Source organism: Nelumbo nucifera, chromosome 1, assembly GCF_055504915.1.
Source record: "Nelumbo nucifera cultivar China Antique chromosome 1, China Antique-T2T, whole genome shotgun sequence".
NCBI classification, from domain to species: Eukaryota; Viridiplantae; Streptophyta; class Magnoliopsida; order Proteales; family Nelumbonaceae; genus Nelumbo; species Nelumbo nucifera.
In genome coordinates, this window is record NC_142649.1 from 201,188,037 (window position 1) to 201,250,342 (window position 62,306).

The 62,306-nt window shown below is 38.7% G+C and overlaps 3 protein-coding genes across 3 annotated transcripts; all 3 read right to left on the minus strand.

The window, feature by feature from the left end:
* Nucleotides 1-1,535: 1,535 nt before the first annotated feature.
* LOC104610481 (deSI-like protein At4g17486) lies at nucleotides 1,536-12,187 on the minus strand. The gene is made up of 5 exons (XM_010277110.3): nucleotides 12,005-12,187; nucleotides 11,448-11,681; nucleotides 3,139-3,426; nucleotides 2,961-3,041; nucleotides 1,536-1,971 (listed from the first exon to the last, which is right to left on the minus strand). Exons 2-5 carry the CDS (start codon nucleotides 11,599-11,601, stop codon nucleotides 1,832-1,834), a joined length of 663 nt encoding a protein of 220 aa, XP_010275412.1. The 5' UTR covers nucleotides 11,602-11,681; nucleotides 12,005-12,187; the 3' UTR covers nucleotides 1,536-1,831.
* A 10,458-nt stretch (nucleotides 12,188-22,645) lies between these two features.
* LOC104610482 (nudix hydrolase 8-like) lies at nucleotides 22,646-39,300 on the minus strand. The gene is made up of 9 exons (XM_010277111.3): nucleotides 38,648-39,300; nucleotides 37,604-37,875; nucleotides 36,211-36,276; nucleotides 35,809-35,946; nucleotides 25,593-25,670; nucleotides 25,439-25,489; nucleotides 25,240-25,274; nucleotides 23,857-23,965; nucleotides 22,646-23,116 (listed from the first exon to the last, which is right to left on the minus strand). Exons 1-9 carry the CDS (start codon nucleotides 38,778-38,780, stop codon nucleotides 22,910-22,912), a joined length of 1,089 nt encoding a protein of 362 aa, XP_010275413.1. The 5' UTR covers nucleotides 38,781-39,300; the 3' UTR covers nucleotides 22,646-22,909.
* Nucleotides 39,301-46,943: 7,643 nt separating this feature from the next.
* On the minus strand, nucleotides 46,944-49,076 carry LOC104610483 (calcium ion-binding protein). The gene is made up of 4 exons (XM_010277112.3): nucleotides 48,897-49,076; nucleotides 48,245-48,365; nucleotides 47,436-47,496; nucleotides 46,944-47,338 (listed from the first exon to the last, which is right to left on the minus strand). The coding sequence occupies exons 1-4, from the start codon at nucleotides 48,925-48,927 to the stop codon at nucleotides 46,961-46,963; spliced, it is 591 nt and encodes a 196-aa protein (XP_010275414.1). The 5' UTR covers nucleotides 48,928-49,076; the 3' UTR covers nucleotides 46,944-46,960.
* Nucleotides 49,077-62,306: the final 13,230 nt, after the last annotated feature.

Sequence of the window (62,306 nt, forward strand, 5' to 3'; positions counted from 1 at the left end):
TCGCCTCAACCCTAATAGAACTATAGAAGAAGTGAAAACTGATACTAACAGTGATAACCCCTAATAGTGATAACTCACCAAAGTAGGACATCATAAATAACCAAGGTATTTCGTCCTTGTGACTGAAACTCGTGAGGAAGAAATCCCATGCGATTGAAACTCGTGGGGGAGATGTCCCTTGCTACTATAAATCGGAGCTTGGTCACAAAGGAGAAATCCCTTGATTGCAAGGGAGAAATAAGGTGAGAAAATGTATAAAACATGAAAAGAGGGATAAAATTGTCTGAATAGTTATTGCAAGGGCAATATGGAAGGCTAACAGAAAGGGGTCTTTGTCTCACGATCATAGTACATGGGGGTCTTTGTCACAAACCCCATAGTACGGGGGGGTCTTTGTAATTTACCCTATATTTTTTAAATTTGAAAAAAAAAGTCTCTTCATAGGTGACTGCACAAGGCAAACTAAGAAGTAGATATCATAGTTGTCAAGGCGTTGCCTAAGCAACTAGGCGCCCCTGGCTGGGCGCCTCGTCTAAACGCCTTGACTTTTAGCAACTAGGTGCCCTTTTAGGTGACTAAGCACCTGCCTAGGCGACAAAAATGACAAGACGGATGCCTTTTATAATATCGTTTATATTGTTGTATCTTATTAATGTATGTGTTAATACATTTTATCATATGTATATATATATATACAATTATACTTTGTTTTAATGTTTTACTATTGAAATTTAAAAGATCAAAGGGTTTTGAGAAGAAAAAAACAAAGAAATAAAAGAAAGAGAAAAGAAAGAATAGAATAATAAAGTTCTTTTTTTCTATTCTCTTTCTAATTAAATAAAACAGAAACTCCACCTTTGTTTTTTTTTTATTTTACTTTCCATCTTGAATATTTATCATATAAAGTTAATAACCATCTTTAGCTACTAATTAATATGAATTTGCTCTATTAAATACTTATTATAGTAGTATTATTTTTAAAATAATGAAATTAATATATGTAAAAGATTTATATCTTTTAGATGTGATGATTTTCCACATTTTTAGAGTAAACTTAATGTTCTTAATAAAGAGAATTGCTATTTTTTCAATTAGTATAGATGCTGAATGGCATATAAAACTAGTAAACTAGCAAAAGTCAGTTTTTTATATTATAAAATTTTTATCACCTAGGCAACTAAGTGCCCCATTATCCCCCAGAATCGCCTAGATGCTTTGAAAACTATGGCAGATATACTAGGCCGGTAAAAATATAGGAACAATAGGAGGGTAAAACAGGGCATTGCCATGTACCGCTCCTATGTTTTGACTCGATAAAAAAGCAATCAACGAAAGATGTAGCAAAAAGACAAATAAAGAAGGATATTATTGGAACTTAGAAAGTTTGAAAATGGACCGAAAGAGAGAAAATGAAACTCTTTCATTATAGCTTATAGAAACAAAACCAGGGATTGGAGGATTTTATGCATTTGTAAGATTCCCAACATGATCAATCACTAAACCAAGCCATCTCTCTTCAACCCAAAAGCACTATATTTAGTACGGTAAAAGAAGAGCTGTACACATTAATTTCATTAAATCTACGTTCCATATGGCACAAATTACAACTTGCGCAGTAGAATTTGGGAAACAAAAGTATGAATGTACAGAGAAACAAATTTAGGGTAGGGCAAAATATTAGGACCTCGATCCATCACATCAGCGTCCAGCAACAGAGATCTGAGCCTCAGGCCACCCAATCAGAACCAAGAAAATTAAGTGCCAATTGATACAATTCAGATAAATAGTTACTGGTACAAACAACAGATACAAGATTGAAGTACTAAAAGAATCACAGGACCTCCTGTGCAAGCCTAACTGGTTTTTCCCTTAGAAATGCCACATCACCATTTGGCATTGTTAGTAAATGATGGTCTGCTTCCTCTTCACTCCCTGCTGATGGTGATGATGCAACAGATTCTGACTCAATATCTGCATAATCGTATTTTATAAGTGACCAGTCAAAATTGGAGGGCCAAAAGGGGTGTGTGTGAGAGAGAGAGAGAAAGAGAGACAGCAGAGAGAGAGATATTTTGCATGCGCATAAACTTGATTTTCTTGCATGAGACAAGATTGAGAAATGACGAAGAAAACTCCACATGGTCATGGAATAGCAAGGGTAATAAATCAGTTGGCCCCTAGAGGTCAAAGAGCCATTGAGTTTGTATGCACCTCCATCATGAACCAAGAACAATGTGTTGAAACCGGTTATGTGGTATACTTGTAGTTCATGATGAAGGCATTTAATAGGCTTATAGGCTCCATGACGCCAGATTCATCATGTGAATGAATAAAAGAAAAAAAGTATAGAACAAAACAAAATAAAATCAAAAGAGGTAGTCCTAGAACCAGCGGCTGGCAAGATGGGATTGGGCTAAGTACCTCAAAGCCTGGCCGAGCCCAACTTGGTCCATCCTGTCCTGGTGCTATCATCATACATATTTAATATATTTTATACACAAGTATGTTGTAGTCTATCGGCATATGCTCTTGCCTTTCATTGGATATATAAACCATGGTTTTCAAAACCGGACCGGACTGAACAGTCGGACCGGAAAAACTTACCCCAGAACAATTATTTCACCAAAAACGGTTGATTTGGTCAGCAAACCACTGACCTGGGCGGCCGAACCATTCAAACCATCCAACACTTTTGGCCGTTTTTAGTTTTTTTTTATTTTTTATTTATTTTTTGTCAGAATGGGCCATCCATTTCGGTTCAAACAGTCGGACCATTCAACCCAGGAACCGCACTGCTGACCGGTTCGTTGTCCGGTTCGGTTTTAAAAACCTTGATATAAACTACAGGATGCACCAAGTTCCATAAGCCAGATGACTGGAGTAAGAATTTTTTTTTTTTTCGTATATCCAATTGACATGAATAAAATCTTTTCGTACATGCTTGAGTAGGAAAAACTCACCAGAACATACGTGATGATCAGGTAGGTGCCTAACTGCTGTTACCTGAATACTTTCTGGTAGCAGACAGTTGCAAAATGAACCTGAAATGACAACACTCTCCAGATTAACAGATAAATGTCAAGAAGCTACTTTGAACACTTGAAAGAAAGCATGGTTGCGAAGTAACTTCTCTCTTACCTAATCTGGCAAGACGATTCACCCAACCAGGAATGCGTTTTCCAGTGAGACGCATGCAAACATCATCGGTAAAATGGTTGCAGTTCTTAGCAATCAAATGATAAGTATCCCCATGATAGTTTCCAGACAGGTGCTCCATGAACAGACGGAAGTCTGAACGGGACATTTCAGTTGTGCCCAATAGCACTGACCGTCTATAAATAAAACCAGGGCAGCTTCTTGGTTCCACTTCAAATATTCCACTTGTTGGGTACTCGTGAGCTCCAAATCCATACTCCAACCCATGTACTGTTTTGTCAATTTGGGAAAAAGAATCTTGTTAATATGCATAATGATGATTCAGCAGTAACAGAAACCATTTTATCAGTCAACTCCACTAAAATACATGACCCATGTTGGTGTCATAAGCCATGTTCAAAAAAAACTCTAAATCAGAAAGAAGAAAATTAGGCATCCCACAATCCCTTTGTATATGCACAAATATCCTTCTTTCTGTCAGCAGTCTTTGATGATGTAAACGTCTGTGACAACCATCTATCACACTAGCACTACATGCATGACTTGTTTTTGCACACCAGAACAGAAATTATTGAAAGGACATATTGGTCAACCTATCTGCAGTACAAACGTGTAAAAAAATAAAGCTAATCACCTGATTGATTGACTTGATTTATCCTTGCAGAAAGATAAACAGCCAAGAATTAACCAAGAATTAAACTTTTAAAAAGAGTAGTAGAGAAATGATTATCCTTGAATTCTCTTCTATTTCTTTTCTCCCATAAACTTGACATGATGACATGAATAACTATTGTCAAAGTCTGATTATACTGGGTTCAACTATTTGGGCCAGGAACTTGCAGCCAAAAATGTCCGGTTCTTAGCAATGTTGATTTGGACAAAGTTTAAGATTGTTTTGGTGTAAAATAGATTTAGATAATGTGGAACCATTTACTATTTTTTCACATTGTTTTTATTTCAGATGGTGATGAGACAAATTAAAGATATAAGATTCCTTGTTGCCACTCCTTATCAAGGAAAAAACATCATAATATTTCAGTCCATTGACAAACTCTGAATTAACTTCCACTCTCACTAAACACTGCATATGCTTCTTGTGGGGGCAGAAAAAAGCTAGTGGCAAAAAATGATGGTATATCAATAGGTGCCTGCCAATGGCTCCAAAAAGTGGTAAGGATGGGTCCATATTTCTGAAGGATACGTGCAAGACAATAAAGAAGTTGTAGGTTTCCCTGTTCGTTGCTTGGCACAGGAAGCACATGTACATGTATGGAGATGGTGACCAAGTTTTCCTTCTAGATTGGAGAATCTCACATGTGTGACTTTGGTGCACAACCTTGTAATAAAGTCCAATTTTAGGGTGAGTTGGACCAAGCCAGATTGCTTTAACTGTGGTGAGAAATTGAGGATTGATACTCCTAGGAAAAGAGGAGCAAGAAAAGATACCATGACTATCTAGAAACAAAATCTACCACGTTCATTGATTGGGCCAAGAAAGACACCATCAGAAAAGTCCAACAGTCCAACTAAATAAATGGCCTCCTTACTCTCAAAGTCAAACAAATGCCTTCTAGAACAAAAAGAAAAAAAAAAAAAAAAAACTTAAAATAATCAAAAGGGGGGCCGTTAAATCACAAGGTGAAATGAGCTCATTTTTAAGGCAAGATAAGGGAATTATTTTATTGAACTTCTTTTTGGGGATTGGTAATAAAAGTAAAGGAATCCATTAAAACAGTAAGCAAAAATAAGTATATAAGAATTGTTACACAAAGAACAAGAAAATAAACAACCCATCCAATTCACCCCTGTACTACCCTAAAATGGTTGAATCCCAAATGCATCTCACTCCCTACTCTTCGTCACTTAGCTAGAGAATCAACTATCTCATCAGTAGATCTGAGATCTAGAGGAACAAGGAGTTTCCATAATCGCATTAGAAGCCAAGAAATTAGCTTCTCTAATAACACAACACAAGTGCCAAGGACCTATACAGTATCATCTAGGTGTCGACTGGGCACTGAACTAGGTGTTTTGGAAAGCTATCACATAAGCAATCAAAAAGACAGGAGGTATAGAATATAGGCACAAACATCTTAATGGAGCAGATAACTAATTATGCACTCTGTATGTATTAACCCATTTCAGTCAATAGGAGTATATTTACAGTAATATAATTACTAGGTTATATATTATTACTATGTGCGTTAATACATCCAATTATATGTTATATATATTATTTATGCTTTGTTTAAGGATTTATCATTAAAACATAAATGATCCATGTTGCCCCATTTTCACCTAGAATCACCAAGATGCCTTAACAGCTATGATAAAATTCTATAATTATGGTTAAACATATATAGTCCGTCTTTGGGAGAGTTAAGAGAGTTTATCTCTCACTTTATTAATCTAATAAATCAGTTTCTGTAAGGTGCCAACCAGCTGGTTGGTAAGGTCTCATACTGGTCATAGCGGAGACTTAGGATCAAATCCTGCCTGCACCTGGTTGGGGGATGGGCTACCCCGTGTAGCCCTTCAAAAAAAAAATCAGTTTCTGTTATTCATAGAAAAAATGGTCATATATGGGCAAATGACACCTCCTCTTTGTTTTTTGACAAATACTTAAACCTATCCTGTACTTTGACCACGGAATAACTCTCCCTTCACATTTCAAATAAATATGCACATTCTTCCATTAACTATCCTGCAATAGCAACATTGAAATTACGACTATTACAAATGTGCATGGTTAACACCACTGTTCCCTTTTCAGATTGCCTGAGTATGGTGTTTCTGCTAATGAGAGAGGTCTAAGTCCAACCCTAATTTGGCCTTTGTTGTTCACTTGATGAAGTGAACAATGAAACCCACTTAAATAAAGTGAATCACCTTTTAGTGGTAATTTGGTAAATCTTTAATACAATAAAATTTCTCATGGGAAAAAATGGGATTTTAAAAAATTTTAAAAATTTAAAGCCTTACATTAAAATTACGACTATTACAAATGTGCATGGTTAACACCACTGTTCCCTTTTCAGATTGCCTGAGTATGGCGTTTCTGCTAATGGGAGAGGTCTAAGTCCAACCCTAATTTGGCCTTTGTTGTTCACTTGATGAAGTGAACAATGAAACCCACTTAAATAAAGTGAATCACATTTTAGTGGTAATTTGGTAAATCTTTAATACAATAAAATTTCTCATGGGAAAAAATGGGATTTTAAAAAATTTTAAAAATTTAAAGCCTTACATTAATGTTTTCTGTTATGACAATTAACAGAAGGAGTGTGTTTGCATATTTACTTGAAAACATGAAGGGAGGCTTTTGCAGAGGTCAAAGTATAGAGGAGGCTTAAGTAATTTACCCAACATATACATATACCATATCCAGTCTATTCCTCCCAATACCCCCGAGTTTCAACTTGCGTAATGACCTTTATTAAGAGCATTGCAATTTTTTCAATTTATACGCATGCTGATTGGTATGTAAAATTAGGGAACTAACCTAGGAATTAGCTTTCTCTTTGCAACAGTTTATTGCCTAGACAGGTACCTATACGATTAGCTGATTAGGTGCTCCATTGTCACCTAGAATCATCTAGATGCCTTAACAGCTATAATGAAATTCCATAGTACTTACATATGGCTAATAACATACACACACACACACACACATATTTGTTTATTCATTTTTGTTACCATGCAATCACCAAATGAGAATTATGTTCCATTTTAACCTAAGGCTGTGTTTGGTTTGAAGGAAAAGGTAGGGAGAAGGGAAAGGAAAACAAACCTGTACAAACTTTGTATAGGTTTCCCTATCTTTCCCTTCCTTTTCCTTCAAACCAAACACAGCCTAGGTTAAAGTGGAACAGAATTCCTATTTGGTGATTGCATGGTAACAAAAATTAATAAACAAATGTGTATATATATACATATATGTTATTAGCCATATGTAACCTACCTTTTTCCTTCAAACCAAACACAGCCTAAGAGAAACCAAGAGAATACACCAAAGATAGATCCTAAGAAAGGATAACAGCTCTGCACAAATAAAATCAACAATGATAACCAGATTTAATTTACCTACAGTTTCTCCCTTCATGGTTCCAAAAGATAACAGGATTTCCTAACAAGCAACTATTATTAAGTTGAATCACTCCTTTTGTTTGGGTTCAGTTGGGGGTGTGGAGGAGCCAATCTAAGGGGTCACTGATCTATAAGATGAGGAATCTACAAAAGACCACTCCCTCACTATGTCATCTTTAGATAAGTCTTCAAACTCTCCCCTGGACCCTGATCTGAGTCCAATTGGCCACCCCAATGGTAATGTTGTCTTTTCAGGCATATTAGGTTTATTCCATGCCTAAGAACATTCTCCAATTACACTCTTCCCAAACAGGTCAAAGGACTGTAGATCTCAAGAGCCTCCATATGATCTTACCTCTAATAGTACAAGTGGGGGGATGATCACTCAAAAACTAACTAATCTGTTTTTTTTGTTATGAACAATAGTAAATTTATCGATTCAGAAGCTGATTTAGAGTTGTGAATTCATACAACATCCCAAGGAGAGGCGTGAGCTGCAGCCCCTCCTTGAATCTTACAAGTAAACTAGGAAAGAAATACAGGAATCACAACTGAGCCCAAAACAATTCTTCCCTATTTACCCCTTGCTTGGCTAACACATCGGACAAAGTATTTGTTGATCTTCTCACCCACTGTACAAAGACCAACATATTCCTTGTCAACCAACTGAATTTCTTCATTTCATTCTTGTAGCGCCATATAGCATCTTTAGGATTTTTCAACCAGCACACCACCACTTTGGAATCCCCTTCAATTATTAGGTGTTGTACCCCCAACTGGTTTGCAAATTGCACCCCTTGTACAGCAGCTAATAGCTCTACCCTAATAGAGTCCTCAACTCCTAAAGGACACGAGTAGAGCAACAAAATCTCTCCCTTCTCATTTCTCAAAACACCCTCCATTCTGAACAATCCTGGATTACCCATGCTACTCCATCAAAGTTCAGCTTCAATGAGCCTTCAGATGGAGGAAACCAGCTTGTAATTGATTTGTCCTTTAGGGGTGAACACCTCGCTACTGCTGACCAATTTCTCCAAAGGTTATTAAAAGATAATTGATGAAAGATTTCCAAAGTCTTCAGCCAAAGTATTGCTCTATGCAGCACACAGTCTTTCAATTCCTGACTACTCCTTTCCTTTTCTTGAAAGATTCCAACATTCCTTTCTTCCCAAAGAGTCCAAATCAGGGCAACACGAGCACATCTCCACATAAGTCTCGATCTTTTCGTAGGCCAAAAGAAAGTAGAATGCTTGAAGAGCATGCGAACTTCTGCTGGTAGACTCCAACTACTCCCAAACAACGAAAGTAGCCAAGAACAAAGGTCTGCAGAAAAGGGGCAAGATATTAGTAGATCATAACAATCCTCACCGTGAGCTCGACAGAGGATACACCAATTGAGAGAAATATAGAGGAAAGGTTTTCTTTTTTGTAGGTTATCTAGAGGGTTTACTTTCCCATGGAATACTTCCCAAAAAAATGCCATAATCTTTGGGGCCTTGGGGGAACTGGCCTGCAAATCAGAGAGAGATTCAATTTCATCATCCCTTAGTCCTCTACGAAACCCAAAATCCCAATTAGGAGCCAAGAGTGTTCCCAATGGTGAGACAAATTTTGAGACCACCTCCTTTTTATACAAAGAAATAGAAAATAGCAAAGGGAAAAGGTCCTTTAAAGGGGTGTCTCCTACCCAGATATCCTCCCAAAAACGAACAGCATTGCCAAAACAAACTTCATACCTGATAAATTTGAGGAATTGAGGAAGGGTGTTGTGAATGGCCTTCCAAGGTGCTGCCAGGTTAGCTTGCTTTGATACACCAGCATCCCATCCATTCTCTAAACTCCCATGAATGCTTCCCACCACCTCATGCCGCAGTCTCTCACTTTCCAATGGCCATCGCCACAACCATTTCCCTAACAGAGCTTGATTTTTTTCAGTCACCCTCCCAAGTCCCAAGTCCCAAAACTAACTAGCATATTGTATAATGGCTCTTTAACCCACATATCATCATCGTCGTCCAAGACTGAAAAACTCAACAAGGTTTCTAAATAGATCTTAAATAATCTACATAAATCAAATGCCAATAATGGTTTTAAAAAAATCCCCTTGAAAAATTAAAAGAATCAAAGGAATGATAAAGTAGAAAACTAGGTCTTAAGTGAATTGATTTGAATTGCACAAATTGTATAAATCATAAGAGTCACAAATAAAACCATAGGATTCTAACAATAATAGTAAGAATTTTATAAAAGAGGATCCGGACATTATGTTTGAATCAAAACCCCCTTAAAGATTCAAATCATCAATCATATTGTAAACCATAAGATTTTGACAACTATGTAGGGATAGGAATGCAACTTGGGTTGTATTAGTCCAAATCCAACCTGGAAAAAAAAGGTTGAGCTAAGTTATATGTTGAGTTAGGGTTAGCGTTGAAGAATACAAACCTGGTAGAACTTTGGGTTGGGTTAGGGTTGAAGCCTTGGGCAACCCAACCATCCCAAACCTGACATGTCTTCATATTTGCATATACAAATATCATATAAACATGTGTATATGTACATATGCATGTATTCAAGCATCCATGTATATATCCATGTATTATGTATCAATAACTTTAAGTTTAAAGGCAAAGACTTTTAATGCAGCATAAGTATGGTACTAAAGCACCATAACTTTGTCTCCATATATTGTTTAAACTTAATTGGCCGATACTAAGTTCAATAAGTGAGAACTTTTTTTCTTTAATGCAAAAGAAGTGCAATAAATTGGGCAAACCCAAACCAAATACAAGCTCAATCATCAAATTAGATATCAGCCCATATCGGCCAATACATATCATATTGGGAGCTTCCCGATATGCCCCTACAGAGGGTGTATCGAAGTTTTGACCGGTTCAGGGGGTGGACCAACCCCTCTGAACCGGATTTGAAAAAAAAAAACTAAAAAAACTACCGATACTGCCCGATACACCTCTACCAGCGTATCGATATTTTGAACCTTGGAAAGAATAAAATTGAACATCGATGGTTGCTGCCACAGAAATCAAAGAGCATATAGAATAGGTGTCATACTCAAGCACCATGCTGAAAACATCATACTTAGCTATCGAGCCCAGCAGTAATGACATAACCTTATTTGACACTGTTCAAGGCCTTGGACTAGTTTACTCTGGGCTGATATGGTATGATTTTAGAAAAGAACAGTCAAGTAGTGATTATTGATTAACTGGTTCTCCTCTACAAAGGCTGTCCTTGGTCTTTGAGAAAAACAAAATACTTATTTTCATCTCTGAACTATTCATTCAGATGGGTTCCAGGATCCATGGATGAGAGCGCTGATGCTCTAACTTGGAAAAGGGTCAACAAAGCGGAGCTGAAGATTGATTTGGGGGCACTGGACCTCGGGACTAGAAGTGCAGTAGTAACTTTCTACTGAATGCAATTCTATATCAACCTTAGGCTATTTGTGCAGTATCCCATTTTCCTAATTCTTTGGAAGGTGGGCCTTTTCCTTTTTCATCTCACCAATAAAATCATCTTTCACTGTTACCAATAGCAATAAGAAAATTACCGAGAAGAGAAATAGAATACAACCTTGGAAAGGTCTCCCTAAAATCTCACACTTAATGACAAACTAACAGGATTACCTCTGATAAAATAGAGGATGGGAGAATGAGAAATGGATTTCTAAGGGAAGAGCAGAGCAGCTCTTCTTTCTAAACCCACGTCCTATACATTTCCATTCAAACTATGAATCCTCGTTATCATAGAACATAGATAGCTACTGTTTATCAGAATCTGCAGGGAACTTCTATTGAAACTTACCTAGTGATGAGGTGTTCTATCCTTTTAATCTACCTAGCAATGAAGGATCTCATTCAACTACAGCAATTAAAAACTTCATTCACAATTAAACTCTCATTCTGTTATCCAAAAAGAGAACTTCCGCATTGATGGGTTTGTTCTCACCCTTAGTTATCCGCCCTCCTTGCAGGAAGGAGCGAATTTTTTTCCCTTTTATCAGGATAATTTTTACAGAAAACAAAAAGAAACGAAGAACAAAAGAAAACTCATACTGCATTATGAAAACATCCTCCACGACAGGATAACTAATGCTTAAAGAAGCAACCATAAATGTCTAGCCTCAACCAAACAAGAAATCAAGTTAATAACTAAAGAGTCGAAAAAAAAAAGGACTCTCATACGTTCTATTCCTGAGTGGAAGATTCCAAGCCCGAACCAGTAGAGGTAATTGTTTACAGGAGTGAGGTCATAGACATTAAGGTACAGTTCAGCACGGTCGTTGCCTCCATTACTCTGATCCGACGACGACCCCGAGTTCAACCAAAACGAGCGCATGGTACAAATGCACAGCCTCAATTGTCACAAAAATTTCTAAATTTCCACCATTAGCATCTTCCGGTAAGGAACCTAAATCCCTGTACAAACAATTCAACAAATCAACGACGTCTTCAACTTCCGAGTTCAAAAGTTCGAATCCTAAAACCAAATCAGAAGTACAAAAATTAAAAAATTAATAATAAAACAAGAAAATAAAGAAAGAAAGAAAGAAAATATAAAACACAATTTCCACAAAAACAACTTCTGGAACCAAAGCTGAAAAAAAAAAACATCCATTCAAAACCAAAACATTTAAACCCCAAATTAGAAACCGAAGATGGATTGGAGTAAGATAACCCTAGAAAATCAAAATGCGTGATCGAATTGAAGCCATGACAGGGAATTTTAATAGAAGGCGAACCTTGCGAAATGCAAGTTCAAATTTGCTCTCGCACTGCTTCTGGAACGAAAGAAGAGTGGTGACGTCGCCCTCAAGAACTCCGATCGGCGAAAAAGGAGCGAGTTCAAGCGCTCTTTCTATTCCCTGGTAAGAGCGCGAGAGGACGACGATTTTAACTGCTTATTCGATTTTTTTTTTTTTTTTAGAGAAATGAGCTGCTTATAAGTTATAAGAATAATTTTTTTAGATTAATAATTAATGAAATATGAATATAAACAAGTATGCCCTGGAATATGCAACTATTCACGAAAGTACCACTACACCATTTTTTTCTTTTATATCAGTTTCTTAGGCTCTTATAGCAAGCTGGACCGATTCATTTTTAAAGATTGATTAAAATTTGTAATTAAACAAAAGATTTTGGGGAAATTAGATTCCTAATACAGGGTATAATCATCCTTTTACTATTGTTGGGAAGACTCGTTTAGAAACGTTGACGTATTAAATGTATGTCGGAATTGGACCATTGTTATTGAAGGGTCCCACCACATGACTGCGATGTTCGAACCGTTCATTCGCTGGGGCCGTCCACCTTTTCACGGACTTGAATGGCTTTGTCTCTCCTTTTGTTGTCGAACAGTTTGACTACGAGGAGTTTCTCGTCGTTTGAGTTGTGTTTAGACCTGTTCATGGGCCGGGTACTCCGACGGGCTGGCCCGGCCGATCCGTTATAAGTCGGGCTTGTTTATAATTTTATGCCCGCGGGTTCGGGCTTAAAATACTAGGTTGATTTTTTTGGGCCGGGCTTGGGTTTTTTCAAAAAGTTTAGGCCGAGTCTGAGTTTGACTTGATACTATACATTAAATAATAAAAATATATTTTATTTAATAAAAATATATATATAATATTTTTTATTTGTTCTTCTCTTTTTTCAAGTAATAGTAAGATTTTTATTATTTTTGAGTTTTGAAGGTTTTTAATATAAAGAAAACACTTTTTTATTGAATAAAAAGAGAAAAAAAAATCTGTTTCCAAATTTCTAGTGAGGCTCGGGCTTGGGCTCAATAACTAGGCCCGATGGCCGGGCCAGGCTCAGACTTGGGCTCAAGACCTAGGCCTGATGGTCAGGTCGGGTTCGGGCTTAGGCCTGAGTGTACTCTGTTGATACATATACAAGTTCGGCTCGAATCCGACATAGTCTAGCCCATGAACAGGTCTAATTGTGTTCATTTGTGACTAAGGATATTCTAAACCGCTAAACCGGACAAAACCAAACTAAAATTAGCAATTAGTACCTTGTACTTTGGGCCTAGTGCCACTTTGGTCCCCAAACTTTAAAATGCAACAATTCAGTATCCGAACTTTCAAAACATGACAATCTAGTACCTACCATTAACTAGTTGCTAACCAGCCATTAAGTGGCATTTGAAAAACACATAAATGCCCATTTGAGTGTCATCTAATTTTCTTTATCAACCATCCAAACATTGACAAAAAATTAATCGTCCCAAATCCTTACTTCTTCTATTCAAACATGACCCCAACTTTCTTGAATGGAAAAGCAAGGATTTGGGACTGTTATTTTTTATCGGTGTTTAGATGGTTAATAAAGAAAATTAAATAACACTTAAAGGGCATTTGTGTCTTTTTCAAATGTCACTTAACCACAAATTAACAACTAATTAATGACAGGTACTAGATTGTCACGTTTTGAAAGTTCAGGTAATGAATTGTCGCATGTTAAAGTTTGGGGACCAAAGTGGCATTAGGCCCAAAGTGGTACTAATTGAAAAACTTCCCAATATTTTATAATGACAATTGTGTGACATCTTAAAAAAGTAATCAACTTTTTCAAACTTCAAGTTATTTTATAATGACAATTGTGTGACATCTTAAAGTTTCAAGAAATCCCTCCTTTCCTGAATTCCAAAGCTAATCATTACAAAAACGTTTATTTTTTATTTTTTGAGAAACAAGATTGCAAAATGCGATTTTCTTTCAATTCCATTTATTTGCCGATGTGGCTTGCATGATAGATCAATAGAAAGGGAACGCTTGTGAAACACATTGGTGCCCAAACACCCACTTTGAAATTTTGATTTACAATTCTGCTTTGTTTTTTCTGAATTTCAAAAACCAAATCCGAACATTAACTAAATAAATTATTATTTGGGCTTTCTAATTGGGTCAATCCCAATAGAATGGCAATCTGGTTTCAATTCTAAAATAGTTTGATCTGGTTTAAATTTTCTCAGACCATAATTTTTTAGTTTGGTCTTAGATTTTTTCCAAATCAATTAGATTTGACCATGAACACTTACTCATGATTGGCTATATAGCCCGTTATACATAGCATAGAGCTCATATTAGACCTATTTGGATGCATTCAGTAAATTTATGGATATAGTGGAAAAAATAAGTATACGTTAATATAATATGAAAACAAATAAAATTTAAAAAATACATAAGTTGATGTAGGTGTACTTGGTAGGCCCCAGATCGTGCCATGTAACATCGGCTAGATGGAATCCTAGCCACACATCTCTAACTGCCTCCAACCACTCCATGGCAAGGTTAGCTATAAAAGGGAGTACTCATCTCAAGGTAAAGACATCTTGCTCTCACTTGCTCTCTTGCATTCAAAATCTCGAGATATCACTCCTTAGCTATTAAGGACTAAGTTATGAGTCCTTGTCTCAAGCCTGGTCCGACCCCTTTTTGGCACTTGACTAACTTGACCATCGAAGTCTCCACCCTTGGAATAACACCCAAGGCCTCTAACGTGTACTCTTCTCCTGCTCACAAGTCAAACCCGTCGGCCTCAAACACTAGCAAAATTCCTTTGTTGCCCTCGGCCCCATCTTTGGCATCAACAATTGGCGTCGTTTGTGGGAAGTATTTTCAAGACTTCCCTTTAAGCAAAAACTAAACTCAATTAGTTAAATATCCAACATGGCCGATAACCCAAACCACACTTAGAACGCTCAAAACTTGGTTACTATGGACCAATTCAAGTTGGTCCTCAATAGGCTAGACAACCTAGCCCAACGGTTGGACGAGGTGGAGAATCCGACACGACAGGATGGGCGCTCTGGCCACTACAGTCCTCCTCCAAGGACTGAAGGCTGACACTATGCCTCTCCCCTACTAGTGTCAAATCTTCGTGACCTCCTCAACGATCGTCGAGCTCTTAAGGCTCAGGATGTGCCGACATCCGAGCACTCAAGAAACAAGGCCAACCCATTCTGTGTGAGAGAGAACGTGAACGAGGCCTAGACCCCCATCGATCGACGCCTTGGTGATCTTTAGGCGCAGATAGGCGCCATCCAAACCCAGATCTGGCAAGTGAAGGAGGGCCAAGGTGATGCCTCCACCAGTCAGAACCCCTCGTCCACCTGAATGGATGCCTTCACTGACTCCATTGCCTCGGAGCCACTCCTGCCTCACTTCATAGCTCCCACTCTAGAGACTTACAGCGGGAGCACAGATCCAGACGCCCACTTGGAGAGCTTTAGGGTACTCATGCTACTCTATAGATACTCCAATGCCCTAATGTGTCGAGCCTTCCAAGCCACCTTCAAGGGAGTAGAACATAGATGGTTCTCTACACTCCTCCCTCGATCCATCAACTCCTATGACTAGTTTGCCGACCTATTCCTCTCCCACTTCATTAGCAGTCAACAATGTCAAAAGACTGTTGCATCTCTAATGTCAATCAGGTAGAAGCGCGGAGAAAGTCTTCGGGCATACATTGATTGGTTCAAGCGAGAAGATCTCGAAGTAAGGGATCTAGACCCCTTGGTCTCTATGCAAGTGGCCATCAACGGCCTTCGGCCCGGACCCCTCAAATGGTCCATTTCCAAGACTCCACCCAAGAACAAGGCCGAGTTCTTGAAGAAAGCACAAAAGTACATAGCTGTCGAGGAGGTTGAGGCCGGTGAGCGCCTCCAAGAAACAGAGGCCGAACTCGACCAAGGGGCCACAAACAAAAAAAGGAAGGACAGGGAAGGTCGTGGCTACAACCACACCAACAAAGATAGTGAAAAGAGACCGATGGCCCCTTCCTTCAACAAATATACGCCTCTAAACACCTCCCGAACACATATACTAATGCAAGTAGGGAAGGAGGAGTACATGAAGTGGCCGGCCAAGATGAAGAGAAATCCCAAAAAAGGCAACCCCAAGAAGTGTTGCAAGTACCACTACAACATCAGCCACGATACTGAGGAATGCTATGGACTCCAATATGAGATCGAGTCCCTCATCCACTGTGGGCACCTGAAAGAGTATGTTGAGGACGATGCCAACGCCTATTCCTTGTAGCGACAATAATATGTTGAGCCCTAGGCCTATCACCTCCTAGCTGGAGTTATTGACGTCATCATTGGGGGCTCAGCCTCGTCCCAAAAGGCATACGCCCTACAATACAACATCTAAAGCCCAACAGCTAAAAGACCGAGGCCAGAAGACAACATCTCCTTCACTGACAACAACTTGTAAGGGATCTCACTACCCCATGCTGATGCATTGGTGGTGTCCGTCACCATCGCCAACTACGTAGTGAAGAAAGTCCTTGTAGACAGTAGTTCCTCAGCCAATATCTTGTTCTATAATGCGTACGAGAAGATGCAGTTGGTGCCAGATCGTATACAACCTGCAAACATGCCACTAGTAGGCTTCTCCAGGGAAGTTGTTAAATCCGAGGGGAAGATAACCCTACCAATCACAATAAAGACCAGGCCTTAACAAGTCACAAGAATAACCGAGCTCTTAGTCATGAAGGTAGGCTCCCTATATAATGCCATAATAGGGATGTCAACCCTTCTTGCACTCAAGGTGGCCATATCGTCTTATCACCTCGCCATGAAGTTCCCCACTGAGCATGGCGTGGGAGTGGTCAGGGAGGACCAACAAGTTGCCAGACAGTGCTATGCTACAACGCTAAAAGGCGAGAATTGAGGAGTCTTACTGTTGGGAGGGGCTTGGCCTCAAGGATGAACCAACAAGCCGAGGCCAAGCCCGAGGAGACAGTACGAATCGGGTCAATGCCACCATGAAAGCACCAACGTCAACAGACTATTTGATTGAATGCACCTTCAACCAAGCCTTTAGCCAAGCCCCCAAAGAAGATGAGAAGCCTTGTCCCACCTGCACTCTACTCTCGAGTGGAAGACTAGTACCTCACACCTAGAACGCTGAGGACATTTGAGTGTATTGTTAATAATGTAAATATGACTAGTGGAAACTTTGTAAATAAAGTATGCAAGTTCCTCTCACCTCGACTTGAGTCACTTTAGTGTAAACGTTCTTGTCTCTTCCAATCACCATGACCCCTAGGATGAATGACTAGTCGTAGCACACAACCTTAGCCAAGGTTATACGTTCAAACTAGATGTCAGCCCAAGGCATACAACTCTTAGAGGGTCACATGCCTAGTCGCCTTCTTTAGCTAAGGCAAAAACTTGCAGGACCTCAGTCGAAGTTAACGAGCAGCCTTTGACATTGGCCCACCACTTAACACAAAACACGACAAACAAACACACTAAATGAATAATGCTACCTCACTTAGGCAAAGGCACTCCGCATCCTCGGCCAAGCACCATTCGCAGGGCCTCGACCATGCGCAAGTTTGGCCTTGAAACCCTTAAGGAAGAATATGCCAGGCAAGCTAAGACAACCGCCTCCCTTCCTTCTTGCTAAGGAAGTGGGTCTCGGTACCTTGACAACGAGAGTCAGCCTCGGCTTAACAACCTTAAGGAGGAACACCTTCGCGAGTAGCTAAGTCAGGGAGTTATGAGTTTTTTTGCAAATTATGCCTCTTCGGGGGAGGCATCGGCCCCTTGCGTAAAAAGAAAGAGAAAAGACAAAAGAAAAAGGCACAAATTTGACAAAAAACTCAAAGTATGTTCATTACATTCATTGTTCACTCATTTCTTTACAAAAAGAGGCCTTTGATGGGGGAGGTCGAGCCCCTTACAAAAAAGAATGGCAAAAAAAGATGAAGAAAAAGGATAAAAAAGGATGTTCGATGGAAGCCTCGACCCCGTGTGAGCACCTTCATTAAGCCTCGATGTCAACGCGCTCGTCGTTGGCTGCCTCTTGCTGAGTAGACTGCTCAACACCGCCCTGGCCCTCGGTTGGCCCCTCCACTTTGGCCGCTTGTTGGTTTGGAGGTTGAAACCCCAATTGGCTGACATCAAAATCTGGGAGAAGCACCAACACCTAAGCCTTGGTGTCTTCATTGCCCTCCAAGTATGAAGCGACACCAAACGAAGCCATCTCATCCTTGTAGGCCTCGGAGGCCTTGTATTCCTCCATAGCTTGAATCGAGGCCTCTTGTAACTTCTGCTCCGCCTCCTGAAGCTTCTACCTTGCCTCATCCAAGGAGATCCTTGCAGCCCTCAGTTGTTCCCTCTTCGCCATCACCTCGGCCTCGAGCTTCTTTCGACAGTCATGCTCCCCACAGGCCACCTTGGCAGCGGCCTCTCGGCTGGCCCACTCCTCGGCCAATTGACGCTTCAGCTACTCGTTCTCCTCTTGCGAAAACCGGATATGTTGTAGAAAGACCTCCACTTTGTCATAAAGGCCGATGGCGCAAGAAGACGTCTGCAAAGACATAAAAAATCTTCATCAATTGGAAAAACAAAGTAGAAAAGAGTAAAGCACCAAGTATAGGAAGATCAAATCTTACCTCGGCTAGTTTGTCCAGCAGGGTATCCCGAACCCCCTAGACAAACACCTGGGTCCAAGAGTGTTGATCCCCCGTCGGGAGCATCCCCGTCACCAAGGCTCGCTCGATGTCGGGGTTGCTGTGGGGTCACCCTCCTTAATGTTCCAATTGGGGTGGAAGAGCCTGCGTGCGGCCAATGGTATGTCGTTGCGGGGTCAGACAAGTGAGGCCCCAACTGCCGAGAATCTCTAGAAGCACTCTCTGTTGGGCAGTCCCTCACTGCCAACCTTTTTGCCCTCTGACCTTGAGGGGCTTTTGCTGGCCATTTGGGCGTGGCTGCCCTCCTCCTCTCAGCCTCGATTGGCACCTTCGCCCGAGGCAACTCCTTCTCGACAGGCCTCTTCGAGGGCCCCTTGGCCTGGCCCTTCTTAGTGCTCGCCCTGGCCAACTGCATGAGCCTGTCCTTCATGCCACCATCCATTTTTGCAACAAATAAAGATCATGTTAGAAGAAGGACAAAGAAGACGAAGAAGATGACACAACTAATCGACAATGGGAGTGTCCATACCGAGGGGGGCAAGGTTGAGACCAGCCCACACCAAGACTTCCTCCGTTATTAAGGGCTTAGCGCAAATCGCCCCCGTCATCCATATCCGAGTCATCATGGTCAACTCCTCCTCATTATTCTATGGCCTCATCCTCTCGGCTAGCAAGTCCGGTATCCCCCAATCAGACCAAAAGGGCCATCCCTCTAGATTGGAGACAAAGAAATACTTCTTCTTCCAATTGTGGACGGACAGTGGGTTGTCCACTACCCTACTCTGTCGGCCCTGGAAGTACCACAAATTGTCCCCAGCAGGATGCTTCCTTAAGGCGAACAAATCCCGTAAGACTTTCAAGGTCACGGACACACCTCAGGGTGAGCCATCACCAACATAACCGCTATGGTCCTAATTACGTTCAAAGCAAATTAACTGAGGGAGATATTGTAGTAGTTGAGGATTTCAAGGACGAGAGGAGGCAAAGGGAAACGAAGGTCAAAGTGGAGGTAGTGCTCATGCACACATACCTCCCCCTAAACTGGCTGCCATGGCTGGTCATCGACATAAGGGAATCTAACCTTATATCCCCCAAGTATATGGTGCATCTCAGAAAGAGCCCTCACTTGCTTCTTGTCAAGATCAGAGCGGGAGAAACGCATCAGCGTCACACCATGGCTTTCGGCCTCAGCACGCTCCTCTAGAGTAGGCTCTTCAGCTTTCTCTAGCTCCACCACATCAAGAAGCACTAGGGCATTCCCCGTGGCATCGGCCCTTGGCCTCGTAGAGCCAGTACTTTCATTAGGAGAATCCCCTCCCCATCGGTCACGCTTGGCTCCTCAGAGGGTGGCCCTTTCCCTCAGTACCTGGCACTAGGTACTTGAGGGAGCTCTCGGATTCACTATTGTCACTCTCGCTACTAGACGAGGTGGAAGAGGGACTATTGGTGTCACTCAAGTTAGGGATTTCATAACACTCAGGTCCAAAGTCCAAGTACGACATGGTTCAAAGACAGGAGCCTTTTACCTAGTGTTTGAGTAAGAAAAGATTAAGGAATCAGCTGGTTGGTAGCAGAGGTCTCTAGGATCACAAGCGGGAACTCAATGATCGAATAAATGGTGAGGACTCACTCAACCAACGTTCCTATTTACAAGAAAATGTACGGCTCATATCGCTTTGATCCAACGGCCAAGGAACCGTCGAATTGACAGCCCGAACCAACGTGTTACACGTGGCGTCAACCTTGGGGAGACGAAACGATGCCAAAGGAACAAGCCAGTCTATCCATCAACTCTGGGTCAGGAACAACCCAAACCGGGTGACCCTCCGCACCATTTTATACACAACCGCTATCAGTTGACACCGACACCTGTCCCGCACACGGACCCGCATTGGATAACAGCAGCACCCGTATGGGGCACAACTGACGAACGTGGACGCCTCGTACCCGTGTCGGCCATGGTCCTGCGTTCTCGACCCATTGTGGCCCTCCAATGAGGCGAGAAGCAAATAAGGAAGTAGTCACCGCATAACCGCCAAGAAGGGTCCTTAGCAGTCGAGGCCGACACCTCCACACAACTGCATGATACACTCTTCGACTGAAGCCTAGGCCTTTGTCCAATGCGCCTTCTGATGCCTCCACATAGCTACGTGGTATTCTCTTCGGCAAAGGCCAAGGTCTCCCCTCGGTGCATCACCCGACCTCGGCCACTACGGCATCAAGAGTGGGGGGCAAGTGATGTATGTGTCATTGGCAAGCCTCGAATCGCGCCACGTGACATCGGCCAGATGGAATCCTGGCCACACATCTCTAACTACCTCCAACCACTCCATGGAAAGGTCAGCTATAAAAAGGGGTGCTCATCTCAATATAAAGAGATCTTGCTCTCACTTGCTCTCTTGCATTTAGAATCTCAAGAAATCTCTGCTTCGCTATTAAGGACTAAGCTCTGAGCCCCGTCTCAAACCTGGTCTGACCCCTCTTTGACACTTGACTAACTTGACCGTCGGAGTTTCCGCCCCTGAGATAACACCCGGGGCCTCTGACGTGTACTCTTCTCCTGCTCACAGGTCAGACCCACCAACCTCGAACACTAGCAAAATTCCTTTATTGACCTCAGCCCCATCTTTGGCAGCAACATAAGTAATCCTTGAGTATGGCTTTGTCAGATTAACCCTCCCATGAATTTTGATACATACCAACTGATTGGTTACTATTTTTCCGATATTATGTCTTTTTGGTATCATAATCAAACCCTATTACAAAAAATAAAAAGAAAAAGAAAAAGAAAAAGAAAAAATGTGAATAAATGGATATATGACAATTTGGTATAGTCAATGTATTGATTTGTAAAAAGTTAAGTATCAGTTTGTGATAGTGTCCAATATATGAACCAAGTGGGCCAAAACAGGTCATTCCATCCTTGTGGAATGCTAATAAACCCAAATATTTATCTGACTGTATTGGTTGATACATGTAGGGGGTGTTCCTAGTGTTTGTAGATGCTTTAAACCCAGGTAACATTTTCAATATTGTTCATAATTAATGAGGCGAGATAATGAGAGAGAGAAGAAGAAGAAGAAGATGACGATGATGATGACGACACTAGTAGATAACTTAAAAATAAACTTTATATTCTATTTTGATCAAACCTTTCTATTTCAATTACAATGACTATTTATAGACTCAATATAAACTAAGAGCTTGGATCTCCTTTTTTTTTACAAATTCTAAATTCAACTAAGGAATTAACGTAAAATAACTTTTAACTGTTTCAGAAATTAAGGAAAAACCATAAATTAATACTTAAATAAGGAACTAGACTTGTAAATTAACTCTAACAACAACTGTTATAGTTAAAAACTAATCATATTTAAAACAACTCCAAGATTGACACAAATGAATGAACAGATCCAAATCCCATTGTAGACTGGCACCCTATTAGTAAAATGATCCTAACTCCCTCAATAAGACAAAGGATTTACAATATCTTTGTCTCATTGGATGGATAGATGACTTATCTACTGAAAAAAAAATCATGCAAAGGGACATGTTTTTACCCCTAAAAATTAGGCTGAAAGAAAAAAAAAAAAAAGTGATTTCATCTTTATGTTTATAAAATTCTAAAAGCTCTCTAAAAGGAATACAAACTAAATTGACCCTTATAAAATGACTAACCTTATTCCTAAAACACACACAAAAAAAAAAACTAGAAATAAATTTTTAAATTCCTGAAAATACTAAAATCCAAATCAGCAGAAATTACAAGTTTGTCACTAGATAAGGAATCTGGAGAAAAGTGATTTATTTTTCCATTGATTCCTTTCTATGTCTGCATCAGGTGGGATAGTACTTCAGCAGGGATTACAAAATTCATAGGTATATAAACCATGTGTATTTGTGGAAAAAGTTGAAATTTAGATTCAGGTAACAAAGAGAAGTGCTAATTTGATGCTCATCAAACAAAATACAATAAAATATGTATATTATATACTATATACATTGAAAAGTATTCTCAGAAATATGTTACAACAAATGGTATTCACTCATGGTGTCATGTGCTATATACTTGTAGTGAGGACCCAATGTTCCAACATCAAGGTCCTAAGTTCAATCCTAGATTATGAATTAAGAAAAGAAAATAAAACTAAAGAGGCACATTGCAGAAACCACAGGAAAGATGAATTACATGGGCCTTGGAGTGGAGTTGAGTGTCTTCAATTGCCTAGACAGTTGGAATCTTTTGTATCAACAACATTATAGTACAGGGATGATGACCTTCCATCAAACATTGATACAACTTGATGAACAGATAATCCACAGTAACTCTTCCCAAGTCGTGCAATACAGATGTCAATGATTTTCTTGAACATGTTGTCTCCTTGGATGAGTGGCTGCTCCACAAATTCAACAAGAGGCATCCACTGGGAGATGACATGTAAATCTTATTAGAAGCAAATATCATTTCCCTAGAAAAGATATAGATGAAGCCTGATTTATAGCTTTAAAGAGAACTTTTAACAACTTTTGGTTCAGACAGGAACCACACTAACTTAAAAATACAACTTCATTAAACCACCCACAGCAGTATCCGCAGTATTGAAACCAACAAGCAGCTTTAATAAGGTATACTCCATGCTTTGGAAAATGTGACAAGCAATTCAATTCAATTCAATGCTGAATGCCCTAAATTTGTAGATGGTATACCAAAGCATGATTGAGTCCTAACTTGAGCCTTGAGGCATTATAGGGTTGTTTGATCTCCCCAGCAGTGAATACATGGGCCCATAGCAACTAGCAACATTGTTAGAGTTACAACGATGAGTCCATTGATGTTCTTCATCAGCCAAATTTTTGCATAATCAAGTGATGATAACAGGTTGAAACTAACACCATGACGTTGTAGGGAACTGCCAGATTATAGGCAACAATTTCTGGACCTATGCCCTGCCCATCTGCCAAATGCCTTTAGTCCTAATTTTAGGTCAAATACACTGTTACAATCTGTAATGAAGTTCTAATGGCATGCTGGAAATCATGTGCTGCTGTAATAGACTTGAATGAACTCGTTGTTTAGTGAGTGGAGGCAGTAGGTGAAAGATGTATTAACAGAGATATGAGAAGTTTAAAGCAAGCTTTACTCTGATCTGAGGTAGAGGTTTACCTTGGCAGCTTGAATCTCCATATCATCTACTATGATCTGAGTTGATAGAGGTCTCAGCATGCATATGAAGAATAAATCTGACTTTCCAAAAGCCACATGATGAACATGTCTGAAAATGAATTTGTAGAGAGTAAATTAGTAATTAAGGTTCAGTTTGGAAAGGGTAAAAATACAAATATCTACAACACAAATACATATGAAATAATACAAAATACAAGGTTTTGCACTCTACATAGAACTAAGATAGCTGGGGACAGCATTTGGTAATGACCGTTTTTAGACACTAAACTTCAAAATGTGATTATAAAATATTGAGTGGAGAGAACCATCATACATTGGTCTAGTCAAGCTAATATTATGGGTGGATTGAAGGATCATCTTTTTTATAACTGGGAACAGATCATCTTTGATGTCATCTTACCAGCTTAATACTTTCTGGATTGGTATATTTGTTGTGTATACTGTTGATCCTCCTGATGTATAAATGGGTTGAGGGATCCACTCCCTCTTTTTGAATATAATACAATATCATCACTTTTTGGGAAAAAAAAAACATTGAGTCATCCAGATAAGAGATTAGCCTAGGTTTGATATAAATCAGATGACTTATTCTATGAATTGCCTGAGTGAAGATGAAAAGGAGAACCATGGGAATCAGGTTAACTCATGGTTCAAAGTATTGATACTCTTGATCTATAGTTTTGTCTTTATCAAAACTCCAATTTTTTTATCTGTTTGGTGTCAGATTTTGTAAGCGGCATTACAATATTGTATTTTAACATATAAAATCATTAGAACATGCTAACTCCCCTTAATTGGTGTATTGGGGGCTCAAAGATACAATACGATATGCCCGATATGGGGCATATTGTATCTATACTTTGAACCTTGGGTTAACTGTCATCAAGTTAGACCAGTATAGCCTATTAGCATAAGAGATTGACCCAAGTCTGATAAATCAGATAACTTGTTGTATGAATTACCTGAATGAAGGGTGAAAAGGAGAACCATGGGAATCAAGTGAACTGTTATCCACTTAGACCAGTATAGTCCATCACCTAAAGGATATAAGTCCAAACATATCAATAAAAAAAAGGATTTTCCAGCCACTGCATTTCCATGTATCTAAATCTTCCTAGGGGTCCATAATGGTTAAGGAGCCAGCTATCTGAGATCTTATTTGGTCAGAAGAATTGCTGTATTGGCAGATGTCTTTTTAATTCTCAAAATTCTGGTCATAAAACTCCACATAAACCTTATTTTCCAAGAATGTCCTGTCAATTTGAAACACCCTTTTCTGTTCATATTTTCCCTTTCTCAATTCAATGTTTACTGCAAGGAAGCTAATACTTGACATCAAATATAAGATCTCAATATTATTACCTAAAAGCAATCACCTCCACAAATTCTGTATCAATCTGCAAAATCAACATGGCATTCCATTTATATAAATGAATACGAATGATTGAGTTTCCAAATATTTGATGCAAAACAATGGATCTCAATATAAAAAGAAAGAAATAAAAAAAAAAGAACTATATAGATTCCTAATGAAAAACGATATGAAGTACAGGCTTCTTACACCGGTTTCCTCTTTGACTTCTCTTACAGCACCGGTAAAGATCTCCTCTGACTGATAAATAGGAAAAAATATTAATATATCATAAATGATTTTTACTTTTATCTTATTTATGTGGTCTGAAGTTTAACATCAAGGAGTAGTATTTATGTTATACCTCAAGAATGAAACCAGTTGGTAGTTTCCAAAGTCCAGCAAATGCTGGAGTACAGTGCTTCTCTTGCACAACAAGAACCTGCAGGAAGGTCATCAGAAAAAGAGGCTTTTTATTACATTAAGTGAAAAGGAATGAGGATACAACAGTGTATATAAAAGCAAAGCCAAGCAGGGTAAGTTAAGAGGAATGAGGGATACAACAGTGTTATGTTATGATACTACAAATACGTATTATGAAGTCTACCATATACATGTTCATGTATTCATCTATTAGGTTGTCCATCACAAGGTATAACCTAATGAGTTTTTTAAACCATCTGCCATCTTATTACTTACACCCTTATGAACCAAAACAATGAAAAATTTAAGCACTACATTTAAGGAAAAGAAACATTCACTATATGCATTAGGTTATTCAATTGGGAGTATAAGATTTTCCTGTACAAGGGTGTGATTTTATTACGCCACTTTAAAACGTAGATCCTGGATTGTTGTAGTAATAGGAAATAGTAATATACCTATTACAAAACCCTAAATTACATATTACAACCAAGTAATTGATGTTAGGTGATATTGAACTTAATTAATTGCACAAATTTTTAAAGATTCAGGTCATGCAAAACTTGTTGGTTAGTTACTGAAAATTATACTTGGACTATAATGTCAGCAATGTTGTATAGAGAATAGTAAAGACTGTAACAAAGATGCAGACATTGCGATGGATAAGTGGCACAACTAGAAGAAGTGGTTAGTTGCGAGTTGAACGGGCTAGAAGGGCTAGGAGTAGACCAAAAAGGACACTAGCTGAAGCAGTGATTTAAAAGGCATGCCTAGGCGCATAGGTGAGGCATATTTTGGGGTATGCACCTCGCCCAGGTCCTAGGCGTGCGCCTGATGTGCCTTGCACCTTAGCCTAGGCATGCGCCTTTTTAAAATTTTGCACTTTTTGCTTTTTTTAGTCTAACGGCCGGACCGGGGGCTCCGCCCCCGGACCCCCAACCACACCCCTTGAGGCAAGCCAGAACAAGTCCATTTGTGTGCTCACTGGAGCTCTGAGAACCCCCTATTTGCTAATGTTGTCCATTCATTCATTGCAATAAAATATCTTCTTAAAAGGCAATTAAAGTTATAAAATCATTATTTTCATGTGAGAAATAAGAATTTTAGACCCTAACACAGACTTGTTCGGGCTTGCCTCGAGGGGCGTGGTACAAAGGCAACTCATAGAATCAAGAATGCAATATGTTTTAACATCACATTAGCTACTTGAAGCAATGCAATTAAGTAAAAAAAAAGAGATTGTGGGTTGCTTGAAAATGCTTTATGTGTTTGCTTTTATTTTTAAATTTTCATTTGAATACGCTTTACATGTTATGTTTATGTATTTTAATTTTAGATAATAGGTTTTTTAAAACATTTATTTTAAAATTTAAGTTTATATTTTTCTATTAACGTTATGTTTAATATTTTTGGATTTTTTTATTTTTTTGGCATTGTTTGAATTTTCTGACTTTTTTTTAGCTTTTTTTTTGTAATTTTGTGCCTTGCCTAAAAAGGCGTGCACCTTGCCCTGCACCTTAGGCACAAATTGGCCCTTGCGCTTTTAAAACACTAGGTCGAAGCAGTAATAAATGATTTAAGTGCTCATAATTTAACATGAGCGAAGAGAAGATGGAGGGAAGAGACGATGGGATGCTAACAACTGGTATCGAAGAGTGGAGAAAGAAGCAAGGACAAGGGCCAACTTTTCCTACAGCAAAGCGGCGGCGGCAGGAGCTTGGCCTGGTTTCGGGTCGACGGAGGTGAAGAAGTTTGGTGACAAATGGGTTGTAGTCACTGAATCTCAGGCGGTGGAAGCAAGAAGAGAGTTTTTGCGGAACTGTTTGGTGGGGAGGTTTTGGTGGGGGGAGGGGATCAGTGAAGTGGAGACTTGGGTAAACAAGCAATGGTGAGAGGTGGGGGGAGTAAAAGTGAAGAAAACGGCAGATGGTCTCTTCTTATTCATCTGCCCTTTGAGCGCTGATGCGGAATGGGTCTTGTTAAATGGGCCTTGGCATCTGGGAAGAAATCCACTCCTGCTGGATTGGTGGGGTGTGAATGCGGGATGCTCCTACCCAGATCCTTTTTCTGAGGGTGAGGACTTGGAGTCGGTTTGGATCAGGGTGTTCGGTCTCCCCCTTCTTCTCCGATGTCCAAGTGTAATAAAAGATATCGGTGATGCTTGTGGGGGATTCATCGAGACAGATGATTTTCCACCGGAGATTGCTACTTGTGAGTGGGTCAGAATTAAGGTTTGTAGGGGGGATCCCATCTCGAACAAGGTTGAAGTTGCTGCAGGGGAAGTCCTGTTTTCTATCCAAATCTGGCCGAAGATTTTGCCGATTGTTTGTAGATGGAGAGGGGGAGAAGGGGTGTTTGGGAGTGTTTAGAGAGAGGGGAGAGTGGGTTCGGACTTTACCAAAACGTTGCTCTTGGAAGAAACTAGTGAGAGTTTCCAACCCCGAACGACTACAGGTGAGTTGCATCAGAATTTTCTTGCTTGGTCGAGCTCCCCGGCAGCCGTTGGTAGAGAAGAAGGTGACAGGCTCAGTTTTATCTCGAGCCATCCGATCTCAAAGGGAGTGGAGGGCCTAGATTTGGTGGTAGAGGAGTCTAGTGGGAATGGGATTCGAATTTCAAATCCTGGGGCTAGAGGGCAGTTTTTGGGAGTAAAGGACATTAAATGTCTGATTAAGGAGAGTCTTGCTGAGATGCACGTGGCACCTAGGGAGGGTTGCTTGCCAAAAAACCAGGGTATTGACCGCCAACTGCCTTATTCTGAGAATTATCTGGCCTAAGAAAACTTAGTAGATGGTAATGGGCATGTTTCGCCCCTTCCTACCCAGTCAAGGTCCCCCCCCTATTTTAAGTGTTGGTACTGGGCCCAAAGCAATTAGTGAGCCCAGGCTTCCTTTTGGTCGAAGGACGCCCAGTAGTCTGACTTTCAGGAACCTTGGATGGTCCAGCCAGCCTCTAAAGGATTTAGGGGTAAACCGAGGTTCCCAAAACCAACGGTCAAGTTCTCTGTGGGTGGAGTCGAAGGATGGTGGAGGAGTTTTGGATTTTCATTCTCTTTCTTTGAAGCCTCTGCCTCCACCAGTTGCTTCACTTATGGTTGAGACCCACTTGGATGCTCATCACTTAGCTTTGTCGAGAGTGGAAGATGCCCTGATTGAGGTGGATCCAATTGCGATGGTGGTTTCAGATTTACAGTCCGGAGAAAGGGGAGAGGATCAAGACCTTGTTAGATCTCAGGCGGAAGCAAGAAGGAGTAGTGCAACTACTGAGGGTGCTGGAATAGCAGAACAGCCACAGGAGAACAGTAGAACGATGCTGAACTAGCCGATTCAGGGAGGTAAACAACCAGTGACCTTTAGTGCTTCCTCCTGGGTTTCATCAAAATTGTTGGGGTTGGGTAATTATCTGGGGATTTCTTTGGAGGGGTTGGAGGAGGAGACAATCAAATACCTGGAGGGAGTTGAACAAAGAATTCTTATGGCAAGGGGGAAAGTAGCAGCAAAGAAGGGGGGAAATAAATCCAAGAGAAGCAAAGAAATGATGCGGCTGAATGTTAGACAGTGTATGCCCTTAGCTCCAATCAGATTGATGTACATTAGACATTTATTGTAAATGAATAAAAGTACATAATTGATTCATGTTATATTTGGTGTGTTTTTGTGTAATTACCCTTAAATTGGACACTTATGAGACTCGTGTTAGTTTAGAATGCTCACAGTCGTTGGATAGACCTGTGGAGGTTTATCCTGCCAAGGCTGACACTAATGTGCTGCCAAGTCGGTTGGGGTAGCTTGTCTCAGCTGCCAGGGTTAGACCCAAAGCACATGTAGTGTGTGTTTACTTGAAACACTGAACCCGGACCATTTTCCAGTTATGCCCTAGACCTTGGAGACTGGTAGGCAAAACTGGAAAGTTACACCTAACCCCTAGATTGATTATGGTACTGCACTGGGTGTTGGATTGGGCTATTTTTGATATGCCAATCAGTGAGATCCTTAGCGGGGGTCAAAACCTAGGCATGTTGGGGCAGTTTGAGAATTCACTCGAGTGGGTGATCATAGTGACAGGATCAGCCCCTTTGTTAGACAAAGTGAATGATTGGGGACTGCACTCTCTCTGATGGAAACCAAAAACTGCCAGTAGTCGATTTCAACCGTGTTTGAGATTTGTTTTGCAAAATATATTTATATGAAAGTATACATGTATTATGTTTTATGAAAAGGTTTGCAAAAAGGTTTTAATTCCTGGGATCCATTTGAGTAGAGAGTGCGACACTATACCTTGTAGCCGAGGGAGAGGTCCTCTCTTGTCAGGCAATGTTTGATCATTAAGGGCTGAGAGGTTAAGTGTAAGACCATTTAAGGCTTTTATACCTGATGGGCTAATCTCACTTAAGACCATTGTCCTTGGGGCTTCATAAGATGGCTGGACTCAAGGACCATTTAGTATAAATGTTGGGCTCACTAAGAGCCCATAATGATGGACTCAGGGGTTCACTGTGTTTAGCAGTGAATTCAGCCAGCCTTTGTCACAGAAGCTAAGCTGAACCCATATGGCTTTTGTGAAGATCAATGTTAGGGTCCCACACCATACAAAGAGAACCAAGTTAATTAGTATGGGAAAATTTGGATAGGGATATGGGTTTGGATCAACAGATAAGGATAAGAAGATAAGTCTTATCCACTTAAAGAGTCCAAATCCAAATAAAGATTTGGATCAGGAAGCTCCTAATTGGATTAGGAGTGCACTTCTTTAAGCTATGTAAATAGAAGAGAGCGAACTACTCTAGGTTTACACACTGCTCTCAGTTCTCCCTCTCTCCTTCTGCTCTTGCCACCCTAACCCTAATTCGATCCCCATTCTTGAACTGATAGAGATCAGTTCTGATTCTGATTTTTGCAAGAAAAATCAGATCTGGTTTAGTGCTCGCCTCCCTTGCTTGATCCAAGCCGTTGGATTGTAGTTCTTGCTAAAGGACTGCATTGCTGAACCCTGCTTCATCTCAAGCTGCGCCATCTTCAATGAAAGCGGGTTTTGGTACCCTCTTAGGGCGTGAACACCTACTTTGGGAGCTACATGTGTGGGTTCCGTATCAGGTATTGCTCTCACTTCCTTGTGGTTTCAGATCCGGTCCAGTTTGGTTTAAGAACGATCCTTAAAAAATGTAGTTTTTCTAAAACTGGGAATACGATTCTCGGAAGGGACAAAAGAAATTTTTGAAATTTCGCCCAGCCACTCTGCATGGTTCGGCCATCCATATGATGGATTTCCCTTTCCCTTCACTGACGTGAGGTTTAAACGACAAGGCTAGTAGCAGTGAGGGGAGTGTGAGGGGGGGAGAAAGTTTTGAGGATTAAGGTTGCTTTTTTGCTTTAGGTTTTTGTAATGGAGATAAAGTTGCTATCTTGGAATGTAAGGGGTTTGGGGTCGGGTAGAAGAAGGTTTGTAGTGTGTGAGTCTTTGAAGAAGTCGGGGTAAAAAATTATTTTGTTGCAAGAAACCAAACTGGAGAGTGTAGAGGCTGCAGTAGTTAGAAGCATCTGGGGGGAGGGAGAAGTTAGATGGAGAGCATAGTTGGCAGTTGGAAGTGCAGGGGGGCTGCTGAGTATGTGGGATCCGTTGGTTTGTAGCTTGATATCCTCTCATATTGGAAACTTCTCCATTTCCCTAGTTCTGAAATTTGCAGATGGGAATTTTTGTCAGGTCACAAATGTTTATGGTCCTAATGATCGAAGTATGCGGGAGGAGTTTGGGGAGGAACTGGCTATGGCAAGGGGAAGTATGCCTTACCCTTGGGTTATTGGTGGTGATTTTAATGTCACTTTGTCTGATGAAGAGAGAAATTCTAGAGGGAGAAGATCCAAGGATATGGTGCAGTTTGCTGACTTCATCAACAGATTTGAATTGATTGACTTACCTCTACATGGTAATCGGTTTACTTGGACCAACAATCAAGATATCCCTACTCTTGTGAGACTGGATAGGTTTTTGGTTACCTCTAATTGGGATGAGCTCTTTCCAAATTTCAAGCAGATTGCTCTTCCTAGCCTAGTTTCATATCACATTCCAATTCAGCTAGTTTGTGGTGCCAGAGGTAGAGTAAAAGCCCCTTTCAAAATGGAGAATGCTTGGTTTGAAGTTGCCACTCTTGTTCCTTTGTTGAAGATAGTGGGATGATCTGCAAGTAATGGGAACCAGCTCTTACATTCTAGCAAAAAAATTGGGTGCCATCAAAGCAAGATTAAAGATTTGGAAATTGGAGAAAAGCAGGAATTTAGATACAGAAAATAAAGCTCTTTTGAGTACCATAAAGGAAATTGATTCAGCAGAAGAGTTGGGTCTTTTATCAGAGGAGTATAGATTAAAAAGATCTCACGTGAAGTTGAAGTATGATAAATTGTTTGTAAAAGATGAAATTAAATGGAGACAAAGAGCTAAAGTGGTTTGGCTAAAAGAGGGGGACAGAAACACACACTTCTTTCATAAAATGGAAAATGCAAGAGCTAGAACTTATGTAATTACCAGGTTGGAAGGGGAGGGCAGGGTGGGTGTCTCTAAGGCAGATATGAAGACAGTGGCAACCAGCTTTTATAAAAATTTGTATAAAGAGTCCTGGTTCTTCAGACCTTTTCCTAGGTCCCTTCCTTTTAAACAATTGAATGATGTGCAGTCTTCTTTCATTGAAAGACCTTTCATGGAGGAGGAGATAAAAACAGAAATTAAGATGTTGGCTAATGAGAAATCCCCGGGGCTTGATGGTCTCACAAATATTTTCTACACTAAATGTTGGGACTTTGTGAAACAGGATATTCTAAATGTCTTCCAAGGATTTTATGAGAGAGGTTCTTTGCAGAGGAGTTTAAACACTACCTTTATCACCCTTATTCCTAAGGTTGAAGGTGCAGTGAACATTAAAGATTTCAGGCAGATTAGTCTTCTGCATAGTTTCTATAAAATCTCAGCCAAAGTTCTTGCTGAGAGAATGAAAGGGGTTCTAGGTAGTGTTATCTCTAACAATCAAAGTGCCTTTGTTTTGGGTAGACAGATACTGGACTCAGTCCTTATTGCAAATGAGCTTATCCATTCAAGAAGAAAAAAAGGTTCCCTAGGGCTGATCTGCAAACTTGATATTGAAAAGGCTTATGATCATGTTAACTGGAGATGTGTTGATCATGTGTTGCAGCAGATGAATTTTGGGCAGAAATGGAGGAATTGGATAAAAGTATGTATTACCTCTCCAAAATTTTCAGTCTTGATTAATGGACATTCCGCAGGCTTCTTTGATAGTTCCAGGGGTCTTAGACAGGGTGATCCCTTGTCTCCCTTACTATTTATATGTGTAATGGAGATCCTCACTCTGTTCTGTAAAACTGGTGAGTGGGAAGGTTTTGCAATTACTCCGCGGGGGGAGAAGGTGAACATCCTCCAATTTGCAGATGATACTTTATGTTTTGTGGATGCTTCTCCCTCCCTGATGGATTTAATTCTTGGGATCTTATCTTGGTTTGAGGTGGTCTCTGGCCTAAAGTCAATTGGAATAAAAGTCAAATAATCATTCCAATGGGCCAAGTTTCCAATTTAGCAGATTGTATAGAAATTTTGGCTTGTCAGATTGAGTCCCTCCCAGTCAAATATTTGGGTCTTCCTCTGGGGGCGAGTTGTGGGTTATCTTCAATTTGGGACCCGGTAATTGAAAGAATGGGAGAAAATTGGCTTCTTGGAAGGCAAAATACCTTTATTTTGGGGGTCGGTGACCTTGATTAAGAGCACACTTTCCAATTTACCTACTTATTTCCTATCCCTTTTCCCTATTCCTAACAAAGTTGCAAGAAAGCTTGAAAAACTTCAAAGGAATTTTCTTTGGAGGGGTTGGGAAGAGGAGAAAAAAGTTCATTTGGTTAGTTGGGATCAAGTCTGCCTCCCCAAAGATGAAGGGTGGTTAGGCATATGGAAGTTGAAATCCTTTAACTTTGCCCTTCTCTGTAAGTGGATTTGGAGATTTGCGGCTAAGAATGATGCCTGGTGGAGATCTCTCATTGCTGGTAAGTATGGAGTGGAGTGGGGCAATTGGAGAACTAGGGACCCTCCTCCCAGTTGGGGAAACTCTCTGTGGAAAGGGATAATGAAGAATTTCTCAGCTCTTGCTGATGGGATCTCAATTAAAGTTGGCAATGGTAATAGGACCAAGTTTTGGAAGGATTCTTGGTGCTTGTAGGGCCCCCTTGCTGAATCTTTTCCTCTCCTCTTCTAGTGTGCTTCTAACCAAGAGGCTTCCGTTGCTGAGTACTGCAGTTTATCTGGTGATTCAGTTCTTTGGTCCCCTTCCTTTAGAAGGAACCTTTTTGACTGGGAGGTGGAAGAGATAACGAACCTGTTGACTTTTCTTCAAAATCAAGAGGTAGATTTAAGCTCAGAAGATAAGTGGCAGTGGAAGTGGAATCCAGATGGTGTTTTCTCTGTCAAGTCTCTGGCTTCTAATCTCCGTAGAAGGGGTGTTACTGATTTCCCTTGCCATCAGGTGTGGAATTCCATTAGCCCAACTAAATCTAATTTTCTAGTTTGGACTATGGCTCTAGACAAATGTCTGGCTAGAGCTAACCTTGTGAGAAGGGGCATTCAGCTTTTGGACCTTTCAAGCAGCTTGTGTGGGAGCAATTCCGAAACTACTGATCATTTCTGCATTCACTGCCCGTTTTCTTCTCAGCTGTGGAATCGTTTCTTCAGCTCTATGAACTTAAGATGAGTTATGCCAAGTTCGGTAAAGGAGCTTTTGTGTTGCTGGAAGCTTAAGGGGTTGAACAAGAAAAGGAAGATTGTGTGGAAGACTATTCCTAGTGCTGTTTTATGGTCAATCTGGTCTGAGAGGAATAGAAGGATCTTCTGTAACAAGGCTTTAAGTCCGGAAGAGCTAATCCAGAAAGCTGTGGGCAAATTAATCTCTTGGGTGTCAATTTCTGAGGAATTCAGAAATTGTAATTTGTCTGTAGTTTTTCTTTCTAGTTCTTGGTGGAATATGTAACTGCTGATTTGGTCAGTCGGCCTTTCTGGGACTGATCTCAGCTTACTTGTGTATCTCTTGATTCAATAATTATTACTTTACCTTTTTCAAAAAAAAAAAAAAGATATAGCACTAAACAGAATGGAGTGGCAAAACAAAATTCATGTAGCCGACTCCATATAGTTGGAATAAGACCTGGGTGATGATGATTAATAGCAATGTTAAGTTAATGATACCTGGATACCTGTACAAGGGTGCCGCATAGTGTCATATACTCCAATTTTTAGTGTAAATTCTGGATCCAACACCTTGCCCAGCTGCGTCCTAGCCATATCTAGGTAACATATGCTAGGTGGTAAAATGAGGGAAAGTAGAATAAGATGGTTTAGGCATGTAAAATGAAGTAACTTCACTGGAATGGAGAAGTGACCTAATGAAAACTGAAAGGTCTATAAGAGTTAAGGGCATGGAAAAAAGAACATAGACTGAGGTGGTAAAAAACAACTTAAGGGATCACTTTGTGAAATACTGTTTTCACTCCATAAAATACATTTTCTTTCTGAATGCAAAAATGCAACTGTCTGTACTAGCAAGATAATATAAGGAATGAATGTAACTATATGTATATTGAGGAGATATAATATACACATGAGAAGAATTAAACAATGAGATCTACTAAAATTATGATTCACAGGGTACACAAGCAGGACCCCAAAAGCCAAAATTTTGATCCAATTGAATACACAACTTTTTTTCTACTTTTTTATATAACAGGTATCAAAGATTTTCTCACATATGATCGTGGTGCATCCTGGCATTTTTCACCATATATAATTTAGTCATTTGACCACTTTATTTACATTTTCAGGAAAGCAAGTTCAATCTCCTGCCTCAAAGTTCAACCCATAACCCATACAATTCCTAGTAGCAACATCCATCTGGACTTGTTTTGCTTTTTGTTTGTTATCATTTTCCTATTTTGCCAAATCCATATGGTTGGGACAAGGCTTATATGATGAGATTTTTCCTATTTTCTTATTTTCTTGGTTAGTAATTTGAGATGAAACCTCTGACCTCATAATTGTTACTTGTTAGACAGGATGGTTATTTCCAGATGATTCTCAACTGAACTTCCTTTTCAACATTGTCTAGAGAAGCATACCTCATTTTTCTCATTGATTACAAACCCCCCGACCCCAACTTGATGTGAAGCATTAGCAGGGAGCATGCAAGGTCCTTCAGGAATCCAGTATGTCAACATTACATATCCTGGCTCTGCATGGTGATATCTGAATCCTTCCTGTAATCAAATTAATAATCTTCAGGGACACCATTAATTGCAAAGGTAAAACAATCATCTCCTAAAAAACCAATCAATAGCACAAGTACACATGAGAGTCAAATGAAGCAGTTCAATATATTTGTGCTCTATCATGTTGGGTTGAAAGGAAAAAAAAAAGTAGTTGAACAATTAAAAATGTTGTGTCTAATAAAGTCTAACATTGTATAGAAAAAAAGAAAGAAAAAGAAAAGAAAAGAAAGGAAAGAAATTAAAGGAGTCTACCTTCACAGCAACAGGAACAAGCTCAGACAGCTCTATAGGTAACTTGAGCCAAACGCCCTTCTTTCCCTGCAAGTGAAGCAGATTCTAGATTAGGAAACAAAGATGAATCAAAAGAAAAAGATTTGACAACCAAGAAGGCTAAATACTTGTGCAAAAAGGATTTTCATTTTCTGAATTTTGGCAGTGTATATCTATATGATGGATGCATGCTGATGGTTCTAGATAAATAATCTGTTAGATGTCACTTGCTTTTGACTATTAATCTGATAAATAATCTTGTTACCAAAAAAAAATCTGATAAATAATCTGTTAGATGTCAAGTGTGAAGTATGCTGATAAAATCTGCAACAATTAAGTAGAAACCTAACAAGAAATAGGACATTCAGAAGATGGAAGAAGAATAGGAGAAGAAAGAATGACAAAGGTTGGAGAGAAGGGGAAATCATGGGGTGTGTGTTCACTGTTCAGCCTTTATCTATGATGCTGAATATGAGCAGAAATTATAATTGTACTCCTGGTGACAATAATAAAATTAGAAATGATATAAAACACACCCGAACTGACTTCTCAGCATAGATAGACTTATTCCTAGTCCATTGTTTTGTATTTTACATTGTGTGAACTGCATTATTTTGAAGACACACCACATAGAATTAATTAAATGGTTTGGAAAATTCTGTTTGGGTTTCCTAACTCACCATATCAGACACAGAACAAGTATCAATATCTTTATTACTTGGCATATTGGAAATTGGTTATCTCCATGCTTCTCAATGCACATAATCAAATTACAAATGCTTTGAAGAACATTCCCAGATGCATTAGGATGGGATTATTAGTGGTCTAATGCCCTGTACATTCATTCATTAACAGTACCTAATTTAGTCAACTGCAGGGTGGTAATTTCCCAAAGTCAGGTCTATCCCCACCAATTGCTCAAACTTTAGTGGCTACAAAGTTGTACTTGAACTTATAGCTTGACCAGATGATTCTTTATGGCAGAAGCATGAGGCCACAAGTTTAATCACGTGTCACCATCTCCCTTGAAACCCAGAAACATTAAATTATAGTATAGAACAGGATACCATGTACTGAAATTTGAATCCACAGTCCAAAAACAACATCGTATTCAAGAAAACTAGGTTACTGATACATTGGTTAATTGTATCGACAGTGTGACAGTGAAAAAGGTTCTTCTCATTAAACCCTATGACAATTTCATTACTTTATATGGACCAGAACTAGCAAGAGATGTATAACCATATTTTATATACCATTTAGGACTTCCAACACAAAATTATTCTATAATTTTAAACAATTAGTTCACTGTAATCCACTTACATGGTAGGTACTATAATGTTAGAAGAAATCAAGGAAAGAGAAGAAAAGTTACCTTCCTTTTCCAATGAGAAAGAGATGACCGTAGAATAGAAGCAAAGGTATTCGGATTAGGTGGTAATTTTTCTGGTTTAATGACAACCCCCTCATATTCATCCTCAAAGGCATCCATTACAATTCTTTCTCTAGTGAATGGACTTGAGCTTGCACCATTTGCTTTGATAATCTGAGATGAACCATTTACCACGGCAAATTCATCTTGGTTGACTGAATTCATAGTTTTTTGTGAAGTTCTTGAAGTTAAATAAGAAGCCTTCAGCAAAACTCCTGAATAAGAAAATAAGAAATCTCTAATACAAATTGAAATTAAATTAAAAAAGAAAAGAATAAAACATAAGCTTACTCTTGCATACAAATGGGAAGCATCCCATTTGTATGCAAGAGTGCAAAGACAAATATGCATGGTTTATATACATAGGCTCCGTTTGTATTTGCACTCTTCCCGAACCGAGCCTTAGCTTCAGAAATCAAAAGTAGCCAAAATCTTACTCCAATTGCTATCTGTTCAGTCTTATGGACTAATCAAAAAATCCCAAGTTGAAAGCAATCAAAACTTATTTGAAGCACCAAGCTAATACTGGAAGGACAATAGTAGACAAGAATCTAAAATTTCTTGAGAGAAAAAAAAAAAAAAAAAAAAAGAGAAAGGAGACAATATAGGCCTTTAGTGTGTATAAATTTGCACTCATTCATTTTATCTGTAGTGAATTTTCTGCTTCTGAGTTCATGGCACTCTCTGCTTATCAATCTAAAAAGCCACAAAACTCACTGAAACCAAAATGTGCGTGAACTTTTTTAGATGTAAACACCGGAAAATTCATTTTACTCAATCATCGCTGCTGTTAGTAGTACTTATTTCTGATTTTGAGTTTGCCGCATTTTCTAGTTATCGATCAAAACAACTAGAAACTCATCAAGACCCAAATAGAGAAAGATCCGTTGTACCTACTCATCGATGAGTTAAAAGCCACAACAACTCCAACAAATATTTCCAAAATCTAAACCTGAAAAGAAGAAAGGCAGACAAAATAAGCACTACCTCTGTACGAAAGGAACTGCCGCAAGATTTTGACACCATCCTGGTACTTTGAAATTGGATTCGGGCAAGTCCTCCCCAAACACACCATTTCAGACGCAGAAACAGACCTTGAATCAAACAACTTCTGCTCCATATCTAACACTTAAAGCCTTATCCACCAACACTAAAAAGTAAAAATTTCAGAGTCCGATGCATGCGGATTCAGATTCTACGAATATCACAAAACAAAGTGAGGAGAAAAAGGGGGGGACACCTGTCCCTTTACACCCTCCTAAGAAAAATCTGGACTGCCTAAACACAAAAGCATGACTATGGGATTGAATGATTGATCGTCTCTCAGGATGAACTAGAGTCCACAGTATGAGATATTATACTTACAGACCCACGTAAAGACAACCACCATAAATGGCTGATTTAAGCTCATATATGAAGTGGGCGCTTGTCTGTTTGGTTATAATTTGTGGTGCTAAATGTGCTTTCTGTGAGAAAGAAATCCATGGCCGAGCCAATTAAAAAACTAATCTGCCTTCACATGTAGATACAGAATGAACAAAACGAGGGGAAACGAAAATAAAATTAATAAATAATTTAAAATTTTTGAGATAGAGACCAGTACAGTGTGGCCGATGCTGCTGGAAGGAGGGACCGGGGGGCGGGGGGAAAGAGGGATAATTGTTCTGAAATTAAAAAGACGTTATTATTTAACGGAAAATTGCGTGAACAGCAGAAAAGCATGTGACGCTCGGAATTTGGAGTGGGGGCCATGATAAGATAAGTCTGAGCTCATATTATTGCTTTGATTGTTAGATTAGAATCTCTTAAATCTCTGTTCTCAGGCTTCTACAATGCTTAATCACTGAAAGATTCCAATCCAAGTGTGCAACTACATGCGACTGCATATTTATGGACTTGATCACAATCTTCAAATGTTTTGATGATCTGTGATTGCTTAACGGGCGGTAGATTGGTAGAAGTAGAACCAAGTGATTGGCATTAGAGGTTTTGTGGTAGTATAAATATCGTAGTAAAAAAGTACAGTATCGTCACCTCGAGATTATTATTTTATTTTTCTTTTCCTTTATAGGAAATTCTATTAAAATATTGTGGTTGTTGAGGCTTCGTATAGCAGAAAATTACACGTGTCAACTGTGATAGCGACGTTCAAACGAGGAAAATGTGAATTTTATTTGGAGAAGTCCTTGGGAGATTTTATTAAATGGCTCGAGGACTTTTCCACAAGTTTTCGATTTCGGTAATTTTCACGGCAACCAAGCAAAGTAGATTTTTCATTTTAAATTTATTTTCAGAAGTTTTTTTTTTTAAATCCCACAAAAGGCAAATTTAATTCCATCAACGTTAATCTCACCAGTGGATGCAAACGGGAGGGATCGGATTTGAATCGGATTATATCTGAATCCAATTCGATAGAAAATCCATATGATTAGAATTTAAGTTCATCGGATTTTTAACTTTATTCGATTTCAATTCGGCTTTTGTAACCTGTCCAACATGAGAGAACAAATGAATTAGGAGTCGCCTTCAAAACTTTTTACTATGATACAAGGGAACATATTATCTCCAAAGTTGACAGATGTTACATTTTTAACTGAAATTTTAGTCAAGGCTATGTTTTTGTAGTAGTAAAATTTTCACCTGGTTCAGTTTTGCATATGTCTTTTTTTTTTTTATTTGCACTCTAATTTGATATAAAACTAGAACTTTCGTCGTATTTGCACTTTTTGGCAGTGCAAATTTGCATTTCAAAAACTGTTGAGATATTTGCACCACCTTCTTCTATCAATCCTCTCATATAAACTGAATACCATATCATCTTGCTTCTTACCTCATTCCAAACACATATCTCTCCTACCTCCGTTTTCTTTCATAATTCATATAAAGTAAGGATCATATTTGAACAAAAAAGGTGAAGACAATATCACTTTACTTCCTATTTTATTTTTCTCAAGTCAAGTATAAAGAAAAATAAATTAGAATTTACACTCTCATGCATTTACAATAATGCAAATTTACTAAACAAGTGAAACTTAGACCCTGTTCGTTTTTTGGTAAGTTATTTACCCAGGTAAATGTAGTTATCTGAGTAAGTTTTCATAGGAAACACTTACCTGAGTAAGTGCATTTATTCATGTTCTTTTATTTTTCATGTCAATAAGACAATGATCATTTTAGTCATAAAAATCCATTATTAAAAGAGGCATTTTTGTCCCATTCAAGTAGTGGCAACTTTCCTCCTAGGTGGGAAAGTTATTTATCTACCTAAGAAATGGATAAGTGATACTCAAGAACATAAACTTTCCCTAATTTCTACATAAATCTAAAAAAAGAACATGAAATTTTTTGTCAATGGGAACCAAAATTCCATTGACCGACTTTCTCCCCTCTCAAAATATGAAAAAAGAATGCCCCCTTGAAGGGAAAAACTTCAATATAGTGAAGGGAAAAAATCTTATAAAGTTCATGATAGTTCTCTCTTTCCCTCAATTTTGTTTCTTTGTTTTTTTTTTCAAAGCAAGCATGGCCTAAGCATTTCTAGATGGATACTTAAATCATGGTTTTGAAAACTGGACTAGACAGTCGGACCCGTCAGACAATCGATTCTGTTTCACCCTAAAACTACACCTAGGCCAAAAATTGTTGATTCGGTGTTCGAACTGTTTACCTGGACAATGATTTTTTTGACACTTTTTATTTTAATTATTTATTTTTTTAAATCAGAAGGAATCATTCATTTGACCTAGAAACCGATCCCCAAAACAGTTCCGTATCCGATCCTGTTTTTAAAACCTTCATTTAAATTGTGCAATTAAGGTCAAGCTCGGGTGATGTCTTTGAACTATGCCTTTTTACCTTTTTTTTTCAGCTAACTTTCCATTGTCATTGCAGCTCAAGCCCAACGGTGTTTGTATGTTTGAGAGAGAGAGAGACGACGGAGAGAGGTGGGCCTTTCTAGAGCTGGAATTTGTTGGCGATTTTGCAATCATTTTGGACAGTAGATAAGGACTTGTTTGCCTATAAATATATATTGTTTGTAAGGCTGAAAACGGATATGGGATTCAAATCAGATATGCCTACATCAATATGGTCCACTAATATTCAGATTTAGACCAATCTTTTTCCGTCAAATTCATATCAAATTTGGATCTGATTCAAATTTCAGATATTAGACATACTTAATAAGTTAAAGTAAAAATTATCAAAATATTACATGTAGGGTAAATTATATTTATTCTACATTTGGAGTTTCGTTCAATACTAGTTTTATATTTGTATTATCCCATTGGGTTTCAGTTAATACTATATTACTATTATTGTTGTTATTGTTGCTTATATTGTTGTTGTTGTTGCTGCTTTTATTATTTTATGAATTTATTTTTTATTTTTTATATGTATTTTAATATTCTAATTCAGAAAAAACAAAAAAAAAATACTTCAAGTATAAATGGGCTTATTTTATCCATACAATACACAAGGTGATAAAAGGGGTTAAAAATGGTCCATCCAAGTATAGACGAAGGTACTACTGGAAAAGTATAGACAGGCCCAATGCAGATTTCTGATTTCTGCTACATAGTTATAAATATTCAAAATGTCAACAACCCACACTCTATGCATTAATGCCCACCTGTGAATTGGCATCAATTCCGAACTGGCACCTATCCTAACAATACTTTAGGCCTATAAATTCTGACCCTGACTGAACCGTCATTCTCCCTTCACCTGATCTTTGTCCTCCTTTTTCTATCTTCTATTATGTTTAAATACAGTGGCTTGTAATAATTTTTTTTTTATGAATGAATTACTTTAATAGCTTTAAAAAAAGAAAAAAAAAGTAAAGTGACGAAATGATGGAATAAGTAACTCACCCTTGAACTACATATGATAAGTTAATGGGTAACCAAAGGGAAGGTCTTAGAAATTATGTTGTTGTTATGCATATAATACACCATTGTATTTGCCTTGGTTTTGGTGCAAGTCATAAAAATTAAATTTAAGTATATAATATCAATTTATATTTTACTTTTTAATTGTACATGTTCATAGCACTTGCCCTCACAGTAGTAAAGTATAAAATAACTTGTATGAGACTTGAACCAATGATCCTTTATTAAAAAAATACAACATTTAAACCAACTTTACTCGTGAATGCATATTAATTTGATGCAACAGATATATACTTAAATATTATCAAATTCAGTTCAAATTGTATTGGATTTGGATGGATCCATGTTTGACCCAATTATAAATGGATCACTTTAGGATCACATTAAATCAAATTGAATCTAAATTCGGAACTGCAGTAAGCATGTGTTGTTTTCAGAATTGCAGCCCTACTTGCTTGCCCATTTCTTTAGGCTTCATTTGGAATTGATGTAAAACTTCATTACACTGAACTATAAAAAAGTGACCGTTAATTTCGAAAAGTGTGAATTCAAAAAGTATGGAGTTTTACGCTACATTTGAATGCTATGTAAATCAAGAACCGATATAAATTTTACATTGGTTCGGTTTTGTATGCATTTGGAAAGAGGGTGTAATTATTATTGACATAAAACTACACTCCAGTTCAATTTTGTGTGTTTGGATGGAGTGTAGTTTTACATCCATAATTAATGTAAATCCTCATCAACTCTGAAGTTTTACATTAATAAAATTACATCGATTTTATCGATGTAAAACTTTACACTCTTCCACCCATTACTATTTTCAAAAAAGTAACAATCACTTTTTGGTTCAGTGTAAAACATCATCAGTGTATTTTTACAATGATTCCAAACGCAACCTTACATCGAATTTATCGATGCAAATACTGCATCAATAATCGATGTAAAACTTTACATGTGATGAAGTTTTACATCGATTTACGACATAAAACTCCTCTCCATCCAAATGCCAACAACTCTAAACCGGAGTAGAGTTTTACGTTGATCTTGATTTACACTCTTCCAAATACCGATAAAACCAAGCTGACATAAATATTCACATTGATCTTGATTTAGATCGCTTCCAAATGCAGCCTTATTTTCTTAATTTCGCACATAGGTTAGAAAGCCAATCAGCCAATCGCTATAGCAGAGAGCCACCACATCCATCTGTCTAAACAAGCTTCTCCGGCTGGGATCTCCTTCAGCTTTCTATTCATCTCTTATTTTCTATCAGACCAAACACTTTCTCTTTAGTATCCATCAAATCATCCATTTTGATGGATCTCCTCCAAATAAATTACTATATCAGTAATAAAGTAATTTATTCTTTTCAAGTCTTTTTTGTCTTTTAGACTATATTTTGCTTATCCATTAATTGGAGGGAGAATTTGAAAGACTGAAACATTTCAACTATTATATTCTACAAATAAAAACTTTTTTTTTTTTGTTTTTTTAGCCCCTTTTATCTTGTAATCATGTAAACGACAAAGTAAACAAAAGCTTCCATCATAAAAAATAGATAAAAGAAATAGCTTAAGCATTCCAGCATGAAAAAGTTTCCATTAATTTTGAAATCTGAAAAGTTAAAAAGATATTATAAGTGTCTGAAATCTGAAAAGAGGCATTAATGTTTTTCTACTTTTTAGAGATTCTTTATAGACAAAGTTATTTGTTTTGGATCAACCTTTCAACATCTGAAAATCCATAAATTACTATTTTACCCCTAAAACAGACTATGTGATAATTTTGAGTTCAATTTTCACTATTTCATATAAATAATTTATTAAATTCAAAATAATATTAAGAATACGAGTAAATTATAAAAATAAAAAATAATTTATTAAAATACAAATAAAATTGAAAAATACATATAAATTTATATTAAAAACAAATTATTAAGAGTTAAAATAATAATGAAAATAGTAATAAAGTCCATGAAACAATGAAAAAATATTTAATAATTATCAAATTATTAAATGAAAACTATTAAAATATTTAAATTTTTATAAAAAAAATAAAATAATTAATAATTAATACAAAATAAAAATTATAAACAATAAAAACATTAATATTTAATAAATTTATAAATTAAAAATAAATTTATAATTTGATAATTATTATAAATAAATTTATAAGTTATAATTCAACTTCTCTCTACCACAATCGAAACCTTCCCTACTGCTTCCTTCTCCCTCTCATGAACTCCACAAACACAACCATCAAGCTAGACTCAGAACCCGAGCCGTTCAAATCTCCATCAATTCCCTGGTTTTATTTATTTGACTCCCCGTCAGAGAAGATAATAGGAGTTGTCATTGTTGGAGCTGGGTTTCAGATCTTCATTATTGTCTGGATCGAGGGTTTCCTTCAAACAGATGTTGTCGATGGATTTATCCTAGATCGAGGATTTTGGATCTTCATTACTGCCTACCTCGAACAACACCACCGTCGGCCGACTCAGAACAACAATAGTGGTGGCCGGTAGGAAGACATGGGAAAGAGAGAGAGAGAGAGAGAGAGAGAGGGAAATCGAATAGGACTGCCAACTGAGAACGCCACTGCTGAAAAATCGAACAGGACCGTCACCAACCGACTGAGAACAGAGACAGTGGCGGTTGGCGGGAAGACAGGGGAGAGAGAACGTGAGAAAGAGGGAGGGAGGGAGAGGAAAATCAAACATGACCGCTGATTGAGAATGCCACTACTGAGAAATCGAATAGGACCGCCGCCGGTCGACTAAGAAGAATGGCAGTGGCGGACGACGAATATAGTGTTTCTTCGAGTTCTCACCGTCTCCCTTCGAGTCTTGTCCCTACGTCACTGATGGTTAGGAGTCAAATGAAAAAAAAAATAGGTTTAAAAAGGGATATCCAATTATCCATTTCAATATTATGAGAGGCATTTAAGACTTTCAAATACATCTTAAACGCGTCTAAGCACGTTCAGTGATGGCCCATTATCTAAACATTCTAAGTACCACCTTTTTTATTAATATATCAATCCATTATCCTCTAAGTTTGCCATAATTTTGCATCACATCGAATGTAACACATACCTTGCGCGATTTGTGTGCAAAATCATGGCTGTTGGTTCCTTGTTAAAAAGCACACTTTATGAGAATTCTGTACCCATTATTCTATATGCATCGAAATTCTTCATGTTTTACTCGGTAAGAGGATTAAAGACTATTGAATTCCATTGGGTTGAATACACTCTTGTATATGATGGACTCTTTCATGATTCAACCACCTTAATTGAAAATAATCTCCAAACGGGTATCTAGATTTTAGCAAGGTTCAAAATATCGTCACGTATTGGCTGATACGTATCGTATTGAAGTCTTCTTGATTAGAGGTGATCATGGATCGGGCCTAGGTCGGGCTTTGCACTTATGATAAGGGCTATAGCTTAGTCTCGGGGTTTCAGGCCTGTAACATAAACCCTAGCCTAGGTCTACATGGGCCCGGGCCTGATTTCGGGCCAATGTCTTTCATATATGAAACATTACATATCTATAATATTTTATATTAAAAGTTTATTTTATATATTATATAATATATAAAACATGCATATAAACTTTGATTTAATATATTATATAATATAAAATATTACATATAATATAAATTATAAATGTCATATTATAATATTTGTATATAAAATATATAATATAATGTAAGATAAAATGTATACATTATACATAAAATACGTAAGTTTAAATATATGCGGACCGGGCCGGGCTTGAAGTATTAAGACCAAGCCCGGCCCTAAAATTTACAGGCCTGATGTGAGTACAGGCCCGGGCCAGGCCTGAATACAAAACCTAGGCCCAACCCGGAATTTCCAGGCCAGGATGAAATGATCACCCCTATTCCTGATGCACCCTTACAGAAATAGGGAATAAGGTTGGGTTGGCAAGTGGTTCAGGAATAGACCAGCCCCTCTGAACCGGATTTAAAAAAAAATAAAAAAACAGTACCGATACAGGCTGATACACCCTACTGGCATATTGCCCTGTATCGATACATAATTGTTTAGAATTATTTAGGCTGGAATGAGAATATAGAGATATGGATTCTTGTGGGGGAGAGAAACATAAAACCTGGAAGGAAATATTACAGGATCCCTGTACCACATAATGTTTATGGGCCCTACAATCCCATAACTTTATGTACCACATACTGTTTATGGGCCCTACAAGCCCATGACTCTATCATTTATGGGCTCCACTTAGTACCCCGACAATTTGCCAACCCCAACTCTTTCTGTGTCGGTCCAGGTTTTGATCTCTCAACCAATCTTCTTTTATTAACTACTAATAAAACCGAGGCCCAGTTCAAATTATTGCAAGCAAGTGTTTGAATTGAATTTATTACTTTGCTGCCTCTGCAACCGCAGGGCCCACCATTGGATCTACATACTCTGTACATACAACTCTGACGTTTTCATCTTTTTTATCAGACTGGGAGCTTTTCTTCACGGGCGACATTCTCCTGGTGAGCCTAACGGAGACCAGCGCCAGCAGTGTCGCAGAGGGCACAAATATGGAATCAGGGATGACCTTGATCTTCTTAACCTGTGGGACGTTCTCTCCGACTCTCTTCAGAACCATGGCCGCCGGTGGAGTCACCAATCCGACGATGACGGTGGTGTCATCCAGCTTGCTAAGCTTGGCGTTCTTCTTCACGAAATCGATAAACACCTTCTTCTTCTCTGAATCTGGGGCTGCTTCCCAATTTCTAAAACATGCCTGCATTTTGTTTTTTAAGTAAAAACCACATTGGGGTGTAACGTTCAGCAGTAAGAGAACGGATCGTAAAGCAATATGAAATCCTTCATTTCCTTACCTCCACATCTTCCTGTGGCGGTACATCGTAATGCCTACCGGGCAACGATGAGTTGAACGAGCTGCATTCACAAGGCGAAGTGTAAGATTGAGGAGCTGCATTCAATGGACCGGTTTTGGATTGACATCAATTTGCACCGATTGGATGGATTAACAAGACATATTGGATTAGACCAATCCAGTACAAAATATTTATTAGATTGGATTGGACCTGATCCATTTTAACAAATTTATCTCCATTGGTTTGGATTAAACTAATATTTGGTTCATTGATATAAGATAAGAATATATGTATCAATAGACTCGGTTTGGATTGAAACCAATCTAAATTAAAATGCATTTAAACAGATTGAACGGTCTAAACATTGAATTGGACTAGTCCGAATTGATCCAAAACATTTATTGGATTTAATTGAACCTGGTCCATTTATAATGGACTCACATTAGACTGGATGGGATTGGATCAGATTCAGTCCAATTGGCACCCCTAGGGATGACACCCTCCTCTAATTGGTATTGAAATGGGACACGAGGAAGTGAAGTTTAGTTGTTTTGCTCTGGGGAAGTTTGTAACATCGCCAATATATGCATCAATAGAATAGGGTTGTCAATGGGTCGGGTTTACCCGATGGATCCTAATGGACCAAATCAATTATAACAATTTTGGTTCTATAATTTTGTTCTAATTAATAATTAGGTCAATTATGGTTCTTGATTGTTCCGAACTGATTATTTTATTTTTACATATAATATTTTCTTAATTGAGGCTAGTTGCCAAAATACCCTTGATAAATCTGAATTCTGAGTTACCTGAAAATATCAAGAATGGCAAGATGGAAATCCTCAAAGTCGAGAATGGGTTTCTTAATGAACCGCTTGTAGAGTTCATCTGTTACCGAATCCAATATCCATAGATTCTTTAATGAAGGCCCTAAGGAAATAAAAGAAAAAAAAACAAAGATAAGTAAATTCTATCAAATATTTCTTTGTATCTTTAATAGAAAATTTTCCCAATATGCATGCTTTTGTTTTTCTTTTTTTTGAAATAAAGCATACATATTCCAAAAAAGGTATACATATTCGTGAATAACCCAAAGTTGTCCATCCGAATTTTTTTTTTTTTAATTTGAAAAATACCCATTATAAGTTGGACACATAGAAGATTCATGGTTGCTAGAAAAATAAAATTATGAACTTAAGCACAAATATAACTACATGAAATGGGTCCATTGAATCCATTCCAAACCCAATTCCTAATAAAACAATGGAATGAAGTCATCACCTAAATTCATTCTAATTTTTTCATAATTGGAAACAACAAACTAATTTCAAAAATTGGTATACAAAAGTAAATTAAGTGGTTCTATATAGATTGATAAAATAAAATAAACGTGAATCCAAGAAGAGGAAGAAGTAAAGATACGATTGCATGAAGATGAAATGGAGAAAGAAATTTACAGACCGTTTCCCATGAAACTCATGAACATCCCCATCTTGAACGATGACAAAAGGAACCCAGATTACAGCAACTTAAAGAAGCAGGATGGGTTCATCTATATGTATGACAATACAGAACAACGGGCAGAAATAAAAAAATGAAAGCCGATAAAGGGAGAAAGAAGAATGGGATAAGATTGCTTGTGTAAGTTGTAAGGATTCTGGGTGAATGTAAGCAAGGAATAATATATCTGATTCTTGACTTAATTTAGGTGTTATAGAACCGTTGGAAAATTGGGAACAGCTGTTGCAACCGATCGACCTGCAGATCAAGATGTTCAGCATCCATTCAAAGAGCTTCTCAATTACCAAAATGCCCTCCCTTTTTTCCTTTTTACAGCAAATTATCAAAATAACCTTGCATAATGAGGTGGCAACATATAATGTTTCCACTTATTTCCCGGCATGACCCTTTTTTTTTTGTGTGTCTAGTAAGCTTTTAGTTCGATAGGTTTGTGATGTGGCATAACGAATTCTTCTTTGACCCTCTTTAATTTATATAAAATAAAGGTAAGCTAGCTGAACCAGCTTTGTGGCTTTTGAAAAATAAAATATTTTGTTTTATGAATATAAAATATTTTGGCTTGTGGAAAAGATGAGAAATCAAAACCTTGTTGTATTACAAATTTAGGGGTATTTGTCAACGTGTATGGTTTTGTTTCTAAAAAATAAAAAAGCAAAAACAATTTTCATGTCAATAAAAATATATTAATTTTGCTGATGTAAAAGTTTTTTATTTATTTTAAAAATAAAACCGATCATGTTGCTGAATACCCCTTTAATTAGCTAGGCTTCGTTTGGTGCATGCTTGGCAATTTTGGCAAATTCTTATTAGTATTCCATTATTTTTATTTTTTAGTATGTATTTGGTTTTATTTACATTTTTCCATCCAACCTTTGTACTTTATTTACTTGTAAAACTGAGAAAAGTAATAATTATAATCATTTATGACAATTAGGCACCATTAGACTCCACATCAGTGCAACAGTGAAAAAACGCCTGACCGTTTGTAAAAGCTTTAAAAAATAACTTCCATGTATAAATGAAATAAAATAAGACGTGAAACAAAACAAAATAAGATCCAAAATAAAATTAAATCAGAATTTGTATTCTTTTCATTTGCATTCCCATGCATTTGTACTAGTACTAATAAGATTGCATTGCAACCAACACAGCCTTAAGGTTTAATTTCTAGATAAGGGAATCCATCTTCCTCGACAAAAGGAATAAAAATTGGCTTAGGTACCATAGAACTCAATCGATTATAATTAGATCTTTAACCATGATGTTGATGTTTCTAGATTCGTCATTCCCAACCATTTCACAAATTGAATCCTCCCCAATCCAATTATTATTATTTTTTTTAAATTCACTGAATCACCCTTTCCAATTCTCCATATCATATCTTATTATCTTTTTGTGAGAATCTCATGTTGTTGGAGTATACCTTTCTATGCCCAAGATGCCCTACTATGGATTTGATATCCCATAGACTATTGTTTCAGATATGCTTACTTTTCACAACCTTTAACTCATAAATGAAGGTTTTGAATGCCCCAACCACCTTCCTCAACAGATTTTTTTTTTTTTTTTTTTTGCATCTTATCAAATATTTACCAAGGGTGAGTTTGGAAGCAGCACAAATACAAATATGTAGAGTGCAAAACCTTATATTTTGTATTTATTTATGCTGTACATATTTGTATTTGTACTCTTTCCAAACTGAGCCCAAGGTTGTGTTCAGGATTTTGAAAGAACTCGTCATAAAAATTGGCATCATATTAATGGTAGGCTTAAGAAGGGTAATCTTTGCCTGCTAGTGAGAGAGTTTTTCTTTTTTTGCTTCCATTCACTTAAACTTGTCTCTGTTCTCTCCAAATTTTAAAAGTGGTCCTAATAACCCTAGCATCAATGATAGGAGCACCCAAATATTTCTCTTTTTTATTTTCCAAAGGGATTTTAAGGATTTTTGCTAAGATTTTCTGAAATTTCTTTAGGACATTACTAGAATACATAAGGTCTGATTTCCTAACATTTGGACATTGACCTGAAGCCCTAGGAAACTTTTCAATGATTTTTTTAATTTTCTTAGCATTTTGGAGGAAAATATTTGTAAAGATTAGGCAATATACCCAGATTATATTCTTTTCATTTATTCATCATTTACCATGTGGGAGATCTAAATTCCACTAAGATAGACTATAAAACTAGTTTAAAATTCTATAGTCATGTATATAAAAGTGATGGAAGGCATGCCATGTGATAGATTTTTAAAGATAAAATTCTATGGTCATGGCTACATGTAAGGTGGAGAACATTCCATGTGATGGACTTTTAAAGGTATGTGATTGATTTGGTTAAAATCATCTAATGAGGGGATCTTTGAACTCTGTTCTGCTCCATCCAATCTCCATTGCCGGTGTTGTTTGTGTTCTGCTTGTATGGACAGAATCCCTGGGGTACTTGTGTTTCTTCATTGTCACCTATAGGCTATTGCAGTTTGCTTATGATCATGTGGATGTACAATAGCGTCCTAAATTGTGTTTCCTTCATTTTCCTTGTCGAGTTGAACTCTTCCCAAATTCCCATAAATGCTGGGGCTGCTACTGCTATGCCCCTGACACCAAATATGAAATTTCCAACAATTTATCATCACTTCACTAGGTTTACTTAGTGGGATATCTTATGTCTGCCTGCTTGCCTTCTGTCTTATTTGATCTCTTCTTTAGTCATCCTATTGAGATACACGATTTGATATTTCCCAGGAGTAGTTGGACCCATTTTCCTTATTGCTGATGAACTATCAATTCTTGCAAATAGTTGCAGACAATGGTGGTTGCTGAGGCATTGAATCTCCCATAGCTCTACAATCTCATGATAACTCAGGTTGGTGATCCTACAAGCCACTAGTCAATTAGAATTTCGCATAATTTGGTAGATAATGTAAACTCGGATGATCCCAAAATTTCTTTTCATAGTTTAATTGATGATAGTTTCTTACGAGGAAATCACATGTAGTCCACATAAAAATGACACAAAAATTTCATCTATTTCTGCATGATCAAAGGGGCAAACCATTAAGAATTGTTCATAAAGTTGCGTAGTTTACTGAGTTTTCTGTATTGTTCCTAATGACTGACAAAAAAGCATTAGAAGAAAAGTTTTAGATATGGATTGTTTGATTTTAATCTCATAAGAGATTAAATTCAATGGGTTTGATTGGTCAATTACATGAGAAATTGCACCTACAGACTTGATTGAAAAATTAGCTGTTCTCTTACAAAACCCAGTTTTGAACTTGTCCCACATTGGAAAAATTATAAGCATTGTTTTCAGTATTTTAATAGGAGCTGATTTACACTCCTTAGAAATAGTAGAGGAGAGTATGGGGGTTTGATATCGGGCAATGCGCGTGCGTGTGTGCGATGCAATGAGGCACTTTAGAGGTTCACTTTGCTCGCACTTCGCGCGCACTTGCGTGGCTCGCAAAGGGCGGCTTTGGTTTTGGTGCGATGCTGACCATTGATCACCATTGATGAGATCAACGGTCACGATTCGATTGGGTGTGATCAAGAGGCACAATTCAAAGTTAACAGTCATTAACTGTTAACTACTTTTTAAACAGTCGCAATGTTTGAAATTGTGACTGTTCAAGGTGCCTTCTCTAAACCAGCACCTACTTGTTCTTTATACCTCTTCATAAACTATTTAAGAAGCATGAATCAGACTTCAAAAACATAATTTCGAAATCCACTTTCTTGAAAGAATGGTAGGATCCATCGTATGGACGCCAAAAAGGTTGCGGAATGGGTGGGCAAATTTCAAAAATTTCCTACATTTTTTCCAACTGGGAATCATATTCCTTAAATTTAGAATCAAGATTCAAGGATCTACTCGAACCAAACCAAACCAGATTTGAACTAAAAGAGAAGGGAGGAATTATAGAAGATCTGGAGAAACAGCATCTCTCAATGTTGGTGTTCACGCCCAAAGAATATCCCAAGATCAACTCCCACTGAAGATGACACAATGATGATGGAGCCGAACCAGCAGTGTTCGTCCCACGAACCAGGTTCTTCTGAAGAACTCGATGGAAAACTGAGAGCACCACACGAACAATCAAGAACCTTTCTTGATCTTCTCTGACTAAGAACTCGAACTGGCAGAAAAGGTGGCGGCGGCTGCTGGAGGAGAATGCTAGAGAAGAAGGTGGCGAACTGCTATTTTCTTCTCTAGGGTTATCTGAGATCCTATCTCAAGAATGCAGAGTCATCTGCTAAAAACCCTTAGGGTTCGAATTCAAAGAATTCGAATTAGGGTTTCCTCATCTTTCTTGGTGATTAAGAAACCTCCTAATCATATTGGGAGTTGCCCTAATTCAAATCTATATTTGGATTAGGACTCCTCTTAATCCTATTTGCAGATTAGATAAGCTTTTGGGCTTAACCTAATCTCAGGTCCACCCCTTTAAGTGACTGATCAAATCAGCCCAGATCGAAATGGGCTTTAGGCCCAATATGTATTAAGTGCTCAATAGTCTTCCAAACTACTGCCCAGTTGGGCTTCTTTGTATGGCGTGGGACCCAAGCATTGATCTACACATCAACCACATGGGTTCGGCCCAACCTCTGTTACAAGGCCTAGCCCAAATTCACTAGAAAGCCTAGTGAACCCCTTGAGCCCATCACATTGACTCTATGGGCCCAACACTTACACTAAGTGGTCCTTGGGCCAAACCATCTTATAAAAACCTAAGGACTGTGGGCAGACGCAAGATTAGCCCATCAGGTATTACCCTAAATGGCCTTGCACTTAACCTCTCAACCCATAATGATCAAACACTGCCCGACAAGAGAGGATTTCTCCCTCGGCTGCAAGGAACAGTGCTGCACTCTCTATTCACATGGATCCCGAGAATTAAAACCATTTGCAAACATTTTGAAACCATATATAAGTATATACCATATATATAAATTTGCAAGACAAATTCCAACGATTGAAATCAACTGTCGGCATTTTGGTTCCATCAGAGAGAGTGCATCCCCGATCATTACCTTTGTCCGACAAAGGGGCTGATCCCGTCACTATGATCACCCACTCAGATGAATTCTCAGACTATCCCAACATACCCAAGTTTTGACCCCCGCTAAGGATCTCACTGATTGGCATATCAAAGACAGCCCAATCCGACACCTGGTGCAGTAACATAATCGGGTCTAGGGGTCAGGTGTAATTTTCCAGTTTTGCCCATCAATCTCTAAGGTCCAGGGCAATACTGGAAATCTGGTCCGGTTCAAGGGTTCAAATAATTCTACACTGTGTGTGCCTTGTGTCTCACCTTAGCGGTTGAGACAAGCCACCCCAACATTTGGCAACACACCAATGTCAGCTTGGTAGGATAAATCTCCCCAGACTTATCCAACGGCTGTGAACATTTAAAACTAACACGAGTCTCATTAAGTGTCCAATTTTAGGGTCTTACACAGAAGCATACCACACAACATGAATCAAATATGTACTTTATTTATTTACACTAAATATCAAAAGTACATCAAAACTGATTAGAGCTAAGGGCATACAAAAACTATCTAACAGCTCCCACTTGCACTAGTCCAATCTAGTACAAGCCGGAGTCTCATACTTTCCACGTGTTTCTCAAACACCTTCTGTGTGAGTGGCTTAGTTAATGGGTCTACCACATTATCTGTTGATGCTACCTTCTGAATCAGGATGTCCCCTCTACCAACGATCTTCTGCAGTACATGGTACTTTCTCTCGATGTGCTTTAACTTTGAGTGGGCCCGAGGCTCTTTAGCCTGAGCAATTGCTCCATTGTTGTCACACAACAACGGGATGGGTGATGTGCTGGACGGAACCACTCCTAATTCGTGAACAAACTTCTTTATCCACACGACTTCCTTGGCAGCTTCACTTGTGGCAATGTACTCAGCTTCAGTTATGGAGTCTGTCGTGGACCCCTATTTACTGCTTTTCCACCAAACAACACACGATCCTATCGTGAAAACATACCCAGATGTACACTTTCTATCATCTGGATCCGATTGGAAATCGGCATCAGTATACCCCAAAATTTGTAGTGAACTACCATCGAATACCAAACAAAACTCTTTTGTCCTTCAAAGGTATTTGAGTATGTTCTTCAAAGCAGTCCAATGCTCTTGCCCTGGGTTGGCCTGGAATCTACTTACCACACTCACCGCCTGAGCAATGTCAGGGCGAGTGCACAACATGGCATACAAGATGCTCCCTACGGCTGAGGCATAGGGAACGTCTTTCATGCCCTCAATCTCTTCAGAAGTCTTGAGAGACATCTTCTTGGAGAGAGTGACTCTGTGCCTGAAAGGAATGTTTCCTTTCTTGGAGTTCTCCATGTTGTACCTTTTGACTATTTTGTCAATGTAAGCAGTCTGGGATAATCTAATTATCCGCTTCGATCTATCTCTATAGAGTTGAAGACCTAGTATATAAGGAGGCCTTGATACCCGGGTGGATCTTCTAGGTTGGTCACTACCTGGAACTTGTGGAACATCTCCCACTGCTCCTGAGTTCTCCTCATCAAGAATTATTTCCTGACGATGGGTGTCCAAGATGTAATCAGTCTCTAAGAACTAGGCATTTTGACTGCAGAACACTTTCTGCTCACTTGGGTCATAGAAAAGATAACCCACTGAATCCTTTGAGTAGCCTATAAACAAGCAACGACTAGTCTTGGATTTCAACTTGTCCGCACTCGTTCTTTTAACGTGTGTAGGACAACCCCAAATCTTCAAGTGTTTGACACTTGGTTTCTTTCCGGTCCAAAGTTCGTATGGAGTTTTCGGAACCGATTTGGTTGGAACCCGATTCAGCACGTAGATAGCAGTCTCTAATGCATATCCCTAAAAAGATGTGGGTAATTCCTATTCCTCCTCTCTGAAACATCGTTAAGCTGCGGTGTTGCAGGAGGAGCCCACTCTGATATTATCCCATTGGCCTTCAAGTAGTCCCTGAATTCGTCAGAGAGATACTCGCCACCTCGATTCGATCGAAGGGCCTTAATTTCTCTCCTTAACCGTTTCTCAACTTCTTGTCTGAACTCCTTGAACTTTTCAAATGATTCGGACTTCTGTCTCATCAGGTACACGTAACCATATCATGAGTAATCATCGGTGAAAGTGATGAAATACACGTGTTAGTTACGAGTCCTGGCACTCAGGGGACCGCATACATCAGTATGTATAAGGTCAAGTGTGCCTGTACATCTTTCAGGCTTACCGTAAAATGGTCGTTTTGTCATCTTGCCTCGGAGGCAAGGCTCACAAGTGGGAAGATTTTCTACGGTTAGAAAATCCAAAGGACCATCCTTTACCAACCTTGTGAATCGTTCAATACCGGTATGGCCAAGTCGGTAATGCCACAGGCACGTGGGACTGACTATATCACGAGTCCTTTTCTTGGGGATTTTGACCGACGTAGTTTCGGTTAAGTTAGCTTCTAGAGAAGAATGTAGAACATAGAGACCGTTCTCCAGTTCCCCGCATGCGATGAATTTATTATTTCGTTTAACGGTAATCATATTACTAAAGTAAACAGTATATCCATCAGCACACAGTTTAGAAACAGAAATCAAATTTCTTCTTAAGTTCTGTACATAAAGACATTCTTTAAGTACAAGAATTCCTTCTCTAAAAACTAGTTCTACGGTTCCAATTGCCGCAGCTGCAACACTTGTAGTCATTCCCAAGAAAAGCGTCACTTCCCCTTCACTCAGCATTTTGCTTACTTTGAACCCCTGCAGTGAATTACACGCATGAGTTGAAGCCCCGAAGTCAACACACCAGGATACAAAAGTGACTAACAAATTAGTCTCAATGACACAAGTTTCGAAAGTACCTTTCTTAGATTCCAGGTAGGCAGGACAGTTCCTTTTCCAGTGCCCGACCTGCTTGTAGAAGTGATAGACATCGGATGCCTTGTTTTTCTTTTGTTTCTTAGACTTAGTGGCCTTTTTCTGGGGTTTCCTCTTTGCCCTCCTCTTCTTGCCAGATTTGCCTGTTTCAACAACCATGGCTATCGGCTCTTCCTTTCTAATCAGTTCCTCGACCCGTTGCAAGCATGGCTATCGGCTCATTATGAACGGATTGAAGGACGGAGGCAAGGAGTTAAGAATGGCGTCTATCTGTGTGACCAGATCTAGCCCAGACCCAAGGGCCTCCAGCTCGTTTATGTAACCCAACATCCAGAGACAATAGTCATGAACTTGCTGCCCCTTGGTCATCTACGCGGTCATGAATTACTTCTGGACCTTTTGGCGAGTAGAACGGTTCTGCTCTTCGTACATAGTTTTTAGACTATCCAATATGTCTTTGGCGAGTTCGATCTGATCGAACTGCCTCTATATCGGATTATCTAAAGAGGCTATGATATAGCAGCGGGCTAAGGAGTTTTTCTCCTCCCATTCTTGGTATTCCCTCCTGCGGGCTTTTGAAGCCCTGTCTCCCGGACGATCCGGTGCGGGATTCTTTGTCACTTTATCTAGTTTTTCTGAAGTCAGGACTAGCATAAGGTTTCTGTACCAGTCGGCATAGTTTGGGCCCTTAAGCTTGTTGTCATCAAGCAACTTAACAAATTGTTCTTTTGCCATTTTCTAATAAAACAACAAAACTTTAGTCCACAACCTTAGTTTGATTCATGTTACCTACATAGATATGACTTTTAATCTATGTTCCATTTCCATTTGTTCATCTCTGAGATTTCCCTCCTATCTCAGTGACGGAGACGACGAAATGTCTCTGGAAATGTGGGAAATCACATAGGGTGCATGGGGCCAACTGTTTCAGCTGCATAACCCCACCACCTTTCTGTGATGGATCATATCCACTAATCATATGAGTTTCCCTTTGGCCTCTATCAGACAAGGTTCAGAGCCGTTTTCAGGTAAACCTTTCTATCCAGTGAATGCTCACCCATCATATTCAGGTTACGCCAAGGTACCGTGAGAGAGTTCCCATTTTCTGGTGAAGCCCCTCCCACATCGGTCTATGACGCCCCTATCATCTTATGAAATATTCTGACAGATCCAACAGCAAATGGATAGTCCAATTTTATGGTGTGTTTCCTCATTACTGAAGGACCTATCATTGTGCTAATGACGGAAGGCCTTTATAGAGTCCATCATATGGATCTCCCTATCACATGCACTCAAACCAGAGTGGCTCCCACTGACTTTCATAAAGTCAGATTTATGGTGGCCCAATTCGGCTAGGGTTTCCGCACGCGTCCCTTTTGAGGGTTGTGGGACCCACCATGACAAGAAGGGGTCATCCAATGACCGCAAGGGACACCATGGCAATGATGTGCATTCAGCCATGGTGTGTGCAAGAGCCACTATCGAATCATCATGGGCCAAGTGCATATGGCCCATGGTCGCAGCACATCAAACAACCACACATTACATGAAATGGAAGAATTGATCCAATCAATTACTCACTGTAAAGCCCATTAATCAGCCCATTAAAAAACCATAACATTAACAACTAACATTACCTAGGTATATGGGCTGAATCATAGTTAGCAGTTCGGCCCATATAGATTCGGCCCATATAGCTTGCACACAAAATGGGCTTTTGCAGTTTTAACCTCTTAAAACTGGGCTTTTCAGGTTGGGCCGAATTGGTTCTTCCAATTAACCATTGGTTTTAGACCTAAAAGTGGGAGAAAACAGGGCTGAGAAACAGCCCCTTTCGAACCCTAAATTCGATCCAAACAACTTTGGTCCAATCTGGTCCGAAATGGTCCAAAAACCAATCTTTAATTCAAGAAACAATTCAAGAAAGATCTAAAATTAATATTCTGATTTTAGACAATCACAAATCAGTAATGGATTGTTCGCACCACCTGCAAAACAGATGTGAGTAACCAGGGTTGCAGTTTCACAAACTGCAAAACACAGAGTGCGAAGTCATCATCTGCAAAATGCAGGAGGCGATATCACGATCTGCAAATCTCTAGCGCCGCTGCCTTCTCCAATCAAGAAAAAAAAATAGAAATCCTATTTCTATTAAATAATTACATTCTTGATGGAATCCTATACATTTAGTCTAGAAAAATAAAAAAAATTATTTTACAGATCGAATAGAATAGAAACTGCAAATAAAGATTGCGCAGACAATCTGCGCCAATTCTACACTTCGATCTCCATGTACGAACAATCCATTAAATCAAGAAATAAATTAAGAACAGTTCAAAGTAAATTTCAGATTTAACAAAATTAATTTCAGATCAATTGCCCACACCAAGAAACAATTTCTTGAAAATAAAAACAACAATTTGCGCAAATCCAGGTAGAACAGTTTCTGCCATTTGCTCAGGTTCAAATCTGATTTCTTGGTTCAAGATTCGAACCTGTGGCTTTGATACCACTAAAAGAATGGTAGGATCCATTGTATGGACGCCAAAAAGGTTGTGGAATGGGTGGGCGAATTTCAAAAATTTCCTACATTTCTTCCAACTAGGAAATCATATTCCCTAAATTTAGAATCAAGATTCAAGGATCTACTTGAACCAGACCAAACCAGATTTGAAACAAAAGAGAAGGGAGGGATTATACCTGATCCGGAGAAGCAGTATCTCCCAACGTTGGTGTTCACGCCCAAAGAAGATCCCAAGATCAGCTCCCACTGAAGATGACACAGTGATGATGGAGCCGAACCAGCAATGTTCGTCCCACGAACTAGGTTCTTCTGAAGAACTTGATGGAAAACTAAGAGCACCACACGAACAATCAAGAACCTTTCTTGATCTTCTCTAACTGAGAACTCGAACTGGCAGAAAAGGTGGCGGCGACTGTTGGAGGAGAACGCTAAAGAAGAAGGTGGCGAACTGCTATTTTCTTCTCTAGGGTTATCTGAGATCCTATCTCAAGAATGCAGAGTCATCTGCTAAAAACCCTTAGGGTTCGAATTCAAAGAATTCGAATTAGGGTTTCCTCCTCTTTCTTGGTGATTAAGAAACCTCCTAATCATATTAGGAGTTGCCCTAATCTAAATCTGTATTTGGATTAGGACTCCTCTTAATCCTATCTGCAGATTAGATAAGCTTTTGGGCTTAACCTAATCTCAGATCCGCCCCTTTAAGTGACTGATCAAATCAGTCCAGATTGAAATGGGCTTTAGGCCCAATATGTATTAAGTGCTCAATAGTCTTCCAAACTGCTGCTCAGTTGGGCTTCTTTGTATGGCGTGGGACCCAAGCATTGATCTACACATCAGCCACATGAGTTCGACCCAGACTCTGTTACAAGGCCTAGCCGAATTCACTGGAAAGCCCAGTGAACCCCTTGAGCCCATCACATGGACCCTATGGGCCCAACACTTACACTAAGTGGTCCTTCGGCCAAACCATCTTATAAAAACTCAAGGACTGCGGGCAGACGCAAGATTAGCCCATCAGGTATTACCCTAAATGGCCTTGCACTTAACCTCTCAACCCATAATGATCAAGCACTACCCGACAAGAGAGGACCTCTCCCTCGGCTGCAAGGAACAGTGCTGCACTCTCTATTCACATGGATCCCGGGAATTAAAACCATTTGCAAACATTTTGAAAGCATATATAAGTATATATCATATATATAAATTTGCAAAACAAATTCCAACGATTGAAATCAATTGTCAGCAGTTTGGTTTTCATCAGAGAGAGTGCATCCCCGATCATTACCTTTGTCCGACAAAGGGGCTGATCCCGTCACTATGATCACCCACTCAGATGAATTCTCAGGCTGTTCCAACATACCTAGGTTTTGACCCCGCTAAGGATCTCATTGATTGGCATATCGAAGACAGCCCAATCCAACACCTGGTACAGTAACATAATTGGGTCTAGGGGTCAGGTGTAATTTTCCAGTTTTGCTCATCAATCTCCAAGGTCCAGGGCAATACTAGAAATCTGGTCCAGTTCAAGGGTTCAAGTAATCCTACCTTGCATGTGCCTTGGGTCTCACCCTGGCGGTTGAGACAAGCCACCCCAACATTTGGCAGTACACCAGTGTCAGCCTTGACAGGATAAATCTCCCAGACTTATCCAACGGCTGTGAACATTTAAAACTAACACGAGTCTCATTAAGTGTCCAGTTTTAGGGTTTTACACAGAAGGATACCACACAACATGAATTAAACATGTACTTTATTTATTTACACTAAATATCAAAAGTACATCAAAACTGATTGGAGCTAAGGGCATACAAAAACTGTCTAACATCTCTCTCTCTCTCTCACTCTCAGTCTGGTCTGCTATAGTCTCACAGAAGGTTTTTCCGGAGATTCTTCAACTTTGTTGGTTGCAGATTCTCGCCCAAGGTTCTGTTGTATCCTGGGAACAGATTTGCTTGTAACCTAAAGACAATGTCTTCAGGCGCGCCTCAGAGCATCTCCTCCAAAGTTATAGTGACCCCATTTTCCAACATGGACTAATCAAAAAAAAGTTTCAGATAAGAAATTTTTATTATATCGTTAATTAGCAAATAAATATATGTTAATATGATCAAATACTATTGTAGCACATGGAGTTTTCTGTTATAGTGAGAAATATGTGTTTTTCATTCATTTCAGCACTACATCAGTCAGGGTGTTGAGACTTTTGTCTCTCAAAGCTAGAAATATGAAATTGATATTTCTTGAAACACCCATTGGTTTATGTTTCAAGTAGAAATGTTTTATGACTGTTTAACTCAAAAGTCTCAATCAAATAGAAAATTGACCATTAAACTCAAAATGCCTAGGTTCATGGTGCTGATGTGGCATTACTTCAAATATATAGAAACAGCCATGGTACCCAACATCTCAATCATTTTGGCACACCCTTATGATCCTGTGTGTATCCATGATAAAATACAACTCCAAAATTATCGGATACAATACTTAGTAATGAATTTTAATCCCCAAATAGGGGGTGTAGCTAGGTGACTGCTTATATATTACTTGGCGTTAAGACTATGTTTGATTTGATAGAAAATAACAAACAGAAAGTTGAGGGAAAATTCTTTAAGGAATTTGTCCTGTACCTTAGGACATGGAGATTGATTAAGTGACATTAGCTAGATGCTTACATGTGTCATGTACCTTGGGAGATGCTGATATGTCACTATCACTAGCTCTTAACAATTGCACTCGTGCCTGTATTGGTTGTTCAGTGTTATAACTAATTAAAGATGCCATATTCTGATAAAACTTTCAATATGCTAAATTGAATAGCTTCTAGTTAAATGAAACTTCTGTTCAATAAACTGGTTTATGGAAATTGGTTATTTAAATATGGCATAATTACAACTTGCATGGAAATTCTATTTCTCTCTCTCTCTACTTTGTTATTTACTTT

What these genes read in the sequence shown, in the direction of transcription:
- LOC104610482 (XM_010277111.3), bottom strand. Translation starts at nt 38,780, where the DNA reads ATGGAGCAGAAGTTGTTTGATTCAAGGTCTGTTTCTGCGTCTGAAATG. An exon ending in GCAGTTCCTTTCGTACAGAG is followed by an intron (nt 37,876 to 38,647) that starts GTAGTGCTTATT and finishes TTTCTTATTCAG; the next exon opens with GAGTTTTGCTGAAGGCTTCT. An exon ending in TTGTTCCTGTTGCTGTGAAG is followed by an intron (nt 35,947 to 36,210) that starts GTAGACTCCTTT and finishes ATTTGATTACAG; the next exon opens with GAAGGATTCAGATATCACCA.
- LOC104610481 (XM_010277110.3), bottom strand. Translation starts at nt 11,601, where the DNA reads ATGCGCTCGTTTTGGTTGAACTCGGGGTCGTCGTCGGATCAGAGTAAT. An exon ending in CTTCCACTCAGGAATAGAAC is followed by an intron (nt 3,427 to 11,447) that starts GTATGAGAGTCC and finishes TTGACAAAACAG; the next exon opens with TACATGGGTTGGAGTATGGA. An exon ending in TGATCATCACGTATGTTCTG is followed by an intron (nt 1,972 to 2,960) that starts GTGAGTTTTTCC and finishes ACGATTATGCAG; the next exon opens with ATATTGAGTCAGAATCTGTT.
- LOC104610483 (XM_010277112.3), bottom strand. Translation starts at nt 48,927, where the DNA reads ATGGGGATGTTCATGAGTTTCATGGGAAACG. An exon ending in GCCATTCTTGATATTTTCAG is followed by an intron (nt 47,497 to 48,244) that starts GTAACTCAGAAT and finishes TTGTGAATGCAG; the next exon opens with CTCGTTCAACTCATCGTTGC. An exon ending in CGCCACAGGAAGATGTGGAG is followed by an intron (nt 47,339 to 47,435) that starts GTAAGGAAATGA and finishes AACAAAATGCAG; the next exon opens with GCATGTTTTAGAAATTGGGA.